This window comes from Physcomitrium patens, chromosome 1 (assembly GCF_059467195.1).
Source record: "Physcomitrium patens ecotype Gransden chromosome 1, ASM5946719v1, whole genome shotgun sequence".
In the NCBI taxonomy this organism is placed as follows: Eukaryota; Viridiplantae; Streptophyta; class Bryopsida; order Funariales; family Funariaceae; genus Physcomitrium; species Physcomitrium patens.
This window is the reverse complement of record NC_143410.1, coordinates 11,817,382-11,889,470: the sequence shown is the minus strand read 5'-3', so window position 1 is coordinate 11,889,470 and position 72,089 is coordinate 11,817,382. Positions and strand designations below refer to the sequence as shown.

The following is a 72,089-nucleotide window of genomic DNA, read 5'->3' as shown; positions in this document are numbered from 1 at the left end:
TTGATGAAGCTTTATATAAACAAGGTAAGGATGGAGTTTTGTAATGCTATATTTATCAGACTGAGGTGCATACTATATTAGAAGGTTGCCACTTGGACAGTTAAGGTGGATATTTTGTGGAGGATAGCACGGCTCATAAATCTTTACAAGTTGGTTATTGGTGGCCAACAATGTTTGCAGATGCCCACCAATTCGTCCGTTATTGTGACCTATATCAAAGAACGGGTCGACCTGCTGGAATTTCAACAATGCCATTTGTACCAATTCTAGCTCAAGCACCTTTTGAAAAATGGAGAATTGATTTTGTGGGACCAATTGCACCAACTTCGAGAAATGGACAAAAATGGTATATATTGATAGCAATGGATTACATAACAAAATGGGCTGAAGCAGTAGCTATGAAAACCGATAGTGCAAGTACAGTAGCAACCTTTTTGTATGAAAATATTATTACACGATTCGGTTATCCATGAGAATTGGTTAGTGATCGAGGAACTCATTTTATAAATAATACAATCGAAGCACTCATGGCTAAATATGAGATAAAACATCGGAAGACTACATCCTATCACCCTAGAGTCAATGGACAAACGGAAAAGTTTAATGGGATTTTATATAAAATCTTAACAAAAATAATTTCAGGAGCGGGAACAGATTGGGACAATAAGTTGTTCGCAGCTTTATAGGCATATTGTATTGCGTATAAAGTTACTACCAATACTATCCCTTTCTAATTGGTTTATGGCCAAGAAGCAATATTACCTATTGAATTAGAAGTCCAAAGTTTATGAATCGCTATAGATAATAGACTGAGAGATCAAGATTCATTACGGCACTATTTAGAAGAATTAGAAAAATTGGATGAAACTAAAGCCAATGCATTAATGATAATGGAAACTATACAAAAATGAAAGAAGACTTATTATGATAGTAAGCTTAGACCAAAGGCTTTTATGCCAAATGATTTGGTACTTCTTTATGATAGTCGATTTAAAAATTTTTAAGGCAAATTTCAAATTCGATGGCATGGACCATGTCGAGTTATTGACGGATTTTCAAATAGTTCAGTATAATTGGAAGATTTTATGAGTACTAAATTTATGACATGGATCAATGGCAATCAGCTTAAACTTTATTATACCTAAATCCGGGATGGATTTTTGGTTCCAAAAGGAGGAGTCGACCCAATTGATTGGACCATAGTACGAAGTAGGAGGGAGGCTCTTGACAAGCATCATGTTTTCTTTTGTGGTTAAGAAAAAGATGGCGAACATGGTATCTGAGAAAGCAAGCATAGAGACCGATTGGAAGGAATGGCAAGAGCGGCTGTAGGTAGAAGTTGTGATGTTGCAGACTAAACTAGTCACATTAGCAAAGGAGGCCAATAATTTAGTGTAGACCAATACACCAATTTTAATGATAACACCTTCGGAGATACCTTTAAAACCGACAAAAGAATGGCAGAAGATGATGGAGGATCATGACAACCAAATTGTCCAACGTGAGTCTCAAGTATGGGAATAAGGTATGTTGAATGAAGATTTGATGACGCATTTGGATGAAGAACCCTCGAACACTGAGGTAGATGACGAAGATGTAAAGCGGAGAAGGTCACCAATTCAAAAGGTGGTAAGCCAACGCCATTGACTAAAGAAGCCAATGCTGCTACATCTTTATAAGTTGAGACTAAATAATATTTACGAAGACGCTGCACAATTAAGAGTGGGGCTATGTAGAATAGATAAATAAACTTTGTGATAAGTTACTGGTTAGTTATTGACAACCTTGAGAATTAAACTTATAGTTAAGCAATTTAGCTGGTAACAATAGGTTGTTAGTGGAATAAATAGTTAAGAATTCAAAGAGTCATAACCTTTGGAATTTCCTAGCCGACGGATCATCTTTTTGGTAGGATAAATAGGTTGAAGAAAGAGAGATCAGGGTCAGACCGTGAGAGTCGTAAGCCGAGGGCTAGACTATGAGAGTCGTTAGTCAAGAGTCAGACTGTGAGAGTCGTAAGTCGAGAGTCATAAGCCAAGAGCCTATGAGAGTCGTAAGCCGAGAGCCAGACTGTGAGAGTCGTAAGCCGAGAGCCAGACTGTGAGAGTCATAAGCCGATGGCCAGATTGTGAGAGTCATAAGCCGAGGGCCAGACTATGAGAGTCGTTAGCTGAGGGCCAAACTGTGAGAGTCATAAGCCAAAAATTAGACTGTGAGAGTCGTAAGTCGAGAGTCATAAGCCGAGAGCCAGACTGTGAAAGTCGTAAGCCGAGAGCTAGACTGTGAGAATCGTAAGCCGAGAGCTAGACTATGAGAGTCGTAAGCCGAGAGCCAAACTGTGAGAGTCGTAAGCCGAGAGCCAAACTATGAGAGTCATAAGCTAAGAGCGAGACTATGAGAGTCGAGAGCTGGGATACTGTTAGGAACATAGTCCTTAGACCTTTCTAGAGACAAGTTTCTAGAACCTTCTAGAAAGAAGTCTCTAGAAACTTCCAAAAGATTCCCTAAATATTCTCTTAGAATATTCTTCAAAGATTCCCTAAAGATTCTCTTAGAAGGCTCTAAAAGATTCTTAGAATATTCTAGTAGATTCTAGGAAGTTATTTGAGAAGCTTCCTAGCTCTTGGGTAGTTGCTCGAGAAGCTTCATAGTTCTTGGGAAGCTTCTTGATGCGCTTCCTTAGAACCATAGGCCAGTAGTATATATAAGAGTCGAGGCTGAAGAGTTCTTCAGCCTCGACAACGCATCTCTTGAAGCTCTAGCTCAATTCTCTTGGCGTTGCTCTTGTACTCATCTAATAATCTAGTTCTTGTCATTTCTTCTTGAACTTCTTGTTTAGATTTCTTGTTTGTATTTTTGGTCCGTGACAGTTTGTCGAGGCTGCCTTTATCTTAATATCAGAGCTGAATCCTTCTTGTTTGAGAGCGGATTACCCCTCTTCTTGAAGGTATTCTAGCGCTTTAGGGGTTGCGGATTACCTTCCTCTAAACTGATATTTTCTCAATCACAATTTCAGAGCTTAGTTCTTTGAGGCAAAGAGTGGACTACCCCTTTCTTTGGAGATACTTGAGCGTTCTAAGGGTTGCGGATTACCCTCTCTTGGACTGATATTAATTCCTTCTTTTTGTTTAGCATAGCTAGTAGAAAAGATTGTTAACATCGATTTCAGAGCTTTGCCTTCTTGATAGAGTGCGGATTACCCCTCTTCTCGAAAGCATTGAGGCATTTTTAGAGGTTGCGGATTACCCTCTTCTAAAACTGAAATCATTTAGTATTTTTTTTTCTTTTCTTTGAATAGGTTTTAGTGACAGGTAGTGCTACAATTTTCTCCAAGAGACTTAGCAATTTCTTCTTCTCTCAAAATTTTAATCCATCTATTCTCTAAATATGGAAGTAGACCAGGTCATAGACAGTGCATCTCCACAAGTAGACAATAGAGTGGCAACTCTTGCAGATCTTCAAGCTCTTATGAATAGTATACGAAAGGAGATTACATTTCTTCGCAATCCAAGTAAAGAACCTCAAATTGATCTAGTGACCAAAAAAGCTAGACGCAAAATTCATAGCCTACAACAAGAGATTATTCGACTGAGAGAAGCAAGACATGTGTCACATACGACCCCTATAGATACTTTAAGGATTAGTACGAAGGAACCAAAAGTGAGTATGCCAGACAAGTTTGACGGAACAAGAGCCAACTTCCGAGGTTTTGTGCAACAAGTACGGCTTTACCTACGCCTATACCCTTCTCGTTATCCAAATGGATTTACCCAGGTTGCTTTCATAGGTACTCTTCTATCAGGAAATGCTCGCTCTTGGTTTGCTCCACTATTGGAGAAGGATTCTCCAATATTGTACGACCTAGAGGCTTTCATAGAGAGACTTACTGATGCGTTTGGAGATAGCGATCGAGAAAGAGTGGCTGAAAGAAAGATACAAAATCTGTGATAAGGATCACGTTCTGCTGCAATCTATGCTGCAGAATTTCAACAGCTTACATGTGATCTTGATTGAAATGATAAGGTGTTCATGACACGATTTCGATATGGACTGAGAGATGATGTCAAGAACTTATTGATCACCATGCCTAAGGCCGATACTTTAGAAGAACTTATATCTCAGGCAATTATTTGTGACAACCGCCTCTTTGAATTATGACAAGAAAGACGATCAGGCTGGAGAAATGATGGAGCATTTGCTACATTTTCAAAAGGTCCAGAGAAACACTCCACAGATCCTGAACCCATGCAAATTGATGCGGTACGTTTCAAATCCCTCACAGCTGAGGAAAAGAAGCGACGGTTTGAACAAAACTTGTGTTTATATTGCGGAGAAGCAGGCCATAAAGCTGTAGATTGTCGGAAGAAACAGAAGCCTCAAACAACAAGACTGAGGAGTACAAGCATGCAGGAAAATAAGGACGCCCAGCCACAATAGGGACCATGCGGCTGGACATCTCAACTTCCAAAATTAATCAAGGTCCCTTTCTCTCAGCTCAACCTTCAGATTATTTTATGGTACCTTTACATCTGGGTATTCAAGAACTACAAGTCGATGCTTTATTAGACTCGGGTGCATCCGCTTGCTTTATAGATGAAGAGTTTGCCAAGCTTCACAATATTTCTCTTGTAAAGAAACTTAAGCCTGTCCATGTAGAAGTCATAGACAGACGACCATTGTCTTCGGGCAATGTTATCCATGAAACTAAACCATTGAAGGTATGTCTTGAAAACCATGAGAGCAATATTGTGTTTAATGTTATCAAGACCCCTTCATGTCCTATCATTTTGGCACTATCTTGGCTTGATAGATATAATCCATTGATAGATTGGAAGTTGCGGAAAGTGACATTTCCAACAAACTCCTTGAAGGTGGAATCTGCCAAGACAATGTCTAGAAACAAATCCTTGTTTATAGGTGCAAGGGCTTTCATGAAGGAAGCCAAGCAAAATACACCTCTTGTCATCTTCGCAACTCCGACTCGAGAAGATGCAACTCCGACTTTGGTTATTCCAAAGCAGTATGAAGAATTCAAAGATGTCTTTGAAAAGAAGAATGCTGATATGCTGCAAGAGCATCGACCCTATGACTGTGCCATTGAATTGTAAGAAAGAGCACAACTACCTTTTGGACCAATCTACAATTTGTCGCAGACGGAGTTGATTGAGTTGCGGAAGTACATTGACGAGAATCTAGCCAAGAACTTCATCCGTCATTCGAAGTCGCCAGCTGGGGCATCAATCTTATTTGTGAAGAAGAAGGATGGCTCACTACGGATGTGCGTGGACTATCGAGGCCTCAACAAGGTGACAAAAAAGAATCGCTATCCACTACCTTTGATCTCTAGTCTTCTAGAATAACTTGGGCGTGCAAGGATCTTTACAAAGATTGACCTAAGGGGAGCTTACAACCTTGTGCGAATCAAGGAAGGAGATGAATGGAAGACAACTTTTCGAACAAGGTATGGCCATTTTGAATACAATGTCATGCCATTTGGTCTTGCTAATGCTCCAGCGGTCTTTCAACACATGATGAATGACATCTTTCGAGAGCATCTAGACGATTTTGTTGTCATCTATCTAGATGATATTTTGATATTTTCTAAGAATGAGGAAGAACATGAGAAGCACGTTCGTCTGGTACTCAAAAAACTACTGGAGCGAGGACTCTATGCCAAATTGGAGAAGTGCTTATTTCACCAAACTGAGATGGAGTTTTTGGGATTCATCGCGACTACGGAAGGCTTGAAGATGGATCCAAAGAAGGTGGAAGCAATCATGTCTTGGGAAGTTCCGAAGACGGTTAGAGACGTACAATATTTTCTTGGATTTGCTAACTACTATCAGATCTTCATCAAGAATTATTCTCAAGTTGCTGCCCCCCTCACTTGGTTAACGTGCAAGGACAAGCTCGAATGGCAGAAAAAGTATTTCAAGATTTGAAGATGGTATTTACTACAGCTCCAATCTTGGTACATCCGGACTTTACAAAGGCCTTTTATTTGGAGACAGATGCTTCGGATTTTGCTTTGGGAGCTGTACTTTCACAGATGGGCGTAGATGAGAAGCTCCATCCAGTTGCGTTCTATTCTCGAAAATTCTCTGCTGCTGAGATCAACTATGAGATCCACGATAAGGAACTCCTTGCTATAGTAGATTCTTTCCAAGAGTGGCGCCACTTTCTCGAAGGAACTACACATCCAGTGACCGTATATACGGATCACAAGAATTTGGAGTATTTTATGTCGGCTCGGGTTTTGAATCGGCGTCAAGCTCGATGGAGTATGTCGCTATCCAGGTTCGACTTTGTTATTACTTATCGGCCTGGGAAGCAACAAGGGTTGTCTGATGCATTATCAAGGAGATCATATCTCACGCCAAAGGCTGGAGATGCAGCATTTGATCAATAGTGCACGACATTGTTGAAGCCAGAGAAATTTCGGCTCAATGCAGCTATTGTACCAATTGATGCTGACTTCCTCGACCAGGTACGGGCCGCAACCATTGAAGATTCTCTAGCCCTTGATATCAAGCAACATGCTAGTGATGATAAATTCAAGATGGAAGGAGATCTAGTATATTTCGAAGAACGGTTATATATTCCAAAAGGGCCAGCATGACTCCGAGTTCTTCAATCTCGTCATGACTTTCTAGCTGCGGGACATTTTGGATTCAATAAGACCTTGGAACTTATTTCCCGCAATTTTTGGTGGCCTCAAATATGGAAGGATGTGAAAGATTTTGTTGTATCTTGTGACATTTGTTCAAGATCCAAAAACCCTCGACATCGACCTTATGGACTTCTACAGCCATTGCCTATTCCACGCCGACCATGGTCTTCGGTTTCCATGGACTTTATTACGGATCTACTACCATCGAATTCATTTGACAGCATTTTTGTTATCGTAGACTGGCTTACAAAAATGGCACATTTTGTCCCTTGCAAGAAGACATCGTCAAGCAAAGACACAGCAAGATTCTTTCTTGATAATGTATATCGATATCATGGTCTACCAGATGATATCGTATTGGATCGAGGAACCCAGTTTGTGTCAAAGTTTTGGAAATCTCTTTTTGAGATATTGAAGGTCGATATCAAGCTTTCTTCGACATTTCATCCTCAAACGGACGGCCAAACAAAATGGGTGAATCAAGTTTTAGAGCAATATTTACGTTGCATCATCAACTATCAACAAGATGATTGGGCCGCATATCTACCGCTAGCCGAGTTCGCATATAACAACGCCCTTCATGCGTCAACTCAACAAACGCCATTCTTTTCCAATTATGGATACCATCCGAAGCTTGACTTATGGAGTTCATCAACAATTAACAATCCGGCAGCTGAAGGATTGGTGAAAGAGCTTTCGCAGCTTCAAACTACATTGAAGCTTCAATTGCAAACTACCCAAGAATCTTACAAGGCGTCCGCGGATAAATTTCGGAATCAGGCACCTAAATTCACGATTGGAGACAAAGTTTGGCTGCTTCAACGAAATATTAAGACCAAGCGACCATGTGACAAATTGGACTATCGGAGATTGGGACCATTTGTTATCCAAAAGCAGATCAATCTTGTAGCGTATCGTCTGGAGTTACCAGCTACTATGAAGGTACATCCTGTCTTTCATGTTTCTTTGTTAGAGCCTTATCGAGAATCGTCTTTTCCTGGAAGAGTACAATGTCCACCACTTAGCATAGAAATAGAGAACCACGAAGAATACGAGGTGGAAAAGGTCCTGGATTCACGACAAAGACGGGGTAAATTAGAATACTTTGTGTATTGGAGCGGTTACGATATTAATGAACGAACATGGGAGCCGGCCAAAAATCTCACGAATGCGCCACAAAAGGTACAGGAGTTTCATCGACGATATCCTGAGAAACCCAAGCCGGTTCGACGATAGCTTTTTACTGAAGCTTGCTCATCCAGAAAACAGAAAAGAGGAGAGAGCACTACCAAAATCCATAGTTGATGTAGTCATTCTCTCCAAGATAGCGTAGAACTTTGTTAGTAGTCCAAGTTTGTTCTTATTATTTTAGCCTTTGAATATGGATAGCCAAGATACTACACTTGTCATGTCATTTCAAGCAACTAGCTCACGAAGATGACCGCGAGATGAAGAACCGCTTGCACCACGACGACGTCAAAGGATTCCGAGCAACAGATTGCTGGTGATTGTATTTGAGGTCGAGCCTGCCTACAATGGTCAGCCAGAAGGAGTGTTTGCAGGACAATTTCACAATGAAGACACGGAGGTTCATGCTTGGTCAAAAGTTGAAGGCTTGGGCCATTACCGTTGGCTTCAAGGACCATTGAATCACTTGCCTCGTGAACAATAATTGGAGTTCATAGCAGAGGTTATGCGACAGATCTTCATTTTCTTGCGTTGGTATTGATTGACGATAACATTGCTTCTCGGAGACCTCGAAGCTAAAGGAGGAGGTGATGTTAGGGACATAGTCCTTAGACCTTTCTAGAGACAAGTTTTTAGAACCTTCTTGAAAGAAGTCTCTAGAAACTTCCAGAAGATTCTCTAAATATTCTCTTGGAATATTCTTCAAAGATTCCCTAAAGATTCTCTTAGAAGGCTCTAGGAGATTCTTAGAATATTCTAGTAGATTCTAGGAAGTTACTTGAGAAGCTTCCTAGCTCTAAGTTAGTTGCTCGAGAAGTTTCATAGTTCTTGGGAAGCTTCTTGATGCGCTTCCTTAGAACCATAGGCCAGTAGTATATATAAGAGTCGAGGCTGAAGAGTTCTTCAGCCTCGACAACGCATCTCTTGAAGCTCTAGCTCAATTCTTTTGGCGTTGCTCTTGTACTCATCTGATAATCTAGTTCTTGTCATTTCTTCTTGAACTTCTTGTTTAGATTTCTTATTTGTATTTTTGGTCCGTGACAGATACGCTTGGTGCTACTTCTTTGTTTTCTTTACTTTTATTATTTACTTATAAAGAATTGTGATTGAGAGAAGTATTGTTGAATTAATGATCGAAGAATAGATTATGGGTTGAATTAAGACGGAAGTAGTAAGCCTCGATGTTTTGTAGTTTGATAATTGATTTCAAACAGCCAGAGTACAATCAATTGTGATACTAACAGACCCAATTCATATAACGAGTCTTTCTCCATGTTCGAAGCCACCTCTATTAGTTCAATTGTTTTGGTATACTGAAGCTTGAACGCAACGAGAACAACTTACAAAGTAAGTTTTTCTACGTGTGGGCCACATAATTAGTTTGTTCTTTAAGCTAACAACATGTGTGGCATATGGCCAACTTATTGACCACATTTTTAATCCAAAAAGTTAATTAAAGACACTTATAAAGTCAAAGCAACATCTATAAAGCTTCTAGAAAGCTTCCATATCAAATATTATAGAATTAACTTATTTTTACCTATTTTTATTATTTCTATCTATTTACACATAGAATTACTTGCTTACATGCATATGTCCGTGATAAAGGATGTATACATTTAGAGAGGGTGAATATTATATAGTAACATAATTATATGGTAAAAAATAAGAATATGGATGTTATTATAGAGGAACCTTCTTCACTTTCATTAACTCATTTCTATTACATTGTCTTGAAGGCTATAATAATTGTAATATCTTGTCCAATATGGTATCAAATAATAACTCTTAAGTTGAATCTAGAACCTTATACAATACCTAATGAAAGACCTATTTTCTTTTCAAAAATCTCTTCTTATTTTACAATGAATATTATTTTAGAATCTAAACATTACAAAGCCACTATCTTATTAGATTTAGGAGCCTTAGGATGTTTTTTAAATGAAGAATTTGCTAAAAGATATAATATATCTTTAATAAAGAAAATTGAACTTGTTCACGTAAAAGTCATAGATGGTCATCCATTATCTTTAAGACATGTTATTCATGAAATCCTTCCTATAGAAATAACAACTAATAGTCATAGTAGCTTTGTAATATTTAATATCATTAGATCTCTCTTTAATCTAATCATTTTAGATTTATTATAGTTAAAAAAAGATATATATAATTCTAAAATAGATTGAATTTTTTAAAATCTTGACTTTTTTGAAAGTATAAATAAGAGTATAGTTAATTAAATAGAAATTTATAAGTTTAGTACAACTAAACTTATATTTGTAATTACAAGAGCTTTTTTGCATACCACAAAAGAACAATTATCTTATGTTATTTATGTTGCACTTCTTTTTAATAGTAGAAAGATTTCAAGTAGTATTGCAAGCCAATATTAAGATTTTTAAGATGTATTTGGAGAAAAAAAATATAGATACTCTTCCTAGACATCATCCATATGACTACTCAATAACCTTCATAAAGGAATTCAAGTACCATTGGAATCAATCTATAATTCATTACAAAATGATTTTTTTGAACTCAAAGAATACATTAAAGAAAATCTAGCCAAAAACTTCATACGCCATTCCAAATTTTTAACAAGAGCTCCAATTTTATTTATAAAGAAAAAAGATGGATCATTACAAATATATGCCATTTATCAAAGATTCAAAAAAATTACCATTAAAAAAAAGTATCTACCACCTTTGATATTTGGACTTCTAAATTAATTGAATCAACTTAAGATCTATACAAAAATAGATATATAATGAACATACAATCTGATATGTATCAAAAAAAGAGAACAATAGAAGATTATATTTTGAACTAAGTATGGATATTTTGAATACAATATCATATCTTTTAGACTTATAAATATACCAACAGCTATTCAATATCTAATGAATGATGTCTTTTGAGAGTTTTTAAATGATTTTATTATTTGTTACCTAGATAATATCTTAATCTATTCTAAAAATACAGAAGAACATGAACTTCATATTTATTATATATTATAAAAACTAAAAGATTTTTAAAAAAAAGAACTTGATAAAAATAAATAAACAAATGAGACTTTTTTCAAAGAAAGATGACAAAATAAAAATAACTAAATATGCATATTAAGAAAGAAACTGGAATGGCTATTGTCAAAAGATAAGAAAACTAGAGACCCTTGAAACTAGACTATAAGCAAGAAAAGAGTTGACAAGAGTGAAGAAGGCTTCACTCTTGCCTCTATATATACTATCTATCTAGGAGCTATAAGGCGACGTTCTATAGGACCTCCAAAAATGTGTTGACTTTGCAGAATACGTATCTTAACTTGCAAGGCAAGTTTTCTATGTAGGTGCCACATAATTAGCTTGTTTCACAAGCTACCAACATGTGTGGCATGTGGTTAACTTGTTGACCAAGTTTCTAACCTACCAATCAAGTATAAATATATGTAAAGTTGAAGCAGCATCTATGAAGCTTCTAAGAAGCTTTTCTAGAAGATATTATGAAATTAATCTATTTTTACTTACTACTTATTCATATCACCTATGCAATAATTACAATAAATATATGTTCATGACAAAGATACAAGATTCTATGCCAAAATAAAATACTATATATTTTATACTACTCAAGTCAATTTTTTAGGATACATCATTTCAAATGATGGACTTATGATGGATTCTAAGAAAGTTAAAACTATTATAGATTTGAAGATCTCAAAAATAGTAAAAGATGTCTAATATTTTTTAAAATTTGTCAATTACTATTAAATTTTTAACAATGACTTCTCTCAAATTCTAGCTCTACTTACATGTTTAACTTATAAAGACAAACTTCAATGGAATCAAGAAGCAAAAGTAGCATTTGAAGCTTTGAAAACAGTCTTTATTTTTGCACTAATCTTATATTATATCAATTTTTCTAAGCCATTTTTAATATAAATAGATACATTAGACTTTGCTTTGAGTGCCATATTATCACAAATAGGGACAAATGATAAACTTCACTCAATAGCTTTTTATTCAAAAATAATTTAGTAGCTAAGATCAATTACAAGTTTCATGATAAAGAACTTCTTTCAATTATGGATTCATTTCAAGAATAGTATCATTATCTAAAAGAGGCTTCTAAACTAGTCATTATTTATATAAACCATGAGAATCTTGAATATTTTATATTAGCACGTGTTTTGAATTATTATCAACTTTATTGGAGCATGTCTTTGTCAAGATTAATCATCTATATTTTTCTTCTCAAATATATCTTAATAATCTTCATATTGGCTTCAAATACTACTTAAAGTCTTTTTACTATTAGAAACAAATGCGGCATGAACAACATAAGATAATCCTTCTTTTGCAGCATGCAAAGAAGATCTTACACTTATAAATACAAGTTTGGTTGTATTAGAATTATGACTTTTTATTTCATTAACTATATTTTTAGTTATACTTTCAAAAAAATCAAGACTACAAGAAATCTAATCTATTTTAGAATTATATTTTTTTAGCCATGATAAATCTAAAATAATTGAATTAGAAGATGATCTAATAATATTAAATATTACAAAGCTACTATGACCATTATTTTTTATTTCTATAGGAAAGATTTCATGAATAATATCTCTTAAAGATAATGAACAATCATCTATGACCTCTATGTAAAGAGGTTTAGTTTTTTTTATTAAACTTATGTTATGTCTTTTAGCAAAATCTTCATTTAAGAAACACATTGAGACTCTTGAATCTAATAAGGTAGAAGCTTTGTGATATTAAGGTTCTAAAATAATATTTATTATAAATCAAGAAGAAGATTTTGAAAAGAAAATAGGACCTTTAATAGGTATTGTATAAGGTTCTAGCCACACCATTCTTATTATACTTGAACAAACTTGATTTTTAACATACTATCTTTTTTGACAATCATATTTTTTCGTTTTGTAGTTGTGTTACTTTTTTGGACAATATTGAGGAGTGTGCTTAAATTTTCTATAGTACAAGCATAATCTTTTGTCATAATAACAAATCTTTTCTTACTTAATAAGAAATTTGAAGCATACTACATCAATTTACCTATCCTCTACTTTCAAATGTATATGTTGAAGAGATATTAGTGTTGTAATTAAATTATAATAATATTGAGGCATACTTATGTGAATTTCAAATCAAAATTTAAAAATTCAATTATCATATTATTTGAAGATTAGATTAGTTGAGCATCAATTTTTTTATTTCATATCAAAATCTATAAAAAAATTAGTTAATAAATGCAACATCATTTTACTTCATAGCAATTGCAAGTTGTCAAAATTGTAAAGCATATAATATTATTGATTGATTGCTTTATTACAAAAAACAAATCTTATTAGTTGCAATACAAATTATATCCTATTTTCTATATATGAATCAAAATTCTACCAAAAAAAGCTTTCAAATTATCTAATATTAGATCTTGTTGTTTAAAAAAAGATAAAACCATAATAATGCTGAATCTACAAGAAGTATACCAATGAATCTAACTTACAATCCTAGAATTGAATAGCTTTGGAGTTGAAGTTCAATCATAACTTGTATTTAATTGATAAATCCTTGAAACTTGGATATTGTGCCATTAAACTTCTCGAGCAATACAATCCTTAGTTCTCTTATATTAAAAAAATATTCTATTGTAGGAGAAAGAATATGATTTAATACTAATATTGAAGCAGTTCCAATCATCTCTATATCTTTGCTTCTTATCATTCTTTCTGCTTTTTATGGTGGTAAATTAAATGATGCATCATAAGCATTAACTTCTTCAATTGTTCTTACATTTGTGTCATTCCACTTTTCATTTCAAAAAGCTTTGCTATGATAGTACTTAAAAAAAATGTCTAATATCGCTCAAGATAAATAGAAGAAACGACTTAAGAATAAAGAAAATACTAAGAATAATATGAGTTTAGAAGAAGATAATCTACAACTTCTAATGAGCTTATGTCTTATCAAGAAAAAGAAGGAATCCTTTCTTAATTAAGAAAAGGCAAAGCTTTGATATTATAAGTATACTCTTATCAATCTGTCCAGGATAAGAATCCAATAAAAAAAAATAACCAACTGGAACTATTTTCAAATAAGTATGACAAAATAAAACTAAGAAAACATATATATTGAAAGAAAATTAGAATGGCTATTGCCAAAAGACAAGAAGATTAAAGATGCTTGAATCTAGACTACATTAAGAAAGGAGTTGATAAGAATGAAGAAGGCTTCACTCTTGTCTCTATATATACTATCCACTAAGAGCTACTTTCATCGACATATACATATAAACGAATAATTACCTATATGATTAGATAAAAATAAGTAAAAATAGATTAATTTCATAATATCTTCTATAAAATATTTTTAAAAGCTTTATAGATACTGCTTTGACTTTATAAGTATTTATAATTGATTTTTTAGGTTAAAAATATGGTCAATAAATTAGCCATGTACCACATATGTTGATAGCTTGAAAAACAAGCTAACTATATAGTACAGACATAGAAAACTTGGCTTGTAGGTATGTATTTTACAAAGTCAACACATATTAGAGGTCCTATACAACACAGCCATGTAGCTCTTAGTTAGATAGTATACATAGAGACAAGAGTGAAGTCCTCTTCACTCTTTTCAATTCCTTTCTTGCTTCTAGTCTAGATTCAAGAGTCTCTAATTTCTTTGTCTTTTGGCAATGCATTCTAGTTTCTTTTTAATATACATATTATTTTATTTTTATTTTGTTACTTTTCTTTTGACACAAATTTCTCAGGCTTATGCATCTTTTTTTGTTCATGTCTTTGACAAATTGATAACAGTATACTTACAATATTAGAACTTTGTCTTTTTTTAATTAAAAGTAGAATATTCATTTTTCTTAATAAGACATAAGCATATTAGAAGTTATAAATTATCTTCTTTTGAATTAATATTATTTTTAGTATCTTCTTTGTCTCAAGTCTTCTCTTCTATTTGTCTTGAGTGATATTAGACATTTTTTTTTTCTAAGTATTATAACAGCAAAGTTTATTGAAATCAAGAGTACAATAGCACAAATACAAGAGCAATTGAAAAGATTGATACTTTTGATGGATCAATTCAATTTTCCACACCAAAGAACAACAAGAATGGCAGAAAGTAAAGATATAGATATGATTAGAGCTTCTTCAATACTTGCATTAAATCATGTCCCTTTTCTTATAGTGGAACATCCTTTTAGTACTAGAGAACCAAGAGTTATCTTGCTTTAGAAGTTTAATCATACAAGACCCAAGTTTTGAGGATTTATCAATCAAATACAACATGTGATTGAACTTCAATCTCAAAGCTATCTAATTCTAAGATCACAAGTTAAATTCATTGATACACTTCGTTCAAATTCAGTATTATCATGGTTTTCATCTTTTCTTGAATGATGAGATCTAATACTAAATAATTTGGATGTTTTTTTAGTAAAATTTTGATCAATATATGAACATGATGCAAATTGTATTGCAACCAACAAGATTCATATTTTATCACAAGACAATTGATTCGTAATATTATATGCTTCACAATTTTGAAAACTTATAACTAATATCAAGTGAAATGATGTTGCACCTATTAATCAATTTTTCTATGGATTATAATATGAGGTAAAAAAATTGATCTTCAACTTATTTGACCCTCAAACATTAAGTCAAGGAATTAACTTTGTTGTAAAGTGTGACAATCAACTTTTCAAATTTTGATCTGAATGTTAGATAAGTAGACTTTAATATTATTATAATTCAATGGTAATACCAATACTTCTTTAATATATACTTTTGAAAGTAGAAGATATACAAATTGATATGATATGTTTCAAACTTCTTACTAAGCAAAAAAAAACTTGTCACCGTCAAGAAGAATTGTGTTTATATTGTAGATAATCTAAGCACATTACTCAATATTATCCAAAGTAGTGATGCAATTATAAAATGAGGATTATCAATGTATAAAAAGATAATATATCAAAAATAAATTTTTTCAATTATAATAAGTACCATGTGGTTGGAACCTTATACAATACCTAATGAAGGTCCTATTCTCTCTTCAAAATCCTTTCTTTATTTTATGTTAAATATTATTTTACAACCTAAACATTATAAAGTCTTTGCTTTGTTAGATTCAAGAGCCTCAACATATTTTTTAGATGAAAAATTTGCTAAAAGGCTTAGCATATCTTTAGTAAGAAAAACTAAACCTATTCATGTAGAAGTCATAGATGGTCGTTTGTTGTCTTCTAGAGATATTATTTACAAAACCCTTCCTATAGAAGTAATAATCAATAGTCATAATAGCTTTGTGATATTTAATATTTTTTAAATCTTCTTTTAATTCAATCATTTTAGACTTATTATGGTTAAAAAAATACAATCATCAAGAAGATTGAATTTCTTTTACTCTTAACTTTTTTAAAAGTATAACTAAGAGTATAATTAATCAAGTAAAAAATCATAAGTCTAATATAATTAAACTTGTATTTATAAATATATTTCATGGACATACTCATGTAAGCCAGTAATTACTTATATAAATAGGTAGAAGTAAGTAGAAGTAGATAAAAGTAAGTTAATTCTATAATATCTTTTATAGAAGCTTTTTAGAAGCTTCATAAATACTGCTTTGACTTTATAGGTATCTTTGATTGACTTTTTGGATTATAAACGTGGTCAACAAATTAGTCATGTGCCACACATATTGTTAGCTTGAAGACCAAGCTAACTATATAGCCCACATGTAGAAAAACTTGCCTTGTAAGTCAAGGCATATGTTCTACAAAGTCAACACATATTGGAGGTCCTATAGAACATCGCCACATAGTTCCTAATTAGATAGTATATGTAGAAAAAAGAGTAAAGCCCTCTTCACTCTTGTGAAATCCTTTCTTACTTCTAGTCTAGTTTCAAGAGTCTCAAATTTTCTTGACTTTTGGCAATAAGTCTTTCCAGTTTCTTTTAATGTACATACTTCTTTATTTCTTTTTTATCACTCTTTTTTTAACATGGATTTCATTGGTTTATGCATCATCTTTTAGTTCATATCTTTGATACTATAAGAGCTTTCTTGCATACTACAAAAGAAGGATCACCTTGTGTCATTTATGCCACATCCATTTGTAATGGTATAAAGACTTAAAGTGGCATTCCAAGCTAATATCAAGAATTTCAAGATGTATTTGAAAAAATAAATGTGGATACTCTTTCAAAACACCATTCCTATAATTACTCAATTAACCTTCAGGAAGGACTACAATCGCCATTTGGATCAATCTACAATTTATTACAAAATAAGTTGATTGATCTCAAAGAGTATATTAAAAAAAATCTAGCAAAGTACTTCACACGCCATTCCAAATCTCTAATAGGAGTTTTAATTCTATCTGTAAAGAAAAAAAATAGATCATTATAGATGTGCATTGATTATTCAAGACTCAATAAGATTACCATTAAGAATATATATCCACTACTTTTAATATCTGGAGTTCTTGATGAATTGAATCAAGCTAAAATCTATACAAAAATAAATCTACGAGGAGACTCCATTTCAAACTAAGTACAAATATTTTGAATATAATATCATGCCTTTTGGACTTATAAATGCACTAGTAGCTTTTCAACATTTTATGAATGATATTTTTTGAGAATCTTTAGACAATTTTATTTTTTGTTATTTAGATGATATCTTGATCTACTCTAAGAATATAGAAGAATATAAACTTCATGTTCATCATGTGTTACAAAAATTAAGAAATACAAGACTCTATATTAAGATTCAACTTATATCAGTATATATTCCACACTATTCAAGTTGACTTCTTAAGTTACATCATTTCAAATAATGGACTTATGATGGATTATAACAAAGTTCAAACTATTGTAGATTGGAAGATCCCAAAAACAGTATGAGATGTTCAATATTTTTTTGGGATTTGTTAACTACTATCGAATCTTCATCAATAACTTCTTTTAAATTGTAGCTCTACTTACAAATTTGACTTATAAAGATAAACTTCAGTGGAATCAAGAAGTAGAAGTAACATTTGAAGCTTTAAAGATAGCTTTTGTTTTTGCACCAATCTTGTATTGCATTGACTTCTCTAAGGCATTTTTTATGGAAATAGATGCATTGGACTCTGCTTTGAGTGTCGTATTATCACAAATGGAAATAGATGATAAACTTCACCTAGTAGCTTTTTATTCTAAGAAATTTTTAACAACTAAGATTAACTATGAAATCCACAATAAAAAAAACTTTTTATAATTGTGGATTATTTTTAAGTATAGCATTATTATTTAAAAGGTACTTCTAACCTAGTCACCATATATACAGATTATAAGAATCTTGAATACTCCATAGCAGTACTTATATTGAATCATCACTAAGTCCGTTGGAGCATGTTTTTATCAAGATTTGATTTTAAGATCACATATCAACGTGGAAAAGAATAAGATTTGTCAGTTGCACTTTCTAAACATTTTTATCTTGCACCAAAAGAAGATGTATCTTTTGATCAACAAAGAATAATTTTCTTGAAGTCCAACTATTTTCATCTTCAAGTAATGAAATTAACATTGACTATTGATTCAACCTTTGTCAAATAAATTCAATCAAGTATGTTGTCTAATTCTCTTGTTGTTAATATTAAAAATTCTTCTCTCAAGTCTCATGATGCTTCCAAATTTGAATTCAAAAACAACCTACTATATTTTAAAGGATGCCTATATATTCCAAAAAGATAAGCACGTTTACATCTTCTTCAAGTATGCCACGATTTTCCAACACCTAGATATTTTAGATACAATAAGAATTTAGAACTGATATCTAGAGATTTTTGGTGGCCGCAAATGTAGAAGGAAGTTAAAGATTTTTTTCAATCATGTGATGTTTGCTCAAGATCAAAAACTCTCCATCATCGACTTTGTGGACTTCTTCATCCATTATTTATTTCAAAACAACCATAGTCTTCTATTTTTATGGATTTTATTAAGGATCTTCCAATCTCAGGTTTATATGATTCTATACTTATGATAATAGATTATTTTACAAAGATGGTACATTTTGGTACATGATATATTTCAAGATTCTAAAGGATAGATATAAAGCTATCTTCAGCTTTTCATCTTCAAATTAATTAACAAGCAAAGGGTGTAAACCAATTTTTAAAACAATACTTAAGGTGTATCATCAATTATGAATAAGACAATTGAAGAACCTTTCTGCCATTGATAGAGTTTACTTATAATAATATAATACATTCTTCTATGTAGCAAATACCTTTTTTTGCCAATTATGGCTATCATCGACAACTTAATATTTTTAACTTTTTAAAAGTTGATAATCTTGCGGCAAAAATTTAGCAAATTATTTGTTTGAACTACATACAATAATAAAGGAGCAATTAAAAGAAGCTTAAGAATGACAAAAGATCAACACAAATGCCTATTGAAAGGAATAACCATAATTTAATGTAGGTGATAAGATATGGTTACTTCATCATAATATCAAGACTACTCATCTTTGTAATAAGTTGGACTACCGCAAGCTTGGACCTTTTCCTATTTTTGGATCAATCCAGTTGCTTATTAATTACATCTACTAGAATCAATGAAGAGCCATCATATCTTTGACATGTCTCTTCTTGAATCATATAAGACCGTGAACATATAAGAAGACAAGTTCCACTTCTTCTTTTAGAAGTAGACAATAATGAAGAATTTAAAGTGGAAGAAATTTTGAATTGAAGGAAATGCCAAAATAAATTAAAATATCTTGTCTATTGATGCAAATATGATATTAGTAAATGCATATGGGAGCCAACAAAGAATCTTGCAAATATAATGAAGAAAGTCGAGGCTTTTCATTAAGGACATCCATCAAAATTAAGATGAAGACCTTTCCTATGAAAGAAATAAGATTTAAGCAAGATAACATTTTATTCTCTATCCTTATTGTAGCTACTTTGTATATGTGACATTAAGAAGATGAAAAATCAACAACTAGCAGATTCAACTTAAGAATCTTTGTTTATTGACTTATCGAATGAGATATTATAATTATCACAACCTTCAAGTCGATTCAATTGAAATAAAGATCCTCAAGAACGATATGTTCTTTCTTAAATAGATGGTGAGATATAATGCATTTGGTATCACAATCTTCGAAAGAACTCTTGATATTTGGTGATTTTATTAAAAATAGGAACAATTCTTTATGGTGTTTTAAATTTTTTATTTGAAAGAAGTTATACAAGTCTCACCAAACATAAAATAAGTGGATGATCTTCCTACTTTGGTATAGGACACTATCAATGGTTGAGAGGCCCTATCAACCATCTTTGAAGAGAATAAAGATTAAAGTAAGTAGCAAATATAATTTGCCACATCTTAGATTTTCTCAACATATAATGACCACTTGTCAAGGATAAGAACTCGATGAAAAAAAAATTCAAACAAGTGAGCATTCACTCAAAGAGAGGTAACAAAATATATATAAATAAGTATATATATTGAAAGAGAAACGGGAATGACTATTGCCAAAAGACAAGAAAACTAGAAGCCCTTGAAACAGACTAGAAGCAAGAAAGGAGTTGACAAGAGTGAAGAAGCCTTCACTCTTGTCTCTATATATACTCTCTAACTAGGAGCTATGTAGCGACATTCTATAGGACCTCCAATATGTGTTGACTTTGTAGGACACATGCCTTGACTTACAAGGCAAGTTTTTCTACGTGTGGGCCACATAGTTAGCTTGATCTTCAAGCTAACAACATGTGTGGCACATGGCCAACTTGTTGACCACGTTTTTAATCCAAAAAGTCAATTAAAGATAGCTATGAAGTCAAAGCAACGTCTAGAAAATTTCTAGGAAGCTTCTATATTAAATATTATAGAATTAACTTACTTTTACCTACTTTTACTTACTTCTACCTATTTTTATATGTAATTATTAGCTTACATGATTATGGCCGTGACATTACCCTCCCTTCTAGGGACGAGTTCCACGAGGAGCGGTCATCATATGTTGAGGAAATCTATGATGCGACGAATTATATTCGCCACATACTTTGATCTCTGTTCTCTTGAAAGATGATTGATAGGGCCTCTCAACCATCGCTAGTGTCCTATACTAGGGCGGGAAGACCACCCAATTATTTGATCATTGTTGAGGCCTTCGTAACTTCCTTCGAATAGAATATTTGGAACACCATCAGGAGTTGTTCCTACCTCTAGTAAAATCACCAAACATCGGGAGTCCCTTCCCAAATCGTGATATCAAATGCGTTGTATCTCACCATCTATTCGAGGAAGAACATGTCGTTCTTGAAGATCTTCATCTCGATTGCGTTGTCTTGAAGGTTGTGACAATCATAATGTCTCGTCCGACAGGTCAGCAAATGAAAGCTCTTGAGTTAAATCCACTGGTTGTTGGTTCCTTATCTCCTGAGCGCCACTACTACAATGAAGCTACGAACAAGAATTGAAAGTAGAATGTTATCTTACCTACATGTTGTTTCTTTTATAAAGAAGGTTTTCATCTTGATTTTGATGGATGTCGTCGATGAAAAGCCTCCACCGCCTTTGCTATATTTGCAAGATTCTTCATTGGCTCCCATGTGCGTTCACTAATATCATATCCGTGCCAATGGACAAGATATTCTATTTTATTTCGATGCCGCCTTGAATCTAAGACTTTTTCTACTTCAAACTCTTCATTATTGTCCACTTCTATAGGAGGAGGTGGAGCTTGTCGTCTTCTTCGTATGTCCACTGTCTTGTATAATTCAAGAAGAGACACGTGGAATACTAGATGGATTTTCATTGTCTTCGGTAGATGTAAACGATATGCAACTGGATTGATTTCTGCAGAAATAGAAAATGGTCCCAACCTTCAATAGTCCAACTTGTCGCAAGGATGAGTGGTCTTGATATTACGATGAAGTAGCCATACCTTATCACCCACGTTGAGTTGTGGTTGCTCCTTACGATATACATCTACGTTTATCTTTTGTCGTTCTTGAGCTTCCTTCAATTGCGCCTTCATTATTGCATGTAACTCTGACAACCGATTTGCCATATCTTCTGCTGTAGGATTATCAACTTTTGAAAAATCAAAAGCATCAAGTCGTGGATGATAGCCATAATTGGTAAAGAAAGGTGTTTGTTGAGTGGAGGAATGTACCGTATTATTATAAACAAACTCTGCCAATGGCAGAAGGGATGTCCAATCATCTTGTTGGTAGTTGATGGTACACCTTAAATACTGCTCAAAGACCTGGTTTATGCGCTCTGTTTGTCCATCAGTTTGAGGATGGAAAGCCGAAGATAGCTTTATGTCCACTTTTAAAATCTTGAAAAGGGTCTTCCAGAATCTCGACACAAATTGAGTTCTCCTATCCGATATGATAACTTTAGGTAATCCATGATAGCGATAGATATTATCAATGAAAAGCTTAGCTATTTCTTCACTTGTGATAGATTTTATACATGGCACAAAATGTGCCATCTTGGTGAAACGATCTACTATCACAAATATAGAATCATCAGAGCTTGAACTTGGAAGATCTGTGATGAAATCCATAGAAACAGAAGACCATGGTTGTTTTGGTATAGGTAATGGCTAAAGAAGTTCGTAAGGTCGATGACGAGGAGTTTTTGATCTTGAACAAATATTACATGATTGTACAAAGTCTTTGACTGACTTCCACATTTATCGCCACCAAAAATCTCTTGATATGAGTTCCAAAGTCTTATTATATCCAAAGTGTCCTGCTGCTGGAAAATCAGGACGTGCTTCTCCTTCTGGAACATATAGGCATCTTTCAAAATATAATAGATTATTCTTGAACTCAAACTTAGAAGAATCATGAGACTTGGAAGAATTATTCTTAATATCATGAACAAGAGGGTCTGAGGACATACTGGACTGGATTTGCTTGAAAAAGTTGAATCAACAGTCAATGTTGATTTCATTGCTCGGAGATGAAATTGCTCCGGTTTTAAGAGGACCGTTCTTTGTTGCTCAAAAGCTGCATCTCCTTCTTTTGGTACAAAATAAGAACGTCTAGACAATGCATCGGACAAACCTTGTTGTTTTCTTGGCCGATAAGTGATAATGAACTCGAATCTTGACAAAGACATACCCCAACGAGCTTGATGACGATTCAACATGCGTGCTGACATGAAATACTCGAGGTTCTTGTGATCTGTATACACAGTGACTGGACTAGAAGCTCCTTCTAGATAATGATGCCATTCTTGAAAGGAATCCACGATTGCAAGCAGTTCTTTATCGTGGATCTCATAATTGATCTCGGCTGCTGAGAATTTTCTTGAATGAAAAGCTATCAGATGAAGTTTGTCATCTGTTCCTATTTGTGACAAAACTGCACCCAAGGCAAAATCCGATGCGTCTGTTTCCATAAAAAATGCCTTAGAAAAGTCAACACGATATAAGACTGGTGCAGAGACAAACAATGTCTTGAAGGCTTCAAATGCTGCTTCCGCTTCTTGATTCCATTGAAATTTGTCTTTATTGGTCAAGCGTGTAAGTGGAGCTGCAACTCGTAAAAAGTCTTTGATGAAGATCCAATAGTAATTGGTAAATCCCAGAAAACATTGGACATCTCTTATTGTCCTTAGAATCTTTCAATCCATGATTGTCTGGACTTTCTTAAAATCCATCATGAGACCATCATTTGAAATGATGTATCCTAAAAAGTCAACTTGAGTAGTGTGAAATACACACTTTTCCATCTTGGCATACAATCCTGCATCTCTAAGTTTTTGTAATACTTGACGAACATGTATTTCATGTTCTTCGACGTTGTTAGAATAGATCAGGATATCGTCTAGGTAGCAAATGACAAAATTGTCTAAGAATTCATGAAATACATCATTCATGAGATGTTGAAAAGCAGCTGGTGCATTTGTGAGTCCAAAAGGCATGACATTATATTCAAAATGTCCGTACCTGGTTCGAAACGCAGTCTTCCATTCATCTCCTTTCTTGATTCGTACTAGATTATATGCTCCTCTTAGATCTATTTTCGTATAAATCTAAGCTTGATTCAACTAGTCAAGGAGTCCTGATATCAAAGGTAATGGATACCTGTTCTTGATTGTGATCTTCTTGAGTCCTCGATAGTCAACACACATTCGCAAAGATCCATCTTTTTTCTTTACGAATAGAATTGGAGCTCTTGCTGGAGATTTTGAATGGCGTATAAAATTCTTCACTAAATTCTCGTCAATATATGTCTTGAGTTCAGCCAACTCATCTTGCGATAAATTGTAAATTGGTCCAAATGGTGGCTGAGTTCCTTCCTTGAGGTTGATTGAACAATCATATGGGTGATGCTCAGGAAGAATATCTGCATTCTTTTTCTCAAAAACGTCTTGATAATCCTGATATTGACTTGGAATGCCACTTGAAGTCTTTACGCTTTTAAAAATAGGTGCAGCACAAATAGCAAAAGTTGATCCTTCTTTTGCTGCGTATATAAATGCTTTTGCACCTATAAGTACGGGTTTTACTATACTAGATTTATAACTTTTTACTTGGTTGGTAGAACTATTAATAATGCTTTGGGAAAAGTCAAGTTTACGAGAATTCCAATCTATTCGAGGGTTACATTTTTCTAGCCATGATAAATCTAAAATAACTGGATTGGACGGGGATTTAATTATGTTAAAAGCTATGTAGCTAACATGACCGTTTATTGTTACTTTTATAGGGCGAGTTTCATGAGTGACATCTCCAAAAGACAAAGGACGGCCATCAATGACTTCTACATATACGGGTTTAGTTTTCTGTACAAAAGGTATTTTATGACTTTTAACAAATTGTTCATCTAAAAAACATGCTGAGGCTCCCGAATCTAATAAAGCAAAGGCTTTGTAATTCTTAGGTCCTAAATATAATTCTATTATAAAATAAGAAGAGGGTTCTGAGGAAAGGATAGGACCTTCATTAGGAATTGTACAAGGTTCCAGCTGCACGGTCCCTATTGTAGCTGGACGAATCCGTTTTCCGACATGTTGTCTTCTTTGACTGTCGTACCTCTCATTTTATAGTTACGTTGTTTCTTTGGACAATGTTGAGCAGTGTGTTTAGGTTCTCCGCAGTATAAACATAATCCTTCTTGACGACGACGAATCTTTTCTTGCTCAATTAGGGGTTTAAAACATACCGCGTCAATTTGCATGTCTTCTACTTCCGAATGTACGTTTGGCGAAGATGCTGATGTTGCCATTGAATAATAACGTTGAAGTTTCCGTATACGACTCTTGAATCGAAATTCAAAAAGTCGATTGTCACATTTTACCGCAAAATCAATTGCTTGACTCAAAGTTTGAGGATCAAGTAAGTTGAACATCAATTTCTTTACTTCGTATTGCAATCCATAAAGAAATTGACTGATGAGTGCAGCATCATCCCACTTGATGTCAATTGCAAGTTGTCAAAATTGTGAAGCATACATTGTTATTGAGCGGTTTTCTTGTCGCAGAATTCGGATCTTGTTTGTTGCAACACGAATTGCATCGTGTTCACCATACATAGATCGAAACTCTGCCAAAAAAGCTTCCAAATTATCCAATATTGGATTTCGTTGTTCAAGAAAAGACGAAAATCACGATAATGCAGAACCAGAAAGTAGAGTGCCAATAAACCTGACTTGTGATCCTGGAGTTGGATAGCTTTGCGGTTGAAGTTCAATTGCCAATTATACTTGATTGATGAACCCTCGAAACTTTGATCTTGTACCATCAAATTTCTCGGATAAAGTAATTCTTGGTTCTCTAGTGCTTACAGGGTGTTGTATAATTGGAGAAGGAATGTGATTTGGTGCAGATGTTGAAGCAGCTCCGATCATCTCTATATCTCCACTTTCTGCTATTCTTGTTCTTTCCTGTGTTGGTGAATTGAGTTGATGCATCGCAAGCATTAACTCCCTCAATTGTTCTTGCATTTGTGTCATTGCACTCTTCATTTCAATAAGCTCTGCCATAATGATACTAAGAAGAAAAATTTGTCTGATATTGCTCAAGACAAAAGAAAAAGAAAAGACTTGATAACAAAGAAGATACTAAGAACAATATCAGTTTAAAAGTGGGTAATCCGCAAACTTCTAATAAACTTATGTCTTGTCAAGAGAAAGGGGTAATCCACTCTTACTCAAGAAAAACAAAGCTCTGATATTGTAAGTGCACTCTTGTCAATCTGTCAAGGACAAGAACTCGATGAAAAAATAATTCAAACAAGTGAGCATTCACTCAAAGAGAGGTAACAAAATATATAAACAAGTATATATATTGAAAGAGAAATTGGAATGGCTATTGCCAAAAGACAAGAAAACTAGAGGCCCTTGAAACAGACTAGAAGCAAGAAAAGAGTTGACAAGAGTGAAGAAGCCTTCACTCTTGTCTCTATATATACTCTCTAACTAGGGGCTACGTGGCAATGTTCTATAGGACCTCCAATATGTGTTGACTTTGTAGGACACATGCCTTGACTTACAAGGCAAGTTTTTCTACGTGTGGGCCACATAGTTAGCTTGATCTTCAAGCTAACAACATATGTGGTACATGGCCAACTTGTTGACCACGTTTCTAATCCAAAAAGTCAATTAAAGACACCTATGAAGTCAAAGCAGCATCTAAGAAATTTCTAGGAAGCTTCTATATTAAATATTATAGAATTAACTTACTTTTACCTACTTTTACTTACTTCTACCTATTTTTATATGTAATTATTAGCTTACATGATTATGGCCGTGACACCACTCCTCATGGAATTTATTTCTAGAAGAAAAGGTAATATTACGGATATACACATATAAACCAATAATTACTTATAAAATTAGATAAAAGTAAATAAAAATAAATTAATTCTATAATATCTTCTATAAAAGTTTTTTAGAAGCTTAACATATGTTTCTTTGACTTTATAGGTGTCTATAATTGAATTTTTAGGTTAAAAACATAGTCAAAAAGTTTGCCATGTGCCACACATGTTGGTAGCTTGAAGAACAAGCTAATTATATGGCACATACATAAAAAACCTGCCTTGTAAGCTAAGACATGTGTCCTCCAAAGTCAACACATATTAGAGGTCATATAGAACATCACCACATAGTTCCTAGTTAGAATATGTATATAGAGGCAAGAATGAAGCCTTCTTCACTCTTGTTAACTCCTTTCTTGCTTCTAGTCTAGATTCAAGAGTCTCTAATTTTCTTGTCTTTTGGCAATAGCCATTCAAATTTCTTTTTAATATACATACTATTTTATTTCTATTTTTTCACCTTTTTGTTTATACAAATTTTTCAAGCTTATGCATCTTTTCTAATTCATATTCTTGACAGCTACATGGTGACATTTTACAGGACCTCCAACATGTATTGACTTTGCAAGCTACATGTCTTAATTTATAAGGCAAGTTTTCTATGTATACACCACATAGTTAACTTATTTGATAAACTATCTACACATGTGACATGTGACTAACTTGTTGATGAAGTTTTTAATCTAAAGTCAACTATAAACATGTGTAAAGTCAAAACCATATATAAAAAGCTTCTAAAAATCTTTTCTAAAAGATATTATAAAATTAATCTATTTTTATCTATTTTTACCTACTTCTACTTAATAATATAAGTAATTACTAGAGTAAGTATATATATATATATATCCATGATATTATGTTATAAAATATTTTATTTAAAGAATATAATAGTAAATTACTTTAAAAAAGAAAAAATTAAAATTAAAAAAATAATAGAATATTTAGTATTAAAATTATTATTTTATAAAAATATATATATTTTTTAGGATTATAAAAAAGACAAAACATAGTAGATTAAAAAAATTATAAATATATTTAAGTAGAATCAAGAGTGGCTTCTAGTAAAAATTACCTAGAAAAACTCGAGATTGACACTTAGAGATGGTTGGTTGTAAATTAAGGTCAAAACCAAATCTTGAGGCACAAAACTATACACCTATAATCTTAAAGGTTTCTATAATCTTAAGCAATGTACCAATTCAATTCAAAAAAAATTATAAGAATTAATAATAAACTTAGTTTTTAATATTTTTATAAATTTTGATGATAAGTCAATGATATAATAAGAAGCCATTAGTTTTGGTAGATTTACATCAATAATAGAAAAGAAAAAGGGCCAAAATCTGAATAGATTAGGAGTTTTTTTCTTAATCATTTTTTTGTTAGTTGCAAAGTACAATTTTATCTTTTATAGCAAAGGGCTTGGTGCATTCTTAAATAGGATGATATGTAATATGACAACAAAGACTTCTAAGTGGAATTATTTTGTTGTTGGATATTTGATTTGTACTAGGCATGGAGCCGTTTTTTGTTTAAGAGATCTAAGTGATTAAATCTAACTACAAACATGTAAGTGAAAGAATTCAAGACAGATACAAATTGATTGTATTGTAGAAAATAAATACTTTATAGTCAATAATGGACTAAATTTTTATACAAGTTCAAATAGGATATGGCCTATTGAGATCTTCAAAATCATTTTATATTAAAAAAATCATGGAAAGATATTAATTTCATATTGCATAGTTTTAAATTACCTTCTTTTAATGAATAGTCATAAGAATTTTATTTAATGAATGTTTAATTATTCAAATTATTAAATATATTATGGATAATAAAACATCAAAATTGTGTAGCATAAAAAAAATAGTCTACCATAGTTTCAATGACCATATTAATGTTATGCAGACCATGCTTATTAATGATGTAAAGAAGGCAGCTATAGCAAGTAAAAATAGATTTATATAAGAATCTAGCAATCTTGTAGACTATATTGCTATTAAAGACTTTGGCTTTTATTCACTTTGTTTCTTAGTCCATTACAACCAAAAGATTCTTATGACTATTTTAAACTATTTTTTGTAAAAAGCTATTGAAATCATATCTTTATATTATAAATTATTTACTGAAGAAAGAAGTGAGAAGTTTAGTAGAAATAACTTTCTTAAGATTTCTAAACTATTGGCACTTGTTCCAAGATATATAATATGTGTGGATATTGGCGTATATTATTAACCACTAATTTCTAGTGATAAGAGTCTTTTGTAAGATAAAATTCATAAGAAGTGAATGTCTCTTGGACAAGAGTAAAGAAATATATATATATATATATATATATATATATATATATTGAATTAAATCAAATAAAGTAAAATATTCAAACTTTATCAAAATAGTAGAAGAAATTGTTTTGAAATAAGAATTACATAATATATTTAATCATAGATTTAGTTGTGAGTTGGTATATGACATGAAACTAAATAAACATTTGGTTTTTATTGTAAGTATCTTTGTATCAAAGTTAAAATGCATCCAATATATCTTCTAATGAGCAATTAGAGTTCATCTTAATATAGGTCATAAACCACTTGTAATTACAAACATCTTAGAAGTTTTGATGAAATTAGCTAAGCTTAAAAACTAAATATGTTTTATTGTTGAAGTTGATAGTATTGTAAAGCTTATAGATATGTATTATTAAGCACATACTACATCAATAAATGAACATATTTTCAATCTTTTGGATAATAGTAGGCAATATTTTTATTCAAAAAATTAATGATATTTAAAATAGAATTTAAAATATTAAAAGATAATAATAATATTAATAATCAAAATCATATTCAAATCATTTTAACACTGTGTTGTATTACATGAAATTTGCTTAAGAATGCATTAGACACTTGATTGTAGAAGGAAAAAATGGAACTTGTAATAAGATGATTTTAACAACTTGAATGGAATCCTAAACAAACTTCAATTAGATTATAATAATGATAATAAATCTTTAATTAAATCTAAAAAAAATCTCAATAATTCATTAAAAAAATATTAAAAAATCATAAATTAACCTTAATAAAAAATATATAATAAAAAATATTTTTTTAAATATCAAAAATAGAAATCCTAATTGAATCTTAATCAAATCCTAATGTAACTATCAACAAATTTTAATAAAATCCTAAACCAATCCTAACCAAATTTTAAACCAAATCTTAATCAAAATCTAATAAAATTCTTTCTAAATCCTAATTAAATTCTAATCAAATCCTAAATCCTAACCTTAAATCAAATCCTAATAAAATCTTAAATCCTAATCATACTTTAATCATATCTTAGATAAACTTTAAATCTTAACCAAATTTTAAATTAAATCCTAAGAAAATTTTAATCAAATCTTAGACTCTAAATCAATCCTAATCAATCTTTAATCAAATCCTAAATCTTAAACAAACTCTTAATAAATTCTATAGTAGATTAGAATTCAATAATTAATGTTGGAACCATTGATTTTGATTCAAAATTTGCAAACTTTGCAAAAATTAAGTTAGCAACAAGTACAAAAAATTGAAAAGGATTGCACATACCAAATAGATGACAATTCCTAAACTCTACTTGAGTATTGGCTAGCCTCTTTCTTCAACCTTAATGTTTATATTCTCCAACTAAGATCTCTTAATTTTATTGTTTAATTGGTTTCAAACTTTGCACAATTATTAGAAGTCAAGGTAACTACCTTTAAATAGAATTATATTTTAATTCAACGAGCAGATTGATAAATATCTTAGAAATCCTCATTGATCTTTTAAACTCCAATTTCTTAGACTGTAACCCACAAAACTCTTTTACTCTTCAATCTAACCACTCAATTGACCTCAAATTTCTCACATTTACAACAAGCACAACAACAAACTACCAAATTTTTATCTATAAATATGCTATAAAATTCACAAAATCTTGAAATTTGTATCCTTATTTTTACTTTTCAAAATCTAAATCCACCAAATACATCTCTTAATTTGAAAAACCCTCAAAACCTTAATATTACTCCAAATGGCATGAAACCAACTCTCAAAAATCTCTTCTCAAGTTTGCTCTCAAATTCCACTCTTTGATTGATAAAAGAACTCCAATAACATCATAGGTGCTTGGTTTTATGCTTTGGAGTTTGATTTTAACCTTGGTTGGCAATGGTTCTTCTCGGAGTATCAATTCTTATTTTTTTGAGATAATTTTTGCTAAAATCATTTCTTAACTCCCTCTTAAATTTGTATTCATTGTTTATTTTCTGATCTACCTTGTTTTTTTTATTTATGGTTGTAGAAAGTAAGTAGAATCCATTTTCATAAAAAGCAATTTTGATATTATAAGATTTTATTACTTGCCTAACTTTTATCTATATTTTTTTATTATATCTTTTTAAATAGGCTCTTCTATAATAAAATATTTTCTTTCTTCTTTTGCCTACTTGCCATGTTACTTCATAACAATGGCCTTTTTGTACACATATACTATCTTTAATTACTTGTGAAAGCTAGCTATCTTTTTTGTAGTAGATACTTATTATCTTGTTCTAATTTGATCTAATCTAAGTGTCTAGTTTTTGGATGAGTTGAGTATTCTTTTAAAATCATGATTCTATAAACAAAAAAAAATAGAGTATAAAGATATTAAAGTAGAATAATGCAACAACAAAATTCTACAACAAAATATGAATAAAATAAAATAAAAAAATGAAATTAAAGAAGATACTTTAAAGGTGATAAAAAATATAATAGAAAAAATAAAAATAAAAAATAAAAATTAGGTTACCAATAAAAAGTTCAAAAAATATAAAAATAACATATAATAAAATAGTATAAAATAAAATAATATAAAAATTAAAAAAAGAAGCAAAAAAAATATTATAAAAAAATATAATATTATAATAATTAAGAATAAAAAAGTATATGATGCCAAAATTTAAAGAACGTAATAAAAAAATAAAAAAAATTAAAGAAATCAAAGACAAAAATGAATTGGTAGTAAGTTTTGTAAAAATTATTCATCATCAAAAAATTCAAATAAAAGCAAACCAAGACCAAAATGCAATACCAAAAGACAAGGATGTAGCAATTGAAAACTACAATAAATAAAATCTAAAACAGTAATAGAATGTAGCAAATATATTAACAAGTTTAAATTATGAAAATACAAAGAAAATTTAGCAAAGAGTGAAATTATAGAAAAAATAAATAAATAAATAAAAATAAAAATAAAAATATCAATAAAAATAAAACTAATTTGTATATATAAAAAGAAATTTAAAATATATGTTTGGAGCAAAGATAAATCAAAGAAAAAAAATTAAACAAAAAGAACAAGAAGAAAATTTATAATATATAAAATTTCTTAATTTTCAGTGAAGTTCTTTTAATTTTATAATTGAAGTTTTACATTTATTAAAAAAATAATTATAAAAATTTGGACTTATTAAATTTACTTTCTTTTTTAAAACCATAAGATTATAGCTAAAAACCTTGTGTTTATTTGAAGAGGTTTTTACAACAAAATATTTGTTTTAATTAACAAAACTTTAAAAAAACTAATATATTGTAAACCAAATAGAAGATAAAAACTTTAATTTATTTAAATGATTTAAGATAGCAAATAATTAACAAAAAAAAATTCAAAAAATTCAAATGAAAATAATAATTGCAATTGATTGAAAAGAACTCTACTAAGACATAATAGAATTTAATCAATATATTTATCAATTCCTTGGTCTTCCAATCTTTATAGATGTTAGGACCTTTAGCTCTTATTTCTATTGACCTTATTGGATTTGGACCAACTTGGCTTTGTCTCATGTACTTACAATAGTATTTTTTTAGAATCAAACGACCTCTGAGACAAAAAAAAAAAAAATTGATGATATTTTGGATAATCATTGAATTTACTTAGTTGTAAGTAAGGCTGATGAGCCTCCACTAGCATTAGTCAATAAAATAGGGGCATCTTGTGGCGCATTTCCTACATTTGTAACGTATTCATGCTAATTTTCATTTCGTCCATATAGACCTCACATGGTTGGAATATTAATTCTTAAACTTATGCAAAACTTAATGTAGATGAAGAAATGCATGCCATGGGCTTTTTGTATTGGTACCACAAATGATCATGACATCATTAAGGATCAATATTGTTTTCATTTAGGCCAAGCTATGGTCCTCAACATTTTGGTATGGATTTTAGTATGTATCTTGCTATTCAAAAATATTATTATGACTTTGAGATTGAATATTTGGCAAGCAAGTGCTATAGAAATTTAAGCAATGTTACATTACATGTGCTTCATTCTAATATAATTTTTATTTAATCTTATTGTATATTGGATTACTACAATGTTATGACTCTATTACATTAATACAATGTAATACACAATATTTTTAATACAATTATGTAAAAGCTTATATATACAAAAACATAGCAAAACAAAATACATAACAAAATTCACTTGCCCTTCACTCCTAGTTGCATTGGTTTCTACTAATGTGTATAGATATATATATATATATATATATATATATACAAACTTTAATAAGTCTTCAGATTGACAAACAAAATAGGCGAAAGTGGAAAAATTACCGACATATTGTTCAGAGTATCGTCATCTATATTTGAACACAATACTAATAATTGTTGAGTATTATTTACACAAATCATATTCCACTTTTCCTTTTCTTTTCTTTTTTCTTTTTTTTTCCATAGCTGCATAAAAGATCACAACAACAAAGAAAGATCTGCTGACGTTTTGTATGACTACGTTACAATTAAAAAAGCCACTGAAATGAAGTCCTTGCACACATACAAGTGAGTCCCCAGCTACACCACGAAGCGATCGTTGAAGCGTGGATCAGAGACACGGCACTGATCTCTCTTCCCTAAAATAGAGTAGCGATTGTTTGCAACGTTGTCATACACAAAGTCTCTGAAAAACCTGCTCTCACGTTGCAAGTCAACGTTAGGACCCAGTTGATTGTTTGTTTAAGATAACGAGGAAAAGTTCGAAGACTGATGGTTGTTTTAAAGCTTTTGGTTCCATGGTGTTAATTCCACTGACATAGCCAAACTTCAAGTCTACATGACACTATGCAGAAGCTCTGACAGAGCACAAAGACAAGGTATTCTTCCACTAGTGAACTCAGATGCCTGCAAGGTCGATGCATGATGGAGCAGGTGAGGACTTACAGAGGGAATAGAAGGCCAAGACTACCGACAGGAGGGAGTAGATTTCCAAGGTATTGGGCGGTTCGTAAAACGCCTTCCGATTTGATATACGATCTGTGATGATCACCCACATGAAAAGTTTTGAGGAAAGGATTCAAACTGCTATGTGACATAAACCTGAATCGGGTGATTAAATGTGAAAAGGAAGGAATCCATAATACAGCATCTCGCGGTTCGAATAGAGGAACCTGAGTTACATTGGATATGTTCAAGTAGGACAATTGAACCAGTTCGACTCAAAGATCTCGTGCTTGACGCATTGCCGAGACCTAAATGCATGAAGACATTCTCACAAGAGGGTAAGGGTAACAGCCTGTTTAACATACCTGTCTTTCTCTATGAGTACTAAGCTTGATAAATCATCGGATAAACGACCAGCACGAAGTAGCAGAGCCCTGCCTGCCTCGCTTTGCAACGCCGCCATACGCACCCGACTGCAACGAATTCAGCCCCCGACAATTACATTCCTTTCGTTTTAAATTTGATCGAAGCGTGATAGAAGTGAAACTGTAACTAAGCTCGTGCAATTGTCTGACATTGTTGCCTAAAATCCTCATGGTACTGTGCTTTCCTAGAGACCATGTTTCAGAAGCAAATCTTTGCAAACCCTAAAGACTTGAAACATTGAGTACTGGGATGTGTACCCCTCTGGATCGTTGTCGAGCACAAAGTTGACACCGGCATTGCAAAAATTGCAGACACCTAGTCATGCCAATTCTACACAATCAGTTCCCGACAAGGCATTTCCAGTCATGGATTTCCCTTAAAAACGCATCATCTAATCAGTTTAACATGTGTGACGAGGAAAATACAGCTGCAAGGAAAACGTAAGGACTCTTACCATCAAACAGAACAATAGGTCGAGAATCGGTGGCAAAGTACGAATCCGCCCTGCGAAGCAACTCTTCCCTACTCTCTGTGCCATAACTTGTGGCAGTGTTCGCAGCTGCCCTGATTGACATGCTCCGCATATTCCTTGGACTCGTCATACGATTTGGACGATTACACTGATTCAACCTCAACGCCGTTCGAGAATTTCCGAAACTGTGATTCGAAGCTCCAACCGCTACAATTTGTGCTACAGGTACACCTGCTGTAATTTCTAAACGCGGAGCTGCAATTTGCGCAACGCCTAAACTTGCCGCCATGGCGACTTGCTTGGTTGATTGCAGTGTTCCAACCTCTGATCCAAATCTTAGAAAATTATCGACGATGGGCATAAATAAACTGACTCATGAATGTCTCTCAGAAGCTGCGAAAATCCGCTTGAACACACAGCGTCAGCGTTCGTAGTGGTGATTGGGCAAGGGCGATCTATGCAAATATTTCTGACACGATCGCCCTGAGAATCCTAAAGGTGAATGTAAAGCGGGGTGGCAAAGTGGTGGCCACGTAGTCTTTAGACGAGTGTTCACTTCGCGTGGGCAATTACCAGCCGTGGATCCTTTCACTCTATTGCACGCCTGCTGTCGACACACCTCAATGGTTGCAGTGCTTTCATCGGAGGCAAATTGATTTTTTTTGAGGACAGGCTGAGCTCACGAGCTTCGAGTGCTCCATTTTTCACACAATTTTGACCACAATTAGACCCATCGCAGGGTTGCTCACTTTTTTCACCGAAACTATTTGAGTGAGAAGACATGCTGACGTCAAGGCAAGCTCCGCTTCCAGAAACATCCAGTCTGCATCAGTGAACTTGACCAGGATTAGAGTCCGAATGCTGATGAACCGCATTTTGACAGATGAGGGTGATTTTGGTTACAGGTCTCCAACCGCCCACTCATTTCAATCAGGTAGTTGCTTGTGCCGATGCTGTAATCTGGTGCAGTATTATGATACTCAAATGCACATCTGTGCCATTCGCAGCACGGACGTAATGTGTCGGAATCAGGAAATGAAATTGATTTCAGAATTCTAAGTTTTCCCTTCCGCAAACCAGTCATCTATCCAGCAAGTCCACAGATACTTCATGGCCGTTGCCTTGAATATCATTCGAAACTCTGTCAACGGTTTCCAAGTACTGCTCCGAAGTAGTCAAGACAAGCAGACAAACAGTTTCACGTAATTATGGGGTCTAAGTGTGGTGATTGCCACAAGCGAAATTAGTTCTTAAGGTTCATGACACATCTTCTCGGCATGTTGTGCTTTCGCAAGAGCAGAACCTGTTGTCAAGGTTGCTGCAGGGATCGGATCAGTCATTTAACGCGCACTAGTTGCTGAGGCTCTGAGATGCACATGGATGCTCTACACTGAAGATGGACATTCGAGACAAAAGAGCTGTTGCAGTTCCAGCAACATGGATTCAGCACCTGTAAATACGCTGAAGATGGGGTTGAAATAGATAACAATAGAAAGACAACAAGATGGTTTAGGAAACAACAGTTTAAAATAGACTACAGAAAGCATAGTCTCTTATTTAATTGGATCGCAAAGAATATCAAGGGTAAAAGTGCTCAAAAAAACTAAGGAATATCAAGCTCTGTATGTTGGCTCGGGCCGAGATGAATTCCTGGCTCACAAGCGTCTGTACAGCTACAGCTACAATCTCCGAATCTACCTTACAAATGGGTCTGATGCCAATCATTGTGTCTTTACACTTTGCAAATCCAAAAAATGACCCTACTTCTCTCTACTTGTTTTTTTCCATATCTGTATGACAACAACAAAAGTTGCAAAGGCCTACAAAAGCAGCAACATAAACCTCAAAATTACAGCAAGATATTCTGCCCTCTGAAAAAGAATCGTCTTCTACATCCTCATCATCCAAAACTCAAACATTCAGATGGAAAGCAAAAGCCGCTGCCGCTGATCATGGAAGCCCAGTTCGGATGAAAATCATGTATCTGGCTGTCAGGATGAAGAGCTGCATATTCAAGGCAAATTCCTTGGCTCACAAACCGCGCTATTCTGGCAGCTGAAGAAATCCCATCACATTCGAAAAGCCTCCAATGCTACTCGGACGCGCGCCGCTACCCATCCTTTATTTGTGTGTGCTATACCACAAGCTGATACATGAATGCCATCGAAACTGTCCGCCGTCTGTACTATTTGCATATGTGGAAGCCCATCCATTCTGATGCTTTCATTCAACGGTCACCAGAATGATCATGTCGCTAACCACTTGATTGTCGGGTGCCTCCACTCGCACAGCCGCTTGAGTTAATCGAACCAGCTATGGACTTGTGCTCTGCATGGCCACAGCCAGCATGCAAGCTACATGTACAGTGTGGCCGTATCATGTGAAGAAAATCAGTCCACAAGATCTCTACCCAACAATAAAATCTTAATTGCAAGCAGAGGGCCATAGCTGGTGATACACAACACGCACTGCATCGGGGCCGTCTCCATTGAATTCCTAGTTCCTCAACAAGGCTGGATAATCGATTGTCTTGATAAGTTGCTCCTCAGCATCGCTAAGCTTTCTAAGGTATGTGAAGAAGTAGAAAAAGATGGTCCCTTTCAGCGACGGTGTATCCCAAGGCAGATAGCCCAAAATGGAGAGCAATCTGGCAACCGTCAATCTACAGAACCCAAGTGGAAGCTGTAAGGAGACTCCGGTCCTGCCAGTTGAGGGAAATGCTTCCGCCAGGCTGCTGAGAAAGGCAATACCCGTCGCACGGGGACAGAGAGAGCAAGAGCTTCGCTTGAGTGACAGAATGGGAACTCAATGGCCATTGTCGAAAACCTGCAAGCTTCATTCGCTTTTGCCATAATTCTAAAGTCTCGTGACGCTCGATTCGGTCTGCACCTTCGCAAGCCACGATGTTCTTGATCTGTTGCGCGAAGTATAACTGCTCAATTTTCGCACGCTCTTCACTCGCCAACGGGAGGGAGCTGTCCAAAGAGTCAAAAACCGCTGCATAGTAGTGGAGTGCCTCCACAAATCTGCCCATGAAGGAGCTCGTGTTGTGGTTCGCTTCCTGTTCCACCAGGGTCAACATCACAGGATGTATACTCCGCAACCCCGAGATGAAGTTCTGCAATTTGTCGCCATTGTTGAGGAGGCGATGCAATTGCATCACACAGTTCACAGCTACCGCCTCGCCGGGTTTCGCGCCAAGCTCCATGGGGCTCAGATCTTCCAGCTCGCCGACCACAGCATGGAACTCAAATGGAACACCGTAAGTCTCCGCAAATGCTGCCAACCGCCGCCCAGTGTCCTGCAACGAAGTACAACTAGTGCCAACTCCAGTAATTTTGAGCTTCGGAGGACCGCCTTCGCGCTCGCTGAGAGATTGAATGAATCCCGGCCACTGAAACCCTTGCATCAAATCCATGTCGATGATGTGTACTACACTGTAACCCTCCACAGCCTCCAGGATGGCTTGGTTTGCCGTGAAATGGCCAAACTGAAAGTATGGGCAAATTTTGTAGAGAGTGGTGAAGGCAGACAGATAGTCATCGAGGTGAGATTGCAACATCAAGTTCTTGTATGCAGGGTTATCTTTGCCAACAATCCGTGCCGCCAATGCCTCCGTGAAGAAGGCTGCAATCCGCTGCATGGAGTCGCCAAAAAGCGACGCATGCGAATACAACTCCTCCAGCTTCTGCGTCGCAATCTCGATCTTATTCTTGGAAATGGCATCGGCACAAGCGAGAAGCAGATGCACAAGCTGCAATCCTGATGCCTCTGACTTCTTCCCTTGGTCGGCGGCAAATACACCCGGAAAAAGTCCTAACTCAAATCCTTCGTGATGATTACGAGACTGAGCCAAAGATTCCTCGTTGTCGCGCTCCCGCTCCACTGCATCACACTCCCGCTTGATCACCTCCAGGTTGAGAAGCGGCCGCACTGGCTGTTGACACCTTGATCCTGTCGGGTGCGACTCAGCCTGCGAGATGCATGTAACGCCCTCCGCTCTCGAAACGTCCTTGGACTTGATTTTTTGAAATGAAAGATGCGACTGCGTTGGACTAACATACGTGCCTCGCGAATGCGACACCTTTGAACTCTCACCAAGAGGTTGAGTTTCCAGCATGGAGGATGACGGAGCCTCCTGCTGAGAGCTTGAACTCGAGTACTCGGGTGCCACGATGGGTGGGGCCAAACATAAGTCCGCCGAAACTAAATCTAGCCTAGTGTCGGATGACTTCTGGGATTTCCTCGGTGAAGATGCCCGCGAATTCCTGTACTCACTTCCTTCCCTGCTGACACTGCTGCGGCCACCAACTCCTAGCACGAGTTCCGAGTCGCAACTCTCCTCAGCTAGCTCCGAATGTGAACGCTTCCTTGAGAGTGGAGGCGCCGAAAACGAGGTGCTCGCTATGTCGCACTCTTGCTTGCACTGCATCTGTTTGCACGACACCACCACAAACCCGTCCGAGGTCGTGTCTCGAATTCCTGTCGCCAATCCACTAGATCCTACATCCGACGACTTACTGGGCATTGCATTCGTGTGGGCAGAAAGGAACACGTCGTTGAATTGCCGCGACTTTTCCGTGCACTGTTTCTTCGAAGGGCTAACACTCGTTGTCGGCTGTAGAACCGCGGGTCGAAGGTACTGATGCACTTGAATCGGTTGCCTCGATGCCGACTTCCGAAGTGACGTGTGTGTATCACCACTGGGTGGGTGCGGCGCTGCATTCGACGTTGATGCATCCATCGAGCTCTGTCCCTGAGCTGAAAAAGGACCAAACGCCGAGAGCTCGTGTTGCAATGGCTTCCGCAGTGTAGGGTGTGTATCACGGTAGCTGGAGAAGGCGCTCTGAGGAGTATCCATCCGTAGTTTTCTCACAGAATCCACACCAGGCTCTTGCTTGACATAAAAGGAGCTCTGACCCCCTCGCAAATTTGTGGGTGGCTCCAGAAGTGACCCGAAGGGCGGCATCATAGAACTAGATATTCGCAGGAAATCCTCGGTTTCACCCTATTTCAGGTTACAAGTTCACGCCTTGACAATTGGTTAAATATTTGGCAAGTCTACAGCTTCAGAGGCTTCGGGTAAGTGAGCTGATCGTGCTACCTGGATTCACAATGCACCGCTACCTCGTAATCACCTCAGGTTGTGTGTGCTAAATAAGTGTAAAAGCAGCAATCTAAATCGCGGCGACCGCTTCTAGATCAGATCTGTTCGCGGTGGGCACACTCTTAGCCGGGTCTATGATCTAGACCAAATCGTCTTGAAATACTTCACAAATGCCCCCCTTTAGATCAAGTGGCACGAGTAGAGATCAACAGTGTCGAAAATTCTGACAATTGCCAAGAGCACCTTCGAGTAGCTGAAGTGGATAATTCCACAAATCGCAATGACGGAAATTTCGAAGTTCTCAAACCTTGAGCGCGAAGACTGTCCCAGATCCAGTGTAACAAATTGCGAAGAGCGTGTCTGTATGTCCTGGTGCAATTCTTCCCAGAAGCGATCAACTGTCTGGGATAATGCAAAGCTAAGTCAGAGGGATAAGAAGGGCCTCAATCTCCGTGTTCAGACATCTGCACTTCAGAAATAACTTCCAACCATCCGCATACTCCAGTTTGTGCTCCTGCAATTGTCGCGACAAACCCCAAGGAAAGATGAGAATCCAAGGAAACTGCTATGGCTCCAACCCAAGTACGCTGCATGTAGTGATTGCTCCCGAATGCACTTCAAAGCTATTTTGTGAGATGAAGATGTGACTACTTTTTCTTTTCCTCTTTTACGCGTGTAACATTCTGTGACACAAGCTTCTTTGTATCCAAAGACAGCGAGTATGGGATGGAGCTCTAACGCCACTGGCACTACAATTACAATTATTTCTTTGGAGCATGTTCTTCACGCTACTTGGGCCTCCCAGCGAAGAGCACATATTCTGACACTTTTAGAGAGAGTCAACCCCATGGCTGTACCCCGTCTGATACCGACACGAAACTACCATGCCACACGGACACTGCTAATCTACCACCACGGAAAAATTACGCTCCCACCGAGCATGTAATGATGTATGTCCGCAAGCATGATGGTGATGCTACAATTGGGGTGCACACCCCATTTCCACTTTCCCCGCTAAAACCAATAACGTGAGAAAATGAGAGAAGAAGTGGAAGAAGAAGATGGCTTACTACTCTACCAGTCTTTGTAAGACAAGGATGTGACTATGCAGATCCGGAACTATTCCACCAAACATGAGTGTAGGTTTCAGAGATTGGCTACAGGCATTTCTACCACACGAACGAACAGCGGAGGCTCGTTCACACGACACAGATTACAACACAATTTGGAGCAGCTTGCCCACTGAAAACTCAAAAATTGAGCCACCTCTCCAATGCACTCACCTCAACGCGGAAAACCCTCTGCACGAAGAAATTGCCCACTAGCGCGTGCGCACACTCACACACAAGCAAACACACGGAGCACCTCAAGACATTCAAAGACACCGAAGGTGGAAGCACGTAGCTATGATCCGACTCACGAACTCTAACTCCGCAACAAAATAAGCTGCACATATGATCTTTTTTTGTAATTTCCAGACAGATAAAAGAAAACTACAGAAGACGAAATAGAGGGAGGAGAAACACACAGACACTCATCACGTACTCGTCGATTCAAGCAGGAAGAGTAGAGGGAGCGCCCGCAATATGAGAGGAATAAAAGTGTGTTGCTAAAGGAACACTCACTCCGACGCCAAAACTTTCAACCCACTCCACCACTGCAAGGTAAGTAAGTAGGCCGAACAACGACTACTAATACTATTTCTACGACGACGACGACGATGACCAGAGGAAGATTAGCTTTGGTTGGTATGCAAGGAGGGGAGGTTGATGGGGGCAAGGAGGGAGTGAGGGAGGGAGGGAGGCTGAACTGAGAAGCGATGGAGGTGTGTGCACGGTTAGGGGGAGAAGAGGGGAGAGGCTGAGTCCGACAATGCACGACTGGGTAAGTGGCGCAAGTCTCAGCAATGGTGGCGATACGCAAGAAAGCCAATCCAGACGGCATGGGGCAGTTAATATGGAAGAGCCTCTCGCGACGTTGTCACTACGGCGCCGCACCTGCCTGGAACGCCAGCCAGCCAGCGCCGATCCCTCCCTCCCTTGCTACTGCTTTCCTTCCTTCCTTCCTTCCATTCACCGAGGTAACTCTGTTGTTCCAATGTTGTTGTTGTTGGGATTTTTTTTTTTTTTTTTTTTTTTTTTTCCCCTCCCCTCCCCTCCCCTCCCCTCACGGAACTGGTATTGATTGAGGGGGTGGCTGGCTGGCGAGGGGGGGAAGGGGGGGAGAAGCTGAAGCTGGATGAGAGGGAATCAAGGATCCTGTGCGCCATCTTGGAATTTCGGATTCATGCAGACGACGCCAACTAATGGTCAAACATTATGTTCCCCCGTCCTTCCTTCCCTTCTTGGTGCCTGCACTGCCTTGCTTGCTTGCTGCCTCAGCCCCAGCCCCACTGATGATGATCCTAATGCCGATGCCTCCTGCTGCTTCCACCTCCTCCCTATCCCCAACCCAACCCATGAATGAAGGAAGGAAGGAAAATTAGTGTGGCCAAACCATTTTGTATTATATTTGTTGTTGTTACTTCCCCTTTCTTGATGGTGCTTTCCCCTTCTCTGGTCTGTCAGCCTATGACCCAGCTTGTGCCCCCACCCCATCTAACTGATTGAATCACACTTGTGTATATATGTGAATATATATTATTTATTTGTATTTTAAATGTAAAAGATAAGTGCATGCTTCACCACTGCCTCTCCTTTTGTGCAGGGGTAAACATATAGATATATATATATATATATATATACACACAATGTGTTTATTCCTCACATGGGAGCTGCCCACTGTTGGGTAATAATAACACAAAGGATTTTTTTTTTTTTTCAGTCTTTTCAATGGGTTGTACAAGTATTGGTAAACATCTGCCATGAAAATTCAAAATCTGACTCCGCCCTCTCACTTTGCATAAAACAACAATGGTAAAAACTAAACGGATGAATTTTTAACACCTCAAAGGGGATGTGGAACAAGCCAAATGCTCTCACCCCTTCATTCATTCATTCATTCATTGGGGGGGGGGGAGAGGGTATTCATGTTGTGTGTGTGTGAGGGTGCAGTGGCAGCCAGCATCTGCCCCCTTCTTCCTCCTTCTCACATGACCACATGTGAGAGAGGCATCTCATTTTAATTTAAGAAACTCCCCTTTATCCTTCTCATTCCTTTACAACTATCCCTTTTTTTTGTATGCATTCAATTTGGGTTCTATTAGTGGGTGGAAAAGCTCTCTCGCCATAGCCAAGTAGTATATTTCTTGCCATGTTTTTCTTATTTTCTTTTTTCTAGTTAGACCTAGCAGCCAATGCAGAAAGTAGAAGCACATGGTGGCCTGCAACAGTATTGGAAGGTTCTCAAGTGACAGTCACAAATGAAACCCCCTCAATTTGTGGTTCTCTTCACCCACCAGTGCACCAATCCTTAAGCAGCAGCCATATCCACAAAGACCTAATGGAGCATGGGGTTTGACAAAAATGGCAATTAAAGGATTTCCGAAGATGGTGTGGTGCAAAGGAGGAGGAGAGGGCAATTTCTATTTTCTGTTCGAGGTCAATTCTGAAGGAGAATCTGGTGGGGTCCAATTCCAGTGTAGTAGTCACAAGGAGAAATTTCCTCCTCCTGAAGATAGGAGAGGGAGGGGCAGTGGTGGCATGACAACAGAAGCAGCAGACACAACAGAAATCAGCAGACAAGTCTGCTAACCCCCATGGATTCCCATCGGAATTGATAAGTATTTGATCATTGACATACCAGTATATACTTACACATAAAAAATGAAAAATAAATTGGCAGATGAAGAGAAGCAGGAAATATACACCTTCGAGCCCATGATCAAGGTCAAACACACATACACACACACACACATGCAGAGTGAGGGCAAGGGGGAAGGGGTAAGAGGGGGGGGAGAGTAAAGCATGCAGGCCATCTCTCCGCACGAATAATATTGAGTAACGAAGCACAAACAAAGATGGCGAGATTGATGCACCTATGTGAGAGTGAGAGGAGAGAGAGAGAGAGAGAGAGAGAGACCTGGCTGATACCCTCCCCTCCTGCCTCAACCTCGATTTTCAAATATTTCTCATTGGGAATTGGTGGTGGGGGAGGGGAACTGAACTGATGGAGACAAATAGAGAGCAGGACAGTGAGTGGGGTTACTAGTAGTAGTGCAGTTGGGTGAGTGAGAGCATGATTCTTCTTTCATTCCCCTATTTCTTTCTTCCTTTCAACAGGGGCAGGGCAGGTGTAGGGCAGAAGCCACTCCAGCGTGGCACTGACATCCAACTGCCCTCCCCTGCCCCACTCAGTCATCCTTCCTACCCACCAAACCCAACTCAGTCAGTAAGTCAGTAAAGCAGGGGCAGGTGGCTGGTCTTAGAAGCACAATTCGGAGGATGAATGAACGCAGGGGATGAATGGAAGGACAAGGATGATGGATGGAATTCCATTGGCAGGCAGGGAAGAATATATTAATAATAATACTACTATACTATGTGCTTATGACTTGTTTAAAGGGCATTATCGTAGAGGGAGGCAGTGAGGTGGGGCAAGGTAGTGTTGTTCTATTGCGCAGTCATTAATCAAGTAATCAATCAATCTAGGGTTGTTTTATTACTACGGAGGAGGTGGAGAGAGAGGGGCTGCTGAAGCTGGCCACCTGCACTACATCTCCCCTGCCTGCCCCTCTCTGCCCGCCTCCCCGCCTGGAATCTCTCTCCCACGCCCATAAACCCCCCCCCCCACATGCCTCACGCCCACCACTCCCTCCCACGGTCACCCATGACCGCTTCTTGTGGTTCCGTCGGCCACTTGCGCAAAGCTGAAGCCACGCCTTACAGTTCGAATTTGGAATTGATAAATCAAAGTCCCATTCTTCCATGCTCTATGCTCAGATTTGTGTAGAACTTTCTTCGCTTTAGTGCATGTGTCTTAACTTGTTCGTCATTACACAATAATTTTGGATTTTGGAAACATCATTTGATAATAATAATAATAATAATAGCAAAGGGGGAAATGGTGGTGGTGTTGATACAGTGCATAGTCCCCTCAGCTTTTTTGGGTGCTGCCATTTCAGAACTGGGTTTTCACAAAAACAAAAACAAAAACAAAAACAAAACAAACAAACAAATAAACAAAACAAAACAAAACAAAAATATAGACAACCCAAACCACACACATACATATACCAAACTAAACACATCTTTAGAATCAAATTTTCATAAACTGATATTTAACATGATACATCTTGAGTTTTATCTTATCACTTGTACATGTTAATTGCAAAGCTGCTAATGAACATGGCACAATACAATCATGTTTGCTCACACAGTACTCCACCTTATTTATATGTATGAACAATTTCACATAAAATTTAAAAACTTAATTACATTTTTTTTTCTGGGAACAGCATGAATCATAAAATGTATAAATAACCAGCTTTGGCATGCTCCTTAACACCACTTATTGCATTAAAATGATACATGAATATGGAAAACACTGTGCCTGAAAAGTTATGTGCACCAGTATAAACGTTTTTAACGGTTGGACAAAATAATTGTGGATGATTAATCTAGAATTAAAGGCTGAATTGGAACCCAAATCATGCTATATAATTTATTATAAAAATTAAAATAATTAGTAATGATATAAACTAAATTAATTATACACAAGAACCTTATTGTGAAACATCAAATTTAATTTAATGTCTACAAATTTTATGAATTAATAAAAAGTATAATACCTTATTCTTTGAGTTTTGCATATAAATATATATATATATATATATATATATATGCATGCGTTTTAGTTTCTGTTCCTTAATTTAAGTACATTTATTGTACAATCTCCATTGTCCAACACGATAGTTTTCACACATTTATATTTTAAAAAGTTTTACACTCATAGATATTTGTCATGTAATTGCATGCAGTCTAACATGTAAAACATTGCAAAGAAATTTTGGCCACCACCTTGATATTTTACAAGTGCTCTTGGATATGAACTTTCTTCTTGTGCACTTTTATCTGGTTATAGTTAGATTTACTTAGATATAAGTGAACACATGCTATGAAAATAAGGCATTTAACAAAAAAAAAATAATAATTGGACACATAATCTGTATCATTCTGCTTCAGTAAAAAGTGACAAGCCACCCTGGAATTGAGTTTGGATACCCTAAAAAAAACATTAGAAAACAAACTGATCCGTGTTTTTAATGCATGTAATTATCAAATGATTCACATGTATATAAATATATATATATATATATATATACAAGCCCTTTGTATTGACTATCATTTGGCATCTGCTTCAAATGAGTAGATCTGCACAGAAACTTTGTGAGCTTATCTATGATTCTAGTACCTTTCATATATATATAATTGGTTAGTCAACTTTACCATTAAATAGAACCATGTGATTTCAAACATGTCATCACTTATATTTTGTCAATAGAATGCGGTGAATGGCAATTTGTTGATAGCAAATCCTATTACAAAACCAGGAACCTAGAAAAACAATGAAAACAAGCAAAAACTCTCTAAGGTCCTAATGTATGCAAGGAATTTGCATTTATAGGATGCAAATTAAAGTAATTAAGAATTGCCATACCCCACACACACACATTACATATTCAATATATTTTTAGAGAAGCAGGTAGCCAATTGGACTCCTCTTCTTAAGTGTAGTGCTCTAAAGGTCACGATTAGTTGGAATAGATGGAGGCCTTATTGTTGCATCACTTTGGACCATCTATGGTTGAGAATTATCCAAATATTTGTTTGCCTCAATGTGTGAGAGCCGTTGCAGACATGAAATTGTATTATAATTTAGAACACCATCAATCAGACTGTCCTACTATGATGGGTGCCCTTGTTCTTAATTATTTTTCCTTTAAAATTATTATCTTTAAAGGAAAAAACGCCACAAGACCCCCACAAATGTCCAGTTCCAAATCCTCCCACCAATTTTAAAAATGCGAATAATAAAAGTTGCGCAAAAGTACCATGAATGACCTCCAGTTTTTGTCACACACTGTTACACATGAACAGCTTGAACGGAGCCTTTTCGAGTTATGTCATGGATGGATGATCATACTCACATTCATCCGCAGTGTGCTCCTCAAATAGATGAAAGTATGCTTTCCCTTTCATGGGCTACGAGTATAAACTTTGCATACATACTCGTAGCCCATAAAATTCCCTTAATGGTGACGCCCACTGCACCCAATCACTATTATTAATAGTCTTCTATGGGTACAGCCACCATTCTCTGTGGTGGTTGAAGCTTGGGATGGTTGCTTGTTGTATTTTAATCAGAATGTAATGAACCAGTGAAGAAACTTTCAGGCTCTATTTATTTTATTTTTTAACATTTCTATCTCCGGGTTTTGAATTTTACAAGGGAATCCTTGACAACGAGCCATTCACAATCTCAAATCCGAAGTCAAGGAGCCAGCGAGAGGGGGGGGGGATATTTATTATGAGATCTCATGAGGTCATTTTTTAAATTTTTTTGCTCTGTTCCATTCAAAACAGGACCAGGTCAAGACCCTGAAAACCTCGTCCCCTACAAGCGCATGGAAAAAGAGAACTTTTGGGAACATTACCACAATAGAATGATTTATATCTCTACAAACAAGGAGCTACGTTTCACCTAAGCTTTATTATTATAATTATTATTATTTAGTGGGTCCCTTTTCACACGGTACGAAAATTGGCCCATGATCACAAGATTCTGAAGGTCCATTTCCACCTCGCGTTAGCGTTCTCCAATTACAACTAAATCCTACTGTGAGGGTGTGTGTCCAGAACGGGGTCCATGTCAGTGAGTGACCATATCACCAATGCCATGTCAGCACAATGATAGATTGAAGAAAAAGTGTGTGTTCAGTTCCTTCATGAAACCCATTCACTCTACCTATTGGAAACTCAAAAAACGACACTTGGGTTTTGTGAATATATATATATATATATATATATATATATATGGCTCCTAGAATGCAAGCTAGAATTGGAAAAGAGATTCCATCACCATTACTTGATGAGAGCATCAAGTAAGTTTGGATAAATTATTTGATTTGTAGTCGAGGGAGGGTGTCTTGTGGATAGTGGGTCTTCATCCAATTCAATGATTTAGGCCAATGGAAACTCCTTTTTGTATGTGTTTTTCTAGTTTGCCTACATGCTACCTAGTGATGAGGTCAAGAAAAATAAATATCCTCACTTTCTTGGGAAGAAGAAAGAGCAAACTTACAACACAATAAAAGTAAAATAAAATATATTAAAAACGAAAAAAAAAGGAGAGAGTTAATCACTATTAAAGCAAAGAATAAAATCTAAGACCCATTTGCTACATTGTACTTATTTGCTATGAGCATCACAACCTATTGTTTACGATCCATTGTGAAGTGTGCATGTAAAAAAGAATTGTGCGCAAATGTTACCCCTTGGATGATCATCCATAACATGATATTTGTTGACATGATACTTGGTTCAAACTTACCAAGCATTTTGTCAAAGTTGATCATTCATGTGAGGTAAACATGCACCTTAAAGAATAATAATAAATAATAATAATAATAATAATAATAACAACAAAGAAAAGCAAGATGTGCATGTGTTGCGAGGGTGTACATCTGTGAATGAAAAAGTGTATTTACACGTGAATCAGACATTCATTGCAGCTGAATGAAAAAACCATTCAGTGATGTCTCACACATTGTTTCTTTGTGAAATAAACAAAGAGTCAATATTGTTGGCTCCAGTTATTAAACATTTTACCTCACCCTTTTAAAAACAAATCTATTCGTTTGTTGGATTTTATTTTATTTTCTATACTTTTATATATTTATTTCCCGTCTTTCAGAGGGTATGATTTTTATTATTTTAGTTTCACTGTTCTGGAATCGTATTAGAATATTTTCAGAGACTGGCCAGCTTGTCTGTAATTTGATCATGCATTCATCCTTGTGATAGATATTTACCATCATTCAAAAGAGTCAAAAGAGTGATGAATGGGATACATACACACAAAGTTCTAATAAAATAATCATTATTGACAACATAGACCTACGACCAACAAAAAGTACTACTAGATGTGAGTGAAATTTGGTTATTTTTTGCACTGGAAAAAAGTGGGAAAGATGTGTTAATGAAGCGCAAACTATACAGATTTAGCAGATGGGGGATTTTAGAATTGCACAGACGTTGACGAAATTCTAGGGTTTACTATTAAACGATAATAATAGCAGTTAATTATCATTGTTGAAATGCACTGCTGAAAGCACTGCAAACGAAGTCCATTTATATTTGCATTAAACGAGTTACAATGAGATAATATTCATCTCTCTTGCTATGAAAGTGTTTATATACTCCAAGTTATTAAAAACCATTTAATATTTTCTGAACTTCATATTCCATACCATATTGATGTAATGTGAAGCTGAAGGTCTTCAACGGGTTGCTTTAAGAAGACTAACCTAATCTTCACTGGTTGTAATCCTGACACTCAGATTAGAAATTCTGTTGTAAACATTTAATGCATGGAATAAAATCTTGTATTATTTAAGTTTACAGTGTAGTCACTGGTGAGATTACTTTGGTGTTGGAATCACATGTTCATTGGCCTCTTTACTGTTTCAATAGAAATTAATTTGCAATGAATTCATAATGTCAACAATTTTGAACATCTCATGATCATTAAGCAAAAACTATTCCTGATTCCTGTTTCATCTTTTCTGTGCACTTTTTATTTTGCATCATTTTCGCACAATTTCAAATCTAGTGGTAGCCTTTGTTTTAAATGGTAGAGGAAAATTATTTAGCATGTTCAGAAAAAGGTTCACAAATTTAGCAAAGTTTTTTCTATAATTTTATGGATGTATGCAAGACAAATGGTAATGAGGGTTCTAGAGCACATGTGAACATGTGACTTTCAAAAGAACAGTGTGTACAGGTGCAACTTGTTGTAGTATTATTCATGAAAATAGTAGTTCATTTAAGCAACATAGACTGTTCAATGATTAATGAGTTTAAAGAAATTGAAACTGAATCTGTGGAACTTATTTCAATAGTTAAAGTTTTTTCACAAAAAAAAAAGAAGATAAAACAAAGGAAAATAAATGTACCATTTGATCGTTATTGTCTGAGTTTTAATTACATCACTCTACTTTGACACTAAGGATTATACTTGCTCAGACCACTAACAAAATAAACAAACAGTCATGACCAGTTCTTCAAGGCAAGTTGTGATACACACCTACATTTGTGAGTATATATACACATACATACATATATGTATGTATGTAAGGTATCTTTAATGCCACCACAACCTACTACCCATTTGACATAATAATATTAATGTATTAGAAAGTATATTTAACTTTAATTAGAAAGTTAACAAGAATAAGTTGTGATGGCATTGATAACACCAGATTTATTCATGTCCATATATTTACATATACTCACGCTTAATACTTTCCTATGGTGAAATCCTTTTTTAATAATGAAACAAACAATGAATGATGCAAAATACACTCATAAGTAATTGCTAGAAGCTATACGACATCATATTTCTATATATATATTTTTACTTCTATTTAAACATATTACCTTTGAAAAGTGTCGATTGGGTTATAGTTTTATGAGACAAATGAGATCCGAAACCGTTCAATGGTCGAGCATTCCGCTGAGTTATTGTGTCCCCACTCCGTGATTGGATTCGAATGAATGATAATGTGAATACGTCGTGCGATTAATCATCCACCAACCCTTTCATCCATCCATGCCGATGCCCAACCACTTAGCATGAGTGCAAACAATGAATTCTCGAACCGCGCCAACACGACATTCATCGCATCGTTACCCACTTCTGCCACGTGTATTCACCCTCTCTCCATCCCACCGTCCATATTTAGACGGCTCCGATGCGGTACAAAGGGTGCAAATTGGGATTGGGTGGCCATACCTTCCACGACCCAACTTAAATTGGGTGGCAGAGATTTGCTGACTGGACATTTTCAAATAGTCCACGTGGATTGTAGCCTGCTGACTGTGTCAATCAATCTTCTATTGGGATGAATGTGGAAAGCATGAGTCAGGTTTTCATCCACTTTCATCCGTCAATGTCCCTGTGCACGAGCATGCAAGTGTGGTGTGTGAATGGGGAGGGAATGTGTGGGAAGGAGTTTTATTTTTATTTATTTATTCTCAGTATTTTAATTTTTTCTCTGTAAATGGCACTGGCAACATTTAATGTGTAATGCCATTGTTTATGAGACCCATTACGCCATTTTTTTTTTCTGTCTCAAATTATACCGCTCATGGACAACAGAATAAATAAACTGATATTAAAAAGAAAAGAAAAGAGACTCAGCTGTCAAGCAGAGGGGATTTGATTTGGTTAGATTTAGTTAGTTAAATTAATTGTTGTTGTTGTTGGAGTGAATCTGTGGGTTGAAACTGAGAGTATTTTAAAGTTGGTTGAATTTGAAGTGGAACAGTGTTGTGCACGTTTCTGAAGGGTGCCTTTTTTTTTCTTTTGTCAAAGCTCTCTTACATCCAATTATCACTTTAATGTATGTATTATTGTGTTCTCATTTCGACATTTAATGCCATTCGTTGTTCACATTCATGCAACTTTTCAATAGTCATGATCATCAAAGGCTGTTTCTTCTGCAACTCCCAAACAGTTATTTCAAAAAATCTTACACAATCCATCATCAAAGTCTACAAATTGTATTGAATTTTTGGTTGTTTTCCTCCAATAAACTTAAGCTCATTGGATCCTAGAAAAATATATATATATATATATATATATATATTCCAAATCATGTCCTCTTATTTTCTTTTTATTTGAAGCTGCAATCATAGTTTAGTTTATCAGTGTAAGTATAACCATAGTGGACATATCATGTCTTTGGAATTACTACATGAATGAGGAATGTGATAAACCAGTCCATATTGTCTGCTACAAAAAGCATACAAGAAAGAGGAATTTGAAATATTGAGAATCAGTACCTTATAATATCATGATTGATTTAAAACATTGACCCATCAGTTACATTGTATAGATTCTAAATAGTGGCATGTCTGCATTCTAATGGTCACATTTTTAGAGATCATGAGTGGCCAATTGCAAAATTTGACAGACAAGGTTTTTTATTCATGCAGTGGGTGATTTTCAAACAACTAATAAACAGGTAGTTTTATTTTCTTGTTGCACATAGTGATTTGATCCTACACAAAACCATACTGATGGATGCTTTGATTCACACAATTAAACCCTATTAAACTCTATTAGTCATGGACTACCAGCCTCATACTGCTCTAGGCTATGATGAGGACATTCTGTGCTTGATTTTGATTAACATTTAAATGCAATTTGTGCTCACAAATGCAGTGAAAGCCCACACTGAAATGTTTTATGTTTGCCAAATTCAACAGGGTAGACTTTGCCCCTCCCTCACTAGCCAAACAATTAATCTCATAAAAGATGTGTCCAAGCCTCAACTGGTTAAGTCTTTCTGGTCAAATAAATGTTTGCTCTGTAATAGAGAAATAAATAAATATATATATATATATATATACTGACTATGTGATTGTACTTCCTCTTGAATTGATGTTTAGACCTTTAAAGAAGAATCACCAAATATTACACTTGGAAGAATGTATTTGCATGTCATTTGCATTAATATTAAAAGCTTGGATTCGTTGACCTCTTATTGGGTGTAAACTAAGGGTAATCAAGATAGTAAATTTTGTTAGCAAAATATGTTACAAATATTTATTTTAAAACCTAGCCAAAACAAAAATGGTAGACACAATGCAGGTTGCGCCACAGATTAGTCTTAATAATTTATTTATTTATTTATTTATAATTTATTTATGTTGTCCTTAGAAGTCATCTTGAATGTGTTGAATTTTTCTCTACAACAATGTAGCTATTCAACATATCACTTTGAAGCATATTCGTGGACTTACTTGTTTGCTTGCAACCAATGTTTAGTTGTTTACCTTCTTGGAAGGATCCTACCATGTCGTTCAATTAATCAATTGGTATTTGATCACACGATTCTATTCTTGTGATATTTATTTTTTAATATATATTTTTATTGCCATAGAATACATGCCACCCATCTTTGAATTGATGAGGAATCAAATAACCTTTTTAAAAAGGAAAAATTTCAAATTCCATCTTTTTTCACTTGGATATAATAGTTTATAAACATGTTTGTCTTTAGGAGGTGTATTTGTTTAGAAAGGTACAACCACGAATTCAAAGATTATAAACAGGGCGTCCAACCGGAATTCAAAAATCCATCAAAAAATTAGTAAATAAATAAAATATTCTGATGTTGATAAAATACTTTATTTATGTAGTGTACAGAAGTGTAGGGTTAATAACAGAAAAACGTTTATTTTAAGTGTAATTTAATCACTTCCTTGAAAAACCTTAAATTCCACGAAAGTGATTAAATTTGGAAACAGGAATTCACAAAAATAAATAAATAAATAAATAAATAAATGGCAGGAAATGGATCCAGTTGAACGACTAGAAACGATCCCAGCCTCACACTGGCTTTTCAACAGCGGCGAAGATCGTCTCTGAAGGGACGGTGCAGATCCCCTAATAAACGGAAGGCTCAGATTCGCTCCAATGGACGGGCAAGATTCCTCAAAATCGGACGTTGGATAATGGTTCATCGGTTACGGGCAACTTCGGAATGAATGAAGAAGTACAGGGTTTCGGACTCATGCGAGACGTGCCCCGTTCACACCGCAATGGGGGGGCTCCACAGTGCAAAAAGGACCGCGCCTGATTGACGACGACTAGCCGAGGTCGACCGATTTGCAGCAGCACCAGGACGAGAAGGTGCGATCGAACGAGGGATCGAAGGTGGGGATTGAGATCCGTGGCGACAGAGGAGCAAAGAGAAGAATCGGAATTGTGGAAGAGGAGGAGCGCAAGCGGGTGAGGTGATGATCGTCACTTGCCGGCTCAAGCCTATCAACAACACACCGAGCTCCGACATGCTGCTGCTGGCCCGTCCACATCCCTGGGAATTGAAAGGAATTGTTTCGCTGTTCATTCCGGCAGCTGTGACTGAAAGTTGAAGAACTAATCCGTCTGCTGCTGATTCCCTCACCGCTCCACGATCTAAGGATTCGACTTCATCAGGAGTTCTACAGTGGTTGCCATGTTCGCTTCTGGATTTCCAATACGATTGTAAGGCCAAACGTCCCAGGGTTTTGCGAAGTGGGTGGGGAGGGAGACGATCGAATCTGCTAGAATTGGTAGCGCCTTTTCCTTACCACGCACAGTCGAGCGGGGAGGAGCGCGTGCGGGATCATGGGGGCTCGAGCCGATGGTGAGAAATGGGGAGGTAGGAACGGGTCCACGTTCGCGTTAGAACATTTTCGGGCTCTCCATGTAAAGATTGATTCTCACTATCAATAGTGTTGGTCGCTGGTATGCGGCGCTTCGGCTTGACTGAGTGTGGTCTGGTAAAACAACCGTGGTGAACAGTGTGAATAAGGGGAACGAATCGTTTCTGCAGATTGTGCCATGGCTCGATCCACAGCACTCGGATCTCATGGGGTGCAGCTGCCTTCGCAATTTAGGTTGTTTAGTGATTCAGCCAGGCAGATCGTAATTGCCATCCCCTTGTGGAAGTGTTGAAATTAACCTAATTCGTTTCTTTCGGTCGCGATGAATCGTTTCCGAATGCTCTTGGCTAAATTCCGCTCCTGCCCCCTCGGCCGCAGCTACACTTCCGGCTCCCGAAGGATCAGATGCGGCATCTAGTGTTGGATGATCTGGCGAGGTCTCCGTTTCCGTGGAATCACCACCATGGCGTCTTTATTCCAACAAATTCCAACTCCACCATGTCAACTTGGAGTTTCTGTACCGTAAAAAGTAATTATCCCTTGAAGAGGGTGCAGGCCGTCTGTTTCAATCAGATCATCTCCAATGAATTCAAGGAGACCAACCAGACAGTTCGCCGCAGCGATGATCTGCTTAGCCCCTGGATACCAAGGTTCCACTCCGAGATTTTTTCCGAGGCTTAGGCTCTGCGTTGTCTCATAAATATAAACAGTTAACAATCTCCAGATTCGAGCTTAAAGTTACCACATTAACCTCTAAAACTCATCAACCTTGGTTCTCGTTGCCATATTTTTTCTGTTGCAAGTATAATGGTCATGTCCACGTTGAACGACACCATAATAACACAGAAGTTTTTGAGTTGTTTTCTAATAAACATATGAACAGTACTAACTTTGCCCCGTAACAGTGTCACGACGATCGAAATGGGAGCCATCATGGGCACCTGCGTGGACGACCATCAACCATTGGATCGATACTAGCATCTGCGCCTTCATGGATCTTAAAGTCACAAATTCCTCTGCAGTTCTCATTACTAACATCCCATACTACTAGCTATACATACATACATATAGTCCACTATGTGCACGAGATGTAAAAGCAGTGGCGGCAAATGCTGCTTTTTAACACATTGTGAGCTCAGAATGGTTCCAAAATGCCCTCGGACCGATTCAATGCCGCCTATCAAGACCTTCCAGCAACAGGTCCGAAGCCCCTCCATGACATTAGCCCAGTATACTTTGCCTAATCTTAATTTACCAACCTAAAACTGTGTTTTAAGTGAGAATAGACGAATAAACCACACTGTCGTAGTCAGATATTAGTTATGAACATGGAATTGGTTTAGGGACGTGCTCCGATTAGCGAGGACTACGTTCCTTCTATTAACAACAGCACTAATACCTTCTACCAACAACAGTTGCAGTGTGTATCTGTTCCAATTTCGAAGTTGATGCAGTCGTCCAGCTTTCACTACACCATGAGTTTCAATGCAGACGTTAAGATTGTGTTATGTCTTGTTTAGTTTTGGAAATTAGCATCTGGCATAGCTCTCTTATTTGATTGGATTTGTTTTTGACAAGTGTTTTGATTTCGTGTGCGGCATATAACTTTAACCCTTTGTATTGAGCTAAAATTAACAGAATGTTCAATTAAACCTGGAATGTTTTGGTTTAATGCTCATACATGGTGATGCATGAAATCGTGCTCTCCAACCACTTGCACAGGTTTGCCAACCACTTGCACAGGTTTGCCAACCACTTCGTGTTTAAAAAACATCTAAATAAAGAAAATTCCTTCATGATTTAGGGTTCAGGATTCAGGTTTTTAAAGTTTTTTATTTTTTATTTTTATTTTTTTAGCTATATTTTTATGACTCGACTAACCATTGCAATAATTGTGCTACACTACACAATTATTGCTACAGAAAAAAAAAAAGAGAAAGAGCTTAAAAACTTTGACAACCTAAAAAGAATTGCTTGTCCTCCTGCAGAACGAGAGCGAGCACTGGCACTGCCAACGCAGCCCTAGGAATACCCGGAGCCTTGAGATGAGGTTAACGGTTGTCAAATTGCGGGAAGGCAGCGCCAAGGAGCAGGATTTACAACGCCCATGGGATCTCGCGGTGTCCAAATTGAGGTGGGATTCCAATGTGCTGGTTGCTTGCAATCGACGCCCATAGATTAGGTTTACTTCTGTTACCAGGAAATTTTAGCCACAAACGAACTACCCGATTTGGTGGGAGAATTTTGGGCCGACAATGATATACCCAACGACGACTGTAATCTCGAAAGAAATGCAAAAGAAAAAAGCTAAGAGGCAATATTCGCCGCGAAAATGGTGGGTCGTTGGATCCGTGAATCCTGCGATGCGTGACAGCAACAGGGAATTTTCCTTATCGAGAATGCTCTGATCGCGTAATATTCAGAAACGGAGAAACGTTCGGAGCAGATTCCACCACGTGGGTCCACCACTTGCAATTCATACGTGCAATTCCTGGGCGAAATCCCCCGGACTAGTGCCTCGAACTTGAACGTGCTGGCAGTGAATCTGAGTTACCTAAATAAGAATTTCAGATACTCTTCGTGAAGGCATAATTTTTCATGGTATCTGCGGATGAGGAGATTGCGACCTGCATTTCTCCAGAGACCAGCACACTTTGAATGCCATCAAGCTGGAGTGCTGTGGTCCTGGATGCTGCAAGGTCGTTCAACACGGTTTTGACAGGTTCGTTAGTTAAGCTCACAGTAATATACCCTAACGTAGGTACCCGCAGCATCGTCGCCAATCTCCTTTGTAAGTACCCGAGGCTGGATATTCTCAACATAAACAGACACTAGCGAAGGCAAATCGAAGCATATATTATTCCGATTGCTGTGAATCATGGCGTGCATTAGACGGCACCTGGGAACGATGTGAAGCTGGGGAATACTGCCAGTCGGTGCTATCATTCTGCTTCGTCGTTTTGGGTTGCGTGCTGGAGCTGAATAAGGGGCGAAATTCCAGGGGAGAGGAGGGGAAAGGCATCAATTGTATGATTCGATAGAAGTTTCCTGCTTCGGCGTCGGTTGACGTGTCATTCTGGCAGCGTGACAATCGAGCTCCCCGAATATTGCACATGGTTTATTATGCTACCCTAAATCATGGGAGTAGATTCTGTGCTTTTTTTTTTCTTTTTTTTTTCTAATTGACTAGGGAAGAAAAAACGGGCCACGCAGGAGGACCCCACTTTGATATTAAGTCCAAAATGTGAAGACTCCGCTTGTGCTTTCTCATCACTCTTCTTCGCTACCAAATGGATGCCATCCAGGTGGTTTTCTTTTTCAATAAGAGAGGGGCCCGATCCGTGACTTCCTTTGCCGGCGGAGGTGAGACCATGCTAAGAAGCCCGAAATGAAAAATGCTCTTGAACAATTCTTTTGAAAATCCAGAAGTACTGAGGCATCTTGTTGTGTGATGCTTGCGCTTACGCTGCTTAGCGAATCCGCCACGAAAGAGCTCAAACGAGTGGTTTGAACGTGTCGTCTGTGAATGACTCACTGGAGAACCGGGAGACGTTTCGTTATTTTGTTATTTTGTGTGTTACTAGCGACCAAATGTTGCTCAGCAGGAGGAGATTAACACTGCGAATCCGCATCATAGCACCAGTAAAATTGATTGGGATTGAACCAAAGCTTGAACTCAGCACCCCAACAACTCGAATCAATGTGGCTTGTACAATGCCGATCCGTGACAGCGCTCAGCAGCCTCGTCGCCTCTGATCTCATCTAGCTCGCCGGCAAAGTAACGTGGACAGATGACAGAGGAAGAGGAAGAGTTCATAACTGGGAGATGCGGAATCGCTCCATACATTGGTTGCTTACACTTCTTCGGTGCGACCCATCATTATGATTCAAACGTATTGTCCACGATTCCGGATGAAAAAGTCTTGGCAAAAGCAGACCTAGCCAGCGGGAAAAAGGACAGATAGCAGGGGGTTGAATCAATCAAGCGTTTCGAACATTGCAACACACCCTTGAAAGTGAAGTAGATGACCGAGAGTGCGGACCTCCAGTCACACATGCGGTGACAATTTGATACGGGGGGTGTGATGGAATAGGTGGCGGTAATTCAGGTGCCGTAAAAAAATGAAAAATGAGTTCCAATCCTTAGGCTCCCCAGATGTGTGTCAACTCCAATGATGATACTGATAACAGGAACTCAACGATCTGACTCGGCAACATCGATGAGGAATGCGTCAAGATTGGCTGCACCTGGATGGTGATGATGTCAAAGACGGCCGAATTACAATTACTTACCCAACCGAGACACAGCAACGAGACGAAGGAAATGCGAAAGCATGCAGAGCTCCCCGAGATAGAAAGGTGCTCCTCCGCAAGTGCTGCCAAATACTTCTTCTCGCGTCTCATTGCCATGAGGAGGCCGCAATATTACAACCTACCCATCCCTCTTCCCGAGCTTTCCTCCAGCCCCGAAATTGTCAAAGATACTTACCTCCAGTCTTGAGTCCAGATTATCTCTGCCGGCGTGCATTTATCCTCCATAAGCGTCGCATCCGTTTGTGTTTATGTTTTTTTCCAGCAGGAATTCATCAGCATTGTGTTCGTTTTCTTTTGTCTCTTCGGTGTCATGATAGGGCAGCAGTAGAAATGTTGGAATGTGGGAAGCGAAGAGTGTCAGACTGGCATCCAAAATGGCGCCCCTAACGCAGAGCCCTTTGTGGTGGCAATCCTGATAACTTTGAAGGAAAAACACAACCATTCATCACAAAGGAGAGGGATCATTCCTGCAGTTTACTGTCACCCCCCGCATGGGTGTGCGTCGCAGTGGTAGATTTCACACATGTGGTCATTGTCTCCTCCACATTCTTGTTCCCACCCTCTTGTCCCAACTGTGAAGCAGCAACACCAGGGGATGCTCATTGCTGTGCGCAAGCTGCCAACGACTTCATTGAAGGCGGGTTTCAGGAAAGCCATAAAAAATGCGGGGTGTGGTGCGGTGGGCCCATGCAACTGGTGATGACTAGCACTGTGATGCATGCGCAAATTGGGTAGAGAATTATTTTACAGCAGCAGGAATCAAGTGGAATCGCAGGGTACAAATGCTGCGGAGGCTCTGTGGTAAACGTGGTACTCGAGAGCATGCCCACTCAATCCCTCACTTGCCAGTAGGTGTAATCTTGCGATTACTGTTCAGATTTTTGCCGGTGTGGAAAGCGTGTACTTCATGCAGGTGCTGTTGTCACTCTTCTTCTTCCTCTTCTTCTTCTTCTTCTTCTTATTTGAAACTTTGTTTATTTTAATTTGAGTTCTCTGTACCTGGTCAATCGACATCTAGCATCTTATCTAAACAAGTGCAAGGAATTGGGCACCAGATTCCAGGGAGAAAGCTAACTTTGAAAGGAACCTCAGTTTAAGTTTCTCATGGGGAAGTTACTCGTCGCAGCTTGTAAGTTACTGACGACAATGACGGTGGGCAAACGGACTCTTTCAATTACCATGTGTTGGAGGACAATTATGAACAAGTTTTTACAGACGGAATGTTACATAGGAGAAGACTGACGGTGTTCGGTCCGTGCTCTACAATTTCTACACGCCTTAACGTAGTACATGGACAACGAGGTTGGTAGTGGTGGTGATTTTGATTCAGGATTAGCGCTCAAAGTGGAGCTGCACAGAGGCTGATTAGTCAAAGAACGCATATGATTCCTTTAAACCAGCCTGTGAGGGCAAGTGGTGGAAATCCGGCCATCATACATATCTGGAAAGGATCCAGGATGCGAAGAGGCGCGAAGGATCCTCAAAAGCATCGCCTGGTCGTCGCATAAATATAATTGCCAGAAAATTATTTACACTTTTTCGACCCAGCAAAAGCAGCATCAAAAGAAGGTTGTTATCAGAATCACGAAGATAAGGAGGTGGCAGTTATTTCTGTTGTGACAATAGTAAAGGCGGAGCGAATCCTGGCGGAGCTGGGGCGCTAGAACATTCTCATCTACGCCTCGGCTGGCTCCCCGATTTCAGCCCCCCTCTCTTTTTCTTTCCCCTCCCAATTATTTCATGCAAACTTACTGTGGCCGTAATAATCACCGAACTTCGCACCTCTATTGTCCAAATCGGTCCCCTCCGCTCTCTTCTTGTTGATTCAAACAATAATATTTATTAAAAAACCCAAAGTAATCTAAAGAAAGATTCTCCCTTGCTTTATATTGAACAGCATGAGGACACCATCATGGACAACACCGCAATCAACGCTTCTAATCTCTGGACTCCCCTGTACATTGATTGACTTGTCCTGCACGTTGTTAATCGGCTCGACATTACCCACGCTGCTTAACAACCAATCTCTTCCACTTCCTAGGAATATCTTGCTATTACAGGAAACGCAGAATCACTCCACATGTGGATGGTATCAAAAACTAACGTGTAGAGTAGCTTTTTCAGAACACTTCAAGGAGACAAAGCGCGAAGTGCTTACATGACGATGTTAGGGGAATATAAAAATACAATAGTTAATGAGACGTCTCTCTCTGAACTGAACTGAAAACAGTTCATAGCATTGACCAAACCCTATATTCTCCAAACTAGAAAGCCAGAATTGCTGATACCAAAGCAGTGGGTAACTTTCCAACGTATTTCTAAATATTCTAATAACAAAAGTCCTTTCCACCGGGACTGCGGAATGGGAGGACAATTTATGAGATGCAAGCAGGGGCCCCACATCGTCTCCCATTCCTCTGGTGACTAGAACGAGCTTCACCCTGACGTGCGAGAGTGAGAGAGCGAGATAGAGAGAAAAGAAAGACCCCGTGGGGTTTCTCATGAAACAAGCTCGAAGGAGCAAGACGATGATAACAATAATTTTCTACCGCAAAATTAAAATCGACATCATAATGGCGGAGCATCATGAGGTTGTGCTGCAGAAGTACTTTATGACGCCAAGTGACTGCTTCGACTCCACGTGGAGAAGGGCGGGAGAGGGAGTATGATATATATATTTATTGGACGACAAGATCGGCTGCAATCTTGGTTTCTTGACGATTGGTTTGGACGCGGCAGTCGGCTTGTCAGAAGAATCACGCAGGGCTGCACAACAACGCACAGTTTCCACACAGTTATTTGATTTTCTACATGCCGGTTTGTGGGTGCGCTGCTTCTCCTCACACCTGCAACCACTTCCTCACAACCTTCCAGAACTTTTCTCTTTATTCATATATATGTATATATATATATATAAATAAGCTTTGTTTATTTTTTATTTTTGTGTGTTGTATAAGTTTCAGCTCCCAGTTCTTTACAGCTGGAAGCGGTCACTAGGTCACTTACTGCGGAGATTAGTGCTTGGTGAGCATGATTGTTCGACTGTGGCATACTGGGAGGGCGTTCTTCCTACGACACATGCTCTGGGGGTACCAGCAATGGAATCGTATGGTAAATATCCTTTTTTAATTTAATGTAATTTAATTGAATTAAGATGTGTTTGTAGGTGTGAACTCCATGATTTAGCTTGGATTTCGACTCTCTAGCCCCACAAACAGTGATATACGCTGCATCGGTGGTTGTTGGTATCCTCCTTTGATTCAGTGTCTCCTCGAGTTCCATCTCATGTGTGTGCTAATTGGTCAAATCCCTAATTTGATGGGTCCACATTATTGCCATAAAATAACAGGGAAATGTAAGCAGGGTTTAGTGCAGCAGCGTTAGCACTGAATGAGTTGCGACGTGCCATGCCAGATTGTATGGCTCCTGTGTTTACATCCCCCCTCGGGGAGACATGCTTTTTTTCTTTCCACAAAGGAATCTCCAGCAAGGTCGCAATGGTCGTCCGAGTCGGACGCTGACATCTGCGGACGAAACTGCTGGACTTATTCAATCTGCACCAGCTGAACCAAAAGAATCACATACCCCCCTCCCCAATTAAAATAACCAAGCTGTGAAGGCAGCATGCAGCAGCAGCAGCATCACCAAACGCAAGCAGGATCCTCTCAGCTACCCCTCCCGGGAACGATGCGATTCTCTGGGTGACGATAATGACGGTACAGCTTTTTCTTTCTTTCTTTCTTCTTTTCACCCCCCACCGTCAAGATCAGAGCGCATCTTTCTCATCGAGCTCATAACGCACAGCATGCATTGTAACTCTTCCCAATGCGTTGCGTTTCTGTGGCAGCGCATGATAAAAAAAAAACTAACGCCAATCTGCGCCGACTATGACGACTTCCGCTGCCAAGACCACTCCTAGCAACAACAACAAAATTCCTCCATAAACACTGATATAACAGTTCCAACGCAACGCGATTCTCAACTCGTCTGGACCCGTACCAGAGGTCTCCATCTCCAAATCGTGAAACCCAAAAGTCGCAAAATGTTGGATCTGGCGATCACAAGTCGCTGGCATCAAGTCAAATCCCGTACCAGTTCGTCAGCTTTTGATCTCGGTGTCCATGGAACTACTCTCTTCACCCTTCTTAAATAAAATTACTCCCCACTTTGGATGTCACTGCAATATAATTCTACTGATGCGTGCAGTGAGATGTGAGAGTTTGCAGTGTATAAAGATTCGATCAGCAATTTTTTTTTTCCTATTCCTCAATGGCGATCCATCATCGAAGGCATATCGATGTGGTTGCAGATGTGCACATCGACAAGTCTAGACAATGTCTACAAGTCGTATCACCCTCGGGAGCTTGTGTGCACCATTTTCCTTAATTGTTTTTGTGTGTAGGAGTTTGATTATCTCGGTGATGTGTATGGTTTTTTAAGCAATCTGTCACTGATTTTGAATACCCAGTTTGTCAGGCTTTGGTGATCTTGTTGTGAAGGTAACACCCACGTATGCCAAGAAGTTCAGATGGGTGATTCAATACTACTACAGTGTTTTCGAGTGAAAATAAAATACTGGGATACATACAAAATGAACAGTTGTAGATTCAGGTATGATTTTTTTTGCTGTTTGGATTCAGATATGCTTTTACTGTTTTTGTTTTTTATGAAATTTATTAGGATTGTACTGTTAGCGAGCTTCGACTTGAGTGAAAGAATAGCACATGGAATTAGAAGACTGTGAAGGAATAAAGCAATCAACTTTGGAAATGCAATTGTTGTGTTTCATTGATTGTCCATTTGATTTTCTTAGGTTCGGGCTTCATACAAGAATTTATATATATATATATATATATATATAATACATACCATGTATTTAGATTTAAAATTTAAAGTGTCTAATATTACTGAGAAGATTAAAATTTACAATTGGTAATCAACACTTATCTGTCTTTGAAAATACTAATGTAAATGTCTATTTTTATTAATTTTAATTTTATAAAATGTTTAATTAATTTATTTGTTGTAATTTTATTTATTTTAAATATGTATAAAATATATAAAATGTATGTATTTTTATTTTTGGTTTGGTTTATTTCTTATAAAAACACACACACACACACACACACACACACACATATATATATATATATATATATATATATATATACATGAATTTTTATTAATTTAAAAAATAATTGTAAGAAATGTTATTCACATTGATATTAACAAATTTGATTGATTTTTGAAAAGTATTATTTATTTAAAAAAATCCAATAAATCCAATAAATCCAATAAATAAATGATGTGTGTACATATACATAATAAAATGTAGTGGTGTTTGTTGTTATGCATCCATTCATTCAGTGACCAGTAAAATAAAATAATATATTTTTAAAATTAGATTACACATTTTTAACACCATTAATGTTAATGTCATGTTTATAGATTATGACTACTTTTTGATGGTGTTAATGTTATTGCCAACTATTGATGTAGACATTGTTACTAATGTAGGCTTGAATGTTGATGTTATTGATTATTATTGAGCATGTCATAAGTTATGATAAATCACAATTCGAAAAACTTAGTTAACAATTAATTTTTTTTGAAAATTATATAAAAATAATTAAATTACTAATGAAAGTGATATTCACACATTTACAATAAATAAAAATAATATATTATATATACGACTAATTTTGAAAATATAATATTAATCCAGAACTTTAAAATATTTTGGATTATTTACTAAACATAAATTCTTAATAATAAGTTCTATTATAAATTCAATAATGTTTTTATAACATATTACTTCCAAAGTAGAGCAAGGGACCCCAATGTTAGCATGTATATATGTATGTATATGTAATTTGTTTTTCTACATACATAATAATTGATATTATATTAAACTTGTTTATTTAATAATAATTTTAAAAATAAACTTTTCGACATCTTAAATTTTAATATTCTATGCATGTATGCATATTTTTCTTGATAAAAATTTGTTAAACACTTATTTACATATATTCAGTTTATTTAAATGCTTAATAAATATATGCTCGAGTTGTATATATTAGAAAATTCGTAAATAATTGAAACAAACTTAATTTATTTCCAACTTAAGTAAACTATTGTTTATTTTTCTACCACTCTGTAGTCCAAAAATCTCTGTAGTGTTCTTTGTAAAAATGTGCACATCGAACATTTTCAAATACTGTTCCCGTTATAAATTTTAAGAAGTGATAGAAAATGGTGTATACTTCAATTACATGAGATGACCTTTCCATAAAGTTATTACTTCACAACAACAATATTACAAATGTTTATGTGAATAGTTTCATGAAAGGCAACAAAATTTCAAGTACTTGAAGAACTATTCACCCTACTTCACTTAAAGTTTCAACATAAACCATCTTTTCCAACTCTTTTAGCATTTACAAAAGAAAAATTCCAACTCTATCTCTCGAAATGTTTATTTACATTTTAGCTGTTAAATTTAACAACATTCTACCTACATTCTTGCATAAGAAATAAGCAATAATAAAAAAAATACATAATATATTAAACCACGAGCACGATTTTTTATTTCATTTTTACCATTATTATCACCATTTTCAAACCAGTAGACAGTCTAGAGATTGGCTCCATATCAGACGAGCATGATGAGAGAGCATCGACGCAACCGCATCGGAAACAACGACGGCAATTCAAATATTTGAAATGGCTGGGGTACATTTCCAAGGCAGGCAATCTCGTGGAAGCGGATGCGAGGCGCGGCGCCCGTCGGCGAGAATTGAGGGAGCGGGGGGGATTCGAGAGAGAGAGAGAGAGAGCGGTGCGAGAGATGCGAGAGAGTTGTGGGGATCAAATCGAGCATGACTTCTTCGTCCAAACCCACCATCGCGGCCGCCTCTGATCGTGTGGGTCATTGCAGCGTATCTTGTGCGCATTGAAGGAACTTGTGTGTTGATGTGTATGTGTGTGTGTGTGTGTGTGTTGTTGTTGTTGTTGCTGCTGCTATTGCTTGGAATCAATGAAGACAAGGGGCTTTGTGCGGGCCACGAGCATCGCTCAACTACCCATGTCGCTCGCATTTAGTATCCCAGCTCTAGGGGTCTGAATCCAGAGATGCTGATGCTGTAGCTACCCCTCAGCTCATTATTTTGCTGATGGGCGTGAGTCGTGTGGCGAGCGTGATTTCTCGGGGTTGAAGAGAATATCTCTGGGGCAGATCAGGCACGTGGAGTCAGAGGGTGGAGGAGTTGGTGAATCCTTATGTACTTCGGGCATGCTGTTCACCGCAGTACTAATGCCTCTTTCCTCCTTCCTTCGCTCTCTCCATTCGCTTTCCCCATCTTTGTTCGTTCATATGTTAATCTCCTGTAAGTGTTTAGTTTAGCGTGTCTTCCTGCCTGCTTCTGATGTTATTTGAGTGCTTTGTTTTGCGACGATGGTTGTGGCAGGATTTTTTTTTTTTTTTTTTTTTTTTTTCCTGCCTTGTCCAACGACTGGGTGTGATTGAGAAATTTTGTTTTGCTAGGGTGCATGCATGCAATCCCCGAGCGTGAGTATGCATGGCACTGTGCTCAAGCAATTATTGCCTCGAGGTTGTGTTTACTGCAGCATTTGTATGCTGGAGTGTCATTCTAAGTCCGGTGCGTTCTCCCATTAATCCCCCGCCGAAGTGTCACAGATTGTAGATTCGTGAGCAAAATATTGGCGAAATGCATATAACCTAATGCAGAATCCGCTGGTAATTTTCAGACGACGTTGTGTTTTTATGCGTTGTTTTAAACTTGATCGCTTCTGAGGTATGGTTTTACGTGAGCTGCTTGAAGGTCCAACGTTGAGGTCATGGCAACGCCCTCTTTTGCTCCTCAGCAGCAATCCCATTTCCATCGACCCGGTTTTAAACATTGATTCTCCTGTACTTTGATTTTGCTCCTTGCGAAGCTCCTTTCAAACCGATTCTCGCAATGTGGCCATTCTGGTTTCCTCCTTTGCAGTTTTCTCTTTACTATTTTCTTTAAAATGAAGCTCTTGCAGTACGAGGGTTGTGTATCAAAGATGACTTTTTGATGCTTGGAATTCTTTAAACAATTTAATTGTATCATTTGGGCAAGTCAAGACATTTGTTTGGTGGTTTTGAGCATCATTATTTTTGCAGTAAGTGAATTATGTTTCTTTTTGTTGCAGGATACCTTATTAATGAATTCAATGTCAGAGTTTTTATGCACATGCGAAATAAAACCATATTGATTCAATCAATTCAGAATTAAAAAAGTGTAGAATAGATATACTTCATCCACCATATGGAGTAGCATAGATAATAAGAAAAAATAAAATAAATTTTACAATTTAAAGAGGAAATATACTTTGTAAAGCCTTCTTTGAATATTCAGTGTTAAAAGCCGTTTAATATTATGGCACATATGATAATTTTTAAGAAACCTTTGTGTTATAAAAATGCTTATAAGTTCTTATAATCCACTTGTGATCTTCAACTTTATTATATTATGACCTGTAACATATGCCGCAATGAAGATGTTTAAAAATTAATGTCTCCTAAAAATTAACGTGTTGATCATAATTAGTTGATTATAATCTCTACTAATAAAGATTATAATCTGTATTATCATATCTTGTAAAATAGGAACATTTGTAGATATCTTTGATGCATAAATTATGGATACAAACGCATTGGTACATTCGAAAGATGTTGAAATATTTATTATTAGTACACTGTCCAAGAAAACCATTTCTTTGTTTTTCAAGTTGTAATATTTGAGAATTAAATAGATTATTGGTTTTCCTTTGTGAAAGTATATGAAATGTATTTTATTTTGTATTATCAAATATGTAGAATACAGACATAAACTGTATTTCTATCAACTAGTTGAAATCCAAAATTTTGCAGTAACTGTGTAATATTTCATGTTTATTATTGTGTTTTAATATTTATTTACTGTCATAATTTATATTTGATGTTTCTGTAAAGCAGTTAGTTTTGTCCTTTTTATTGATGTAAAGTGATAGTAAAGATAACATGTGATCAACTACAAATTAAGTTAATATATTATATAAGCATTTTTTTTTTTTTTTTTTTTTTTTTAATGTAAATAGTGAAACAAGAATTGGTTGTAATAAAATAGGTCTTTATTTGAAAATTAATATTGATGAATTAATGCTTACCTAAAAAAACATTGATCACAACTAGCAAAAAAAAGTGTTTGAGGAAGTGTTTTTAATCTTGCTTTGGTTGCTTGAATCATTATCTAAATTATCTTTATTCATGGTTTAATTTTGAAGTAGCCCAAGTTAGGTAGATTTGCTCATTCATCTAATAGGTGAAATTTCACTTATGTAGGATGTTGGACTTGGTGGACCCATTGGACTTGATCATTGGTTGGAAACATTTGTCTTCGTAGTTGCATCTAAGGATAGAGCTTAGCACCAACTACAACTAGAAAATAGTATTACAGTTTTGAAAATTTTAAATACTTAAATTTTATCAAACTAATTGAATAGTATATATTTTTATTTATATGAATCAAAACTATTATTAATAAGTAAATTATTTTCTTATAAATTATAATTTATTTGTGAGTAAGTATGTTTACATAAATTCATACAATCTTTTTTGTTTAAAAATTTATAAACAATAATTAAATTCTAGAAGTTATAAAATATACCTAAAATTTGAAATAAAGTTAAAGATGCAATTTTAAAGTATACATAAATACTAAATTTCTCAATAAATTTTTGTTTTATAAAATAAATCAAAATTAAAAAAAAATTATTGCTTTATTCACAAATATGATGGAAGTAATAATTAAAACGTTTAAATATTATTATTATTATTATTATTATTATTATTATTTATGTTTAATAATATTGTATATACAAATATATAAGATAAAATTCTTTAGTTTTGAAGATGTATTACAAAAATACCCCTTTTATAGTTTTAAATAAGTAGAATAGAAAATGTATTTATTTCTTAAAATTAATTTTTAAAATATATATTACATACAGTAATATATAATTACAACAGTATTTTAAATAGTAATTTATTCTTAGAAAATTTATATATATTATTTAATATTTCTTTTGAATCTAAATTTCTACACAACTTTCTTTTAGTAAGTAGAGTTGTTTAAATTATCTATCTTAGATTTAAAAACTATATCAAGTTATATAGATTAGGTTATGGTTTTACTTTCCAATGAAGTTGCTTTATTATTGGAATTTTAAAAAATTACTATAAAATATTATTAAGCAACATATTTTGTTATTATTTATAAACACTATCTTATATTATGATTTAATCATAAATAATTAATTAAATTTCATCAAACCTATCACCAATAAAAATTATACTATTAATATTATTTTAATTGTTTTTTTTTTCAAATTTTTAAAGATTTTTTTATAAAAAAATTTGTAAAATTTATATAAAAGAATTAAAACTTAAATTTATTGATTTATTTATTTTGAATCAAGTTTTTTTTATATATATATTTATTTGTATAAATTCTAGAGTAGCTTTGAATTCAAAAAACACTTTTTTCATTTAATAAAAATTGAATCATCCTAAAACATTAGGCATAGCTATATGATATTTTAAATATAATATGCTATTCTAAATATTAGATTTAAGAAATAAAATAACTTTAAAACTTATTTCTAAATAGTTTTAGTGCCTTTAAATTTAAAAGTTATCTAAACAAGTTGTACAATCTTCGATTTCTTTCTTTAAAATTAATATTTCTTTATATCAATGTTCATGTTTACAAAACCATAGTTACTGGTTTTTATAGGTTTTTTTTATAGATTTTTTAATTTTATATTGTTATATTCTTCTAATAATAGATTATCTAACCAAAATTCGTATGTTTTTATTCTTTCAAAAATATTTTCATTAGTGAGATAATAGAAAGACATTTTCACTTAATGTATTTTTGTAACTTTTAGAATATATAACATATGATGTTATTTTGTTAGAAGCTTCTATAAGACTTAATTGTAGTAAAAATAAAGGATAAGACAAGAAACATTTTTTTTTTTTAATATAATTTTGAATGCAGCCTAAGTTTTATTTTTCATATTCTTATATTTAGTCTTATTTTAGATTTAAATTATATGTATATATAAAAATTTAAAAATCTATCTTATTATTTTAAAATTTTACTTTATGTAATTTTTTTATGAAATAAAACATGTAAATACTTGATTTAATAAATGAAGTTGATAGAATATAATTTAAGATTATTTAATGTAGAAGGTTTCTATGAAACATGTTTGTAAATGAAACATTCTTTATATATGCTTGTGGGGCTCATTGAAATTTGTTTTTTAAGTCCTTGCTTGTTATTTATTGCAAATACCATTGCAACTTCTAATGTTACTTATTATTAGACCACTTCACTTATTGCTGCAATACTTTTGTTTCTTTAATTTTGTAGGATGTTGTTTCAATCTTCTATCAATAAACATAGACATCTTTATTAATCTAAAAGTTATATTGGAAATACTTAGAGAATTTTATTGTCAATATGTAGGCTATAAAAAAAATAAAAAATATTTTTGTATAATTAATATAATATTAATAAATAAGGTACAAACTTAACTTAATATTAGCTTTGTAATAGTTGATTATATTTACAAAATACATATTCTATGGTGCTTTATTATCAATGTATGAAGGATATGAATCATAAACAATAAAAACCTCAATATACTCTTTTGTTAGTCAAAAAGAATAGATATTCATTCAAAAGTATTATAGTATTAAAAATAGAATGGCTATTACAAAAAATAAGAAGACTAAAGATTCTTGAAATAAGACTAAGAACAAGAAAGACATTGATAAGAGTAAAAAAGGCTTCACTGTTGTCTCCATAAATACTATCTAATTAAGAGTAACGTGACAATATTCTATAAGACCTTTGATATTTATTCAACTTGTAAGACATATATTTAACTTATAATATAATTTTTCAACATATGCAATATGTAGCTAATTTTTTGGTAATATTTCCAACCTATCAAATAACTATAAATATATATATAAAATCAAATCCACATCTATATAGCTTTTAAAAAGCTTCTCTATAAGATATTATCAAATTTATATACATTTATTTTCTATTTAATATTTCTTATCTAAATAATTATATATATCCATGGAATTACTCCTTCTTCTAGTGAATATTTCTATAAAGAGTGATAATCATATATTAAAGAAGTTTAAGCTCCAATAAATTATATTTGCCACATACTTTGATCTTTGTTCTCTTTCAAAGTAGTTGATAGATCTTTTTAACTATTAATAGTATCTTATACTAAGGTGTAAAGTCTATTATAATATTTTGATCATTATTTAGGTCTTTCTAACTTCATTCAAATAAAACATTTAAAACTCCATTAAAGGTAGTTTTTATTTTTAATAATATCATGAAACATCAATAATATGATGTAAACAAAGATTGTTATACACAACACATTCAGTGTTACCAACTAATCATAAAACATGTAATATAAACCAAATACAAATATATACCTAATACACTTTCAAGGAAAGATTAAAAATCTATACTAAACTAAATCAAGCTATTTTTTATATCACAAAGAAAAAATTCAAGAGTACAAGTATAAAAATAAGAAAAATCCTAAAACTTTATTGAAATGGCTAAAACACCATAGCCAATCAAATCCTTACAAAAAGTTCTTTTACTCTCAAAATCAGTCACAAGACTTGACTTGATAAGAATGTCAAGTGAAAGATTTTTTTTTTTTTTTTTTTTTTACTTAAGTATTTAAATCTTAATTGACATGAACAAGTCAATTAATGAAAAAACTATCAATGAATGGAAAACCACTAATTAAATTAAACTACATATATTTGATGGAATTTGATATATAATACTATATCACATGATAGTTGTTAAGTAAATAAAGATTGTTACATATAATACATTGATTACTACCAACCAATCATAAAATAAGTAATTTAAATCAAATACAATTGCATACCTAATACACTTTCAGCTGCCCTTCCTAATTAATTAGAAGCCTCTTCAATCAATTAGGACTATAAAATATATATTGTTGAAAATGAATACTACTGTGATGTGAATGTCAAACTGTACTCCTTCAAATTTGGTATTATAGCAGTTAGACCATTGCAGTTTATATGATACATATAATAGAATAAATCTTTAATCCTTATCAAAAGATGAGGCATAGCTAGAAGACTTCTTACAAAAAGGACAAATCCAATCTCTTAATGAGAAAGTTAAAAGAGGTGGTATCAAACATGCCATATGCCACCTACATTGGCATTGATCACATAAAAGTATGGTAGTAAGTCTTTTCTTCTCACCACATATAAAACAAAGAATATCGATTGATACAATTGCCA

At 35.5% G+C, this 72,089-nt stretch overlaps 2 protein-coding genes and 2 long non-coding RNA genes across 9 annotated transcripts; 2 read left to right on the top strand and 2 right to left on the bottom strand.

The window, feature by feature from the left end:
- Positions 1–33,393: 33,393 nt before the first annotated feature.
- LOC112293670 (DCC family protein At1g52590, chloroplastic) lies at positions 33,394–35,294 on the bottom strand. Its single transcript, XM_024543405.3, has 5 exons — positions 34,850–35,294; positions 34,653–34,710; positions 34,335–34,442; positions 33,970–34,062; positions 33,394–33,718 (listed from the first exon to the last, which is right to left on the bottom strand). The coding sequence occupies exons 1-5, from the start codon at positions 35,226–35,228 to the stop codon at positions 33,604–33,606; spliced, it is 753 nt and encodes a 250-aa protein (XP_024399173.1). The 5' UTR covers positions 35,229–35,294; the 3' UTR covers positions 33,394–33,603.
- Positions 35,295–36,390: 1,096 nt separating this feature from the next.
- LOC112293568 (DELLA protein RGL3) lies at positions 36,391–41,891 on the bottom strand. Its single transcript, XM_024543198.3, has 2 exons — positions 41,258–41,891; positions 36,391–40,488 (listed from the first exon to the last, which is right to left on the bottom strand). The coding sequence occupies exon 2, from the start codon at positions 39,837–39,839 to the stop codon at positions 37,530–37,532; it is 2,310 nt and encodes a 769-aa protein (XP_024398966.3). The 5' UTR covers positions 39,840–40,488; positions 41,258–41,891; the 3' UTR covers positions 36,391–37,529.
- Positions 41,892–53,301: 11,410 nt separating this feature from the next.
- On the top strand, positions 53,302–63,448 carry LOC149989876 (uncharacterized). 6 transcript variants are annotated; one of them, XR_016502795.1, is made up of 7 exons: positions 53,302–54,999; positions 55,255–56,092; positions 56,338–59,576; positions 59,719–61,488; positions 61,627–61,774; positions 62,013–62,379; positions 62,511–63,448. It is a non-coding gene; the product is annotated as an uncharacterized LOC149989876 (long non-coding RNA). The 6 variants fall into 6 exon arrangements; XR_016502796.1 differs by having other exon boundaries at positions 53,302–56,071; XR_016502794.1 differs by having other exon boundaries at positions 53,302–56,092.
- A 2,689-nt stretch (positions 63,449–66,137) lies between these two features.
- LOC149989875 (uncharacterized) lies at positions 66,138–67,362 on the top strand. The gene is made up of 2 exons (XR_016502787.1): positions 66,138–66,419; positions 66,863–67,362. It is a non-coding gene; the product is annotated as an uncharacterized LOC149989875 (long non-coding RNA).
- The last annotated feature ends 4,727 nt before the right edge of the window (positions 67,363–72,089 follow it).

Excerpts from the sequence above, each read along its gene's own strand:
- LOC112293670 (XM_024543405.3), bottom strand. The coding sequence starts at position 35,228 with ATGCCCATCGTCGATAATTTTCTAAGATTTGGATCAGAGGTTGGAACA. Across the intron at positions 34,063-34,334 it reads GTACTCATAGAGAAAGACAG|ATCGTATATCAAATCGGAAG; the intron begins GTATGTTAAACA and ends TGATCATCACAG. Across the intron at positions 33,719-33,969 it reads CTTGGCCTTCTATTCCCTCT|GTTTTTCAGAGACTTTGTGT; the intron begins GTAAGTCCTCAC and ends ACGTGAGAGCAG.
- LOC112293568 (XM_024543198.3), bottom strand. The coding sequence starts at position 39,839 with ATGATGCCGCCCTTCGGGTCACTTCTGGAGCCACCCACAAATTTGCGA.